This window comes from Centroberyx affinis, unplaced genomic scaffold (assembly GCF_046629955.1).
Source record: "Centroberyx affinis isolate AG114_WGS23_722 - 3 ecotype Tasmania unplaced genomic scaffold, CSIRO-AGI_Caff_v1 ptg001004l_1, whole genome shotgun sequence".
Lineage (NCBI taxonomy): Eukaryota > Metazoa > Chordata > Actinopteri > Beryciformes > Berycidae > Centroberyx > Centroberyx affinis.
In genome coordinates this window covers 370,066-442,154 of record NW_027279568.1, presented here as the reverse complement: position 1 = coordinate 442,154, position 72,089 = coordinate 370,066, and the positions used below count along the sequence as shown (strand labels likewise).

General features: G+C 40.3%; 2 protein-coding genes across 3 annotated transcripts; one reads left to right on the top strand and one right to left on the bottom strand.

The window, feature by feature from the left end:
* Positions 1–6,805: 6,805 nt before the first annotated feature.
* pik3ap1 (phosphoinositide-3-kinase adaptor protein 1) lies at positions 6,806–19,142 on the bottom strand. 2 transcript variants are annotated; one of them, XM_071522586.1, is made up of 18 exons: positions 19,004–19,135; positions 18,598–18,642; positions 17,680–18,105; positions 16,810–17,045; positions 16,296–16,440; positions 16,006–16,148; positions 15,717–15,849; positions 15,173–15,369; positions 14,875–15,046; positions 14,696–14,764; positions 14,352–14,603; positions 14,188–14,244; positions 12,909–13,105; positions 12,743–12,815; positions 12,080–12,244; positions 10,599–10,669; positions 9,584–9,684; positions 6,806–7,761 (listed from the first exon to the last, which is right to left on the bottom strand). In XM_071522586.1, the coding sequence occupies exons 1-18, from the start codon at positions 19,032–19,034 to the stop codon at positions 7,650–7,652; spliced, it is 2,625 nt and encodes an 874-aa protein (XP_071378687.1). In that variant the 5' UTR covers positions 19,035–19,135; the 3' UTR covers positions 6,806–7,649. The 2 variants fall into 2 exon arrangements, with proteins under 2 accessions (XP_071378687.1, XP_071378688.1); XM_071522587.1 differs by lacking the exon at positions 18,598–18,642 and having other exon boundaries at positions 19,004–19,142.
* Positions 19,143–42,045: 22,903 nt separating this feature from the next.
* fam204a (family with sequence similarity 204 member A) lies at positions 42,046–57,746 on the top strand. Its single transcript, XM_071522603.1, has 7 exons — positions 42,046–42,405; positions 42,709–42,793; positions 42,985–43,015; positions 43,138–43,243; positions 44,864–44,953; positions 56,081–56,190; positions 56,456–57,746. The coding sequence occupies exons 1-7, from the start codon at positions 42,166–42,168 to the stop codon at positions 56,505–56,507; spliced, it is 714 nt and encodes a 237-aa protein (XP_071378704.1). The 5' UTR covers positions 42,046–42,165; the 3' UTR covers positions 56,508–57,746.
* The last annotated feature ends 14,343 nt before the right edge of the window (positions 57,747–72,089 follow it).

Here is a 72,089-nt window from a genome sequence, read left to right as displayed (position 1 = left end):
GGCATCTCTTCGGGAGGCTTTTAATTGACACAAGTGACGTAACTGGGTAATAGATATACAACAACAACAACAGCAGCATAACGATTGCCTACCTACACGACAGATTCTCTAAAATAACAGACTGGTATTTAATTTGGGAATATGAAATAAGAGAGACATGAAGCTCATTTAATGTCATCACCAGATAACAAGCTCAGCTGTGCACGGCAGATTCCTATTGGCTTAGATAATAGGGCAGCCTGCACATTATATGAGCTATGATGACAATTCAAATCATTGTCTGAGAGAGTGTTGAAAGTGACTCCTCATTTCTGGTGGATGTTTTGACGCGGACGTGGAATGGAAGCGTCGAGTGTGCTCCCTAATATAACTCTCTGAGTGCTTATGTGACAGGACTACTTGATAATTGAGTCATAGGATATGGCGGCTAAACATGAATATAAACAGCGATGTGATAATCCAGCAATTTCGAGCGCTATGAAGGTATCCTTGTGAGAAATGAATGCGCAGCAGGACCCCGACCGTGTCTCCATCCTCTGTCTATTTCAAGAATGCCAGCCCAGTCTGCCTGATCCCATCACACCCTGACACAGGCACAGCAGGCAGTTCCATCAATAACAGCCTGGCTTTATAGTTGGCAGGGCAGATATTAGTTTTTTTTGGATTATTGTTTATTAGATTTTGTATTAATCTAGAAAACTGACATTTATTATTGTCATTGGATAATTAGACTTTTGTTTGTACGGTGTTGAGTAAGGACACACACTGGTTCTAGGCTGGTTCTTCATTAAAATGTCTGCCAACGACTGCCTTGTTCCTCTTGTTTTCCATCAGTTGCCCGCATATAACGCCAGGGAGGGAGGGTGGGGGCGGGTGCGGGGGTGTGGTGGGTGGAGGGTGAGTGGGGGGCTGGAGGGGTGAGGACTCAAAATCCATCGCCAAACCATAAATTGTCTTTTCCCTGTCTTGTTTACATGCGTCCATGATCGGGGGGCTTCTTTGTGCCACAGACCTTGAAAAGCCAAAGCATAACACTTCAAGCAGCACTATCCACTTCAGCCAATGGCAGCAGATGGAGAAACCGGGGGGGAGGGGGGAGTGAGGGAAGAGGTTGCTAAGCAACCTGTTGTAACATTAACATGGAGTGAAAACAGAAACCTGGTGTCTGGCTGAAACATCCGGCCTGATCCAGACCCATCCGTTATTCACAGTAAAGACGAGGCTGTTTTTCCAAATACTTTGACTCACAAAGGTTGTTTGCTTGTCATGCAAATATCAAGCTTCACTAGCTGCTGTCATGCATGAACTGGGATCCATAAATGAAGGTGATTTAGAGATATGCCCAAAAATAGAAAAATTGCTTATCTTAAAATTAATTATTCTGCTATTGCCTAGTTTGTGCTGCATTCAAAAATATAATGATTTTATTATTAGGCTACACTCACAGTCTCAACACACCTCAATATAATACATGGTATAGCACTATGGCAGTATCTTGTAACATTTGGCAAAGCAACAGGTAAAAACTACACATTTATTTGGCAAAGTGACAGGCAAAAATACACTATAATGACAGTGTAATTTCTAATTTCCAAAAAGTAACTAGCCTACTCCATGTTCTCTAAAGTGATCCCAGTGATTTCCAAACCCAATTTAGGTTCTCCTGAAAAAACAATGCTGGGCGATCTGGAGGCCAGCTGGCTCTGGGAAATCTTTGAAATTCAGTTTTGAGATTCATGTTTCCTGGGGTTGATCCTCTCAAATCTAGGGGATCTGTGTAACACGACTCTGAACAAGCTTTATAAAATATTAACAACTGTGCTGGGTCCGTCCCAACAGGTCCCATCCCAACTGTACAGGTACCATCTCTCTCTTTTCATGCTCAAAAGACTGGAATGCACCATTTTGACCTTGATTTATTCTGTCTTTACAACGGCAAAAACTAGACTTCCATGTCTTACAAAAGTGGGTCTCAAATTTCATAATGTGCTTGAATATTCTTTTGCACAGCCCCATTCTACACCCTGAAATCCTGTTGAGATGTATGAAAAGGACCTGGTAACAGTGCTGTTAGTGAGAGACAAAACTGAAAAAAGAGAGAGAGAAAAAAAACTCCTAATTATAGTCAAAACTTAAGCCTGAGTACCATATTGTTGGCCATGAGGCAAGTTAATCAAACAAAACAAAAGTGTTTACTATGTTAATTAGATACATTGTTTTTTTTTTCTTTTAACCACATTTCATGCATTTACATAAAAGTGTTGAATTTCTATTTCATCTTGACAAACAAGGACACTTTGCATAGATCTGACACAAATAAAATCCTATACTTCATATTTGAAATGCTTTAATTGCACAAAAAATTGCGCAAGAGGTCAAAGGTCTTGGATTGCACTTTGAGTGACTGCAGAATGAGCAAATGACCCTCGGGTGACCCCCCTGGGTACTGAATACATGACTGGTATACCTGTTTCGTTTACTCACGCAAACATCCAAGCATTTCTGTGTAAACATTTACAACTCCTCAGCTGACGTGTTGTAAGGCAGGAGTGTGATCCACGCCGCAGGACTACTACTGAGTCAATAGCCTTGCGCACCTGAAAAACTAGTGGAACCACAAGTGCACACAAGTTGTACCTGTGAGCGAATGAGAACATCTGCCAGGCACCTCAATCAGGACGACCGCCTATTGTCTCTCCCATTGACATAACACTTAAGGTTGAACATGTTGTAATCAATATGCTGAATGGGCAAACGACTCCTCGAGACTCTGTGAAAGATACATGAAATCCTTTAACGCGTAGGAAGCCATCAGATGTCCTGTTCCTGCCATGAGTAAACATTGTCTAAATATATCTCTGTTGACTGGGTCCAGCCATGCCATGTGATAAGATAGGCAGAGGGAAGTGTGATATGATGAAGTGTGTGTGCCGTAAAACAAAGCACCGGAAAGATATTTTTTGAGAAAATCAGTCGGGCCGCTTCGCCTCCCGTCTTCCAGGCCGTGTGATTAATTATTTGTGTAGACTTTAATATTTTATAAAGCTTGTTTAGCGTCATGTTACACGGATCCCTCGGATTTGAAGAAAAATAATCATCATCTTCCCACAATTAGGTATGAAAACACAAACAAGGCGCTTCCTGTGAGTTTCTACTGTCCAATATCTCCACTGAATTTCACTGGGGAAATTACTCACTGACAGAGCATCAGCTGTAATTTCACATATGGTGGCAGGAGGGTTAAGATTTATTTTCTTGTTTTGAATCCTCAGGTATTGGGATCAAATGGCATCCATAACTGAACCACCCATTTCATAATGTGGAAGCAGCGTCCAAACCACAACCTCAAATCCCACTGAAATATACTGAAGGGACGTGATATGGGCTTTGTTAGCTACAAAGACAGAATTCATTATAATTGTATGGAATTTCATCTCCACTTTAAATAAACACTTTGCCAAAATTTCACAATACCCCAAATCCCAAATGAGCTTTGAAAAAATCTTGTGGTACAACAAAATGTGAAAAGGTGTGAATATTTGTTGATGTGCGTGTGTGTGCAGAAGATAACCCATGCCTCTGCGGTGAGGCAGTTGTTCATGTCACATGCTGTTAATAATGTGGCCTCAGGCAGACCTGTTTGTCAAACTAGAACATGAAGGTTGACATTCACATCACTGTGTCAATAAGTGCAGAGAACTCACAGTGTAGCACTGTTCGGTTACACAACACAGCAGCTCAGTTAGTCACATCATGACAAGATCACATCATGACAAAGGCTTCTGAGGTGGCAACAACATGACAGTGGGAGAAAAACTGGAAAATACTAGCATTTCCTCATAAGTTCCCAACAGCCAATAAGATGCCAATATTTCTCTAAAATATAAGTATATATCTAATCTCTATCTTTGTCTATCCAATATCTAATTTACATGTATTGCCCCTTATTCAGAATGCAGTGCTGACAGTCTTAATGAACTGTGTAATAAAGGTGCTTATGCACATCATGGACCCATTGCTATTAATATTTCCTCACTTAGGTTGACCCCTCCATTGCCTATTCATCTTCAAAATCATCTTGTGAAATATGGCAAAGCCTGGAGTATAATTTGACAATATTGTGGTACAAGCCTAAATATAAATATTATTGCATAAAACAGCTGTTAGCACACCTATGCCGCATAATGTGCATGCATTAAGTCCACGGTCCTGATGTCACAGCCTCAATATATGCATGTAGCCTATAGTAGCCAGTGGTCTGCTCCATACTGAAGGCTCCCTATGACTCAAAATGACAGCCACTAATAGTAAAGGTTGGGCTACATGGCCAACTTAAAGAAACAACCAGACTAGACTGGATCGATTCTCAGCTTTTTCAACCATTATACCACGCATTAGCCAACCTAGAGTAAAGTCCAGAAGCGTTTCATTCTCTAACTTCACTATCTGGGTTTTCTCCTGGGCATTCACTGTGGATGAGCTTCAGAGTGCGGCACCCATGGCGGGTCGCATTTCCACTATGGATTTGTCTTTACTGCGGTAACTCTCCCCAGCCAGACCGGCTATCTGCTGTGGAATGGAAAATCAGAATCGACTGCCATAAGGGACAGCCTCTGTTTGATAAAGTCTACTGAAATTACATTCAGCGACTGAATGATGCATGAGAAATACATAAAATGACGCGGTTTTGCATCACACGGCAATAACACAAAGTCAGCTGTTACGCTGCCAAGGTAGAAAAGGTGGGCATGGTGAAAAGAAAAAAAACATAAATGACAATGGCAATTAATCCTGCGGATAGCCCTATGTTCGGAGTCACTGTACCCGCACAAACACTGATGAGCAAAAGGAGGAACCTACTTACCTTAGTAGGATGGTAATCCAGTGTTGTGGTCGCTGTTGCAGACACACTCTACTGAGCTGTGTGCGCCGAGGGCAGCTCGGTATCAGCGTCCTGTCAGCGCTTCACACACACCAGGCTCCGCTGCGTCAAGACCGACACACTTCACCAGAGGAACACCGGAAATTAAGCGAGTTTGCCTTCAGGGTAAAAGCCTAAACGTCGTCACTTTTGAATTGTTTTGCACTTTTAAAGTTTTGCTTATACAAACATTTCTGGAAGAAGAGCTGCTCTGAAAGCATAAATCATCTCATTGGCAGAGTTAAACCCCAATAGGGGGAGCCAAATAAATAACTTTTATTTTTTTGCGCAACCTAACTGCTTCGGCTAACTGGCAAACTTGAATGGCATGAACTCCGGTCAAGACGTTAAACAAAAAAAAAGACAGGTCAGCAGCAGGCTAGCTAACTAACCTAGATAATTTAGCCAGACTGCGTTTTTTCAGTTAGTACAGCGCTAGGCCCACGGCTAGGCCTTTCTTACCTCTTGCCCTTTTCACCGGCCTTCATGTTATATTACTTCGCTAGAAAAAAAGACACTTCGCCAAATTCTTCCTCCGCGTTTGAGCATGAGAAAGATTCTGTGTGATCCACAACAGGGGATTTTTTTGACGCGTACGCGCCTTTTTAGGCAGTTTCCTCCAAACCATGTGCCTCGCTTTTTAGATGCAGAACGTTTTTTGAACATGTCTCAACTTCATCTGCACCGTACATTAGCTACATCAATGTGACAACAGCTCTTAAAACAGGCATTATAGCAGAGCTCTTGCAAGAGATGATAAGTCTCATGGCTCTGTTGTCCCTACAGGAGGTTATCACTGGGCTCCTCACCCTCTTCTTTAAGAACAGGCAGACCAATCACTAGTTTTATTTTGTCCATTTTTAATTTCAACAATGTTAATGTTACTTCAGAACATGTAATTCCTAACAATGTTAATGTTACTTCAGGTTAGTGTTCAGCTGTTGCTTAAAGGCTTGCCTGTGTTAATTAGTTGTCTTGCAAGTTGTTGTATAACTGTGTTGCATAGCAACAAGATAATGATGTGCTCCCTGTGCCTGCAGGATTTATGTAAGATGCCATATAGGCTACTGTGAAAAAGGACTTTTTGTGGAAAAACACACAATTTTCATTCACTACTGATCTCCGTTGAATCTTTGAACTATATTCTTTGTTTTCACTTTGGTATTTTGCTTTACTCAAAAAGCCAGCAATGCAGCGTGCTGTTCTTCAATAAGGGTTTTATTTTGAAAGTTTTGACCGGAAGTCCCGTTCTCCTGGCTAGCTTGACTCTGGTCTCTCCTCTCTCTCTGGCTCTGTACACCTTCTTGGAGGATAATTTCAGCATCAGGGATAATTTTTATTCATCACAGAGAAGTCATTCATCATTTTGATTAAACAGCATCCCCTGCATGCTTGATGAGAACAATTAAACTGGGAAAAAGTATCCAGATACACTGGCAAAAAAAGTTTGCAGGAGTCCACTTACTGTAATGAGCACACATATTGAGCACCATCAAGTGACCAAACCTCATATTGCACAAGGAAGCAATCAAAACGAAATTTTCCAGAGCCGTTCAAAATAATCACACGTTCAAGAGGATACAAGGAATATATTGTCATGAGATTTTCACGAGATATATCATCATTATGTGTGAAATTGAGCAGTTAAATCTATTATCAAAGTCTGATGTGGGACAGAATTGATTACTCAAAGGCACTCAGTTATTTTAACTACCCATGAATGAACCATGGTAATGCGATAAGTTGAAGAAAAATACTATACAAATATCACTGCAAAACTATAAAAAAAAACATACCATGAAGTATGATAAGGTCACTACAAACTCACTATTGAGTACCACAGACACACTATATAGGCCCTATAGGAATATTACAGATTTCTCATTTGGGTGGTTTATGTTTATTGTGTACACAGCATGAACTTTACAATATGCAACCAAATGTCATAAACCCCTGCTCATTTAACTTTACGGGAGACTCTTTTTACATAAGAAAAAAGCTTCATCTTAATGCATTTGTTAAAATTGATAATTAAGAATTCAAACAAAATATATTATTGACCCCTTTTATGCCTTACCCTAAAACCCTTCAGTAAAACAACTAAATTAGCCTAAAAATATGATACGTTTTAGAAGGATAGCTACTATACAAATACCACAGCAAAACCTTAAAAAATCATGCAGCTATTATCAAAAAATATATACCACAGAAAATCCTATAGTAATACCATAGGAGATACATACCATAAAGTACAACAAGGTCACTATAAACTCACTATTGAGTACCACAGATACACACAGTGGGGGTTATGGGAATAGTACACTCATTTTTGTTAGGGAAGCTCTGAATACAAAGATCAATAATCCATAAAAAGCAAAAAAAAAACAACAAAAACAAACAAACAAAACTCCCACAATGTGGCTGTTTTACCTCGCGTGGTCACATATGTTCACTGTATGATACAGCAATTTTATAGAGGATCATTATGCTAAACCACAGAAACACAGCCTTGCACTCCAACTGTATGAAACAACACAAGGTACACGTCTGTCAATACTTTGGCTGGGATTCAATTTATGAGTCCTTATGCTAACGCTCACAGGACACATTGTCTCTCCCACACATTCACATCCCCTCTTACATAAAAGTAACCCAGACATCAGGTTACATCAGGTCACTGCAGGCGACTTCAGAAGACAGAAACGGAGTCAAAGTCAACACAAGTCGATCACCGCGTGCGGCGAGGTATGGGGGGAGGCGAGTTCACTCTCTGAATGGGTCTTTGAGGAAGTGCTCGAGTTGGGCAGGATATGTAGCGCTCCTGCAGCATCTCTGGCACCCTAAAACAAACAGCACACACCGTAAGGTCGCTGGCACTGATGTAGTGGGGAATAAAAAGGTGGGTAAGCTGTGGCCTCCTGTCGGTGATCGTCATGAGGCAAACAAACACCAATAGAAACAAAAATCCATTATACTGACAGAGAAGCGCTTTTAATTATTCATTAATTTATTAATTTATGCTTTTTCCCGTCCAGTTTGATACTAGTGACTATGATGTCTACTATGATTTTCCACCATGAATTCATAGTACGTATATACGCATAAGGACTATTCAGACAGTTTTTCATATTTAGATGAGACTTGGAAAACAAAGCTAAATCATTATTATGATTATAGAACTTAATAAAGAAATGTGACTTCATGGATACTAAATCTCAGGTTACTACAAACCCTAAAAGGATTTTCCAAACTCAGCTGTGTAAATATCAAACCTGCAGTTTAACAAGATTGTTAGGTGCTTCGTAGGACTCGGGTGATGATGCACTCGTAGTTTGCATTTCAACAGTAATTTGACACGTCTTCTTTTTCTCTGCCAAAACCAGTTCTAAACTTTCCTGAACTGTTTGTCTTGGCTTCAAAACACAATCATATTTTTAAACCACTCTCCTCTAACAGTGTAGCACAGTCTAACAACATTTAGACCAATATACATTATACTCTGTTGCAAACAGTAAGCTGTGTCAGTCATCTGTCATCTATATAGTAATTTTTCAGGAAGCTTTGATCTTATATAAGTAATTAAATTGTATACTCACATCCGAGGCCTTGACATTGATTTCAAAGACCAAATATGTAATTGCAATATGGTCCCACCCTGTTGCCCCACTGTTTTGTTTACACGGTGATTAAATACACTGAGGGCATATTTGTTTTCACTCTGAAACTTAGAGTGAAACTGACCTATATTTTGAGTTATGATGGGTTATGAGTTCAAAAAGCTTATTTTCCACCTCCAAGTCAAAAGACTCTTCAAACATAATCAAAATATAGATGTAAAAAGTCTAGTTATTATGTTTAACATCTAGCATGCCAATGTGTCAAAAGCCATCAGATATATTGTGGTATACACTCTACTTTGGCTCCCTGCATGATCTTTTAAGAGATATACTGTCATACAGATACTGTCAACATATATAAAGGCATCAGAAATAAGAGCACATTTAGATAAAACTACAGGAAGTCACAGTAGCAATACTGAACAAACAAGAATTATTTTGATCTTGGCTTTCATTTGAAAATGTGCGTCTCAGTATCTATTCTTTCACCTTGCTGTGGGAGATATTCATAGCCGAAAGCGAGAGCTTCAGGGTCTTTACACATTTTCATACTTTGGTTTCCTCTGTAATGCACAGCTGAGAGTCAGTAGAGGGTGAACATTTCCTCTTTATCATTTTCCATCATCACACTTAGCACGGCTTACAGTTTTTTTCCATTGGTCTACTAAGTACTTTCTCTTTTCAAAATGAAATGTTCACAAAATAACACTCTTAGAGACCATAGAGTAAGCTGTTGCATGTGTAGTATATTGTCCAGTGTTGTGTTTGACGTATATTGTTTTATGTAACCTTCCAATTTCAATTTCCCTGGGACAATTCAAGTATTGTATCGGACTATAGTGTACTGTATCGTGCCGTATCGCATCGCATCGCATCGCAGCGTATCGTACCGTACCGTACCGTACCGTATCATATCATAACATATCATAACATATTGTACTGCATCCCATTGTACTGTATCACATTGGACTGTGTCTCATTGTTTGGTATTGCATTGCTCTGTATCACAGCATTAGTTAACTGAATCTTGGCTCTCTAGACTGACCTTTCTAGGTTTCGTGGAGGAATCCTGGGTGGAGGGATGAGGGGCAGAGCATCAGATGGCCGTGGAGGTCGTGGTGGAGGAGGGATGCTGTCTATGGCGTCCTTTAAAATAATTAAATCATACTGTGAACATACTGAAAAACATATATAAAGCAAACAAAGCATTTTGACAAACTCAACAACTCATTGTTCACCACATTCATTAGGTATTTAGAAAGTATTATCGTTAACAGTATGAGTAGGGGGTTTCAGTAAAGTTACTAGGTGTAGTATTAGCTTGAAAACTTAATTTTAGAGTAATAGTCTAGTAATAGACATTTTCATATAAATAAACGTCTGTTTCGCTACTCTCTATCTGATTGATGTACTGTAACACAAAGTGATTCAACCTATAGTCAGTTCACGAAAGCTTTCACATTTTCGGTTCTATAAACCCGGTATCCGTATCTGGTAGCTCTTCCCCTGGAAAAATCCTCTGTTGCGCAGGAAGTGACACATTTTGTGTTTTCGGTTTGTTTTGAATAAACAGAAGAAGAACTGGGTAGTTAGCATGGACACACTGTTTGATTGACAGATGGTCTCTGCGAAGAGCAGTGCAGAAACACCACAGCAATGAGTGCTGTGGATGGATGGATCTTGCATATTACCACTTTTAACAACTGAATTCTAAAATACTAGCAGGTGTATTTTGCAGGAATTTTAGGAACATAGAAATGTAAAGTACCCAACAACTATAGAGTATAGCTGAGGATTAGTCTCTTTGACCACAAGTGGTGCACGTCATGCGTATGGCTTGTCACCATGCATCATCAGAGCAGAAAGTGAGGGTTCAGTTTTGTTCATAGACACTTTGGCAGTGATGCAGGCTGTCATGGGACGCACACTGCCAAGCATTCTCCTCTCTGATGTGAAATCATGTGAATTTGTCTGTGGAGTGCAATTACTGTAGTAAGTATATTAAAGCTGCGATTGCTCCATGGACTGTTATTATTCTGAGGGGGTAGATTCCGGCTCACCTCAAATTCAGGCTCTGTCCCGCTGCTGTAGCTAATAGTGCTGTGTGTGCTGAGTCTGTTGCTCTCAGTACCTGGGTGAAGACAAGTCAGTTAAATATAGAACGAAAAAACACGTGATCATGAATTTGTTTGAGGTTGGCGCTTGTGGTAGAGTATGCTGTAAGCCCACTTCACCGAATGTGGACGAAAACAACCTTTCGTGTCTGAACTACAAAGGAGTTACAGTTCTACGACACATCTGCAGAGAGGGGGGGGGGCCGAGCAGGGCGAGGTGAAGCGGAGGAGAAGCTTGCAGAGAACAAGTAGACGATGTAATGTGATGATCATGAGGCTGATCGGCAAATTATTCTTTAAATATTGACAGCGCGGGCATGCATTTGTTGTCTTTTTAAACTAAATGTCTTCATGCCCACTTTCATATCTCATAAAAAATAGTCACATCAAGTTACATCTTATTGGAACAGAGCAGGCTATTTTTAACATTTTATGGGAAATGACATCTACAAAATAAAAGAGAATGAGAATGAGAATGAGAATGAGTACGCTTTTTGAGTGTTGCTGTGTTGTGTAACAAAGTTCTGAGAAAAAGGCCTGATAGATCATCATGGTGTCACAGTGTAGTTCTATGGAAGCCATGCATTTAGACAGGCAGAAATTATAAGAATATCAGACATTTATAGTGTTGCATTACTGCAGTTACTCCACTTTGAATATCTGATTAATACACCTATAAAATATAAAATAGAAATAATTGGATAAAATAGTAAGAAGGATTTGATTGAATGGTTGATTATGATTTTTTTTTTTTACAGCAGAAGGCTTTTGGCTTTGACAGCCTGACAAGCATTATCTTAATATCCTAATAACAAAAAAATCGATGAAACATTTCTGCATATTATTTCACATTACAGAAATACAAAGCTAAACCTACAATTATAGGCCTAACACAGACATTACATTTTCATTTTTTGTCAGGTTTTACATTTTTTTGTGTGAGCTAAACATTTTTTTTTCAGATCCAAAACTCTGATTTCATATCTCTCATGAATAATCAGATGAGTCACTGCTTTTCTTACCAAATGGGCCAAAATGAGGGAAATACTGGTGCTAACCTATAATGGGTCATGTGTCGAAAGCCTTATTTTGAATTTGATTTAATTGATTACTGCTAGAACTTATTTAGCATAAATAAAATCACAATAAAATATATACACTGTCATGTTCTTTCATTCACTCATTTTCTCTACCCGTGTATTCCTTATCAGGGTCATGGGGGGAATGGAGCCTATCCCAGCATGCACTAGGCAAAAGGCAGGGAGACACCCTGGACAGGTTGCCAGTCCATCACAGGGTGAACACAGACGGACAGACAATCACTCACATACCTAGAGCCAATTTAGAGTGTCCAATCCAGCTGACATGCATGTCATTGGAAAGTGGGAGGAAACCAAAGCGAACAGGGAGAGAACAGTCAAACTCACTGGACGTGCTGGAGGTGCTGCCTGTCTTCCAGCCGCCCCTCTGGATGGGACGGGCCACAGAAGGGACCGGGGCCAGCGCTCTGGGCGTCGACTCGTACACGGCGCACTCCATCATCATGTCTGGGCCCCAGCAGTTCCTCTGGAGCGGAGCACTTATTTCGTATTCTCAAAAGGGAAAGACCACATCAGCACGTAAGCACCTTTGAATGAAATCTCTTAGCTGAGAACAGAATGTCATGTTCCACATTGTGCCATCCCTAAATACCTAATTACGGAATAACTTAAGAGAAGTGAGGGAGGTGCACAGTTACTCCACTAGGGGTGGCTCCACTGATTTTATTCCTCCTAGATTTAAGAGTGGTTAAGGGAGGGACACTTCAGTTTACAGCAACCAAGCTGTGGAATAGCTTGCCAGGTAGACTCAAGACTATCTGAAGCTGGAATGGTTTTAAATTTAAGCTTAAAAAACGGCTTATAGATAGAAAGTCAAATAAAATTCAAATTGAAATCTATGATCATAGGTTGTTTATTTAGTTCTGTCTATTTCTGTATTTATTAATCTTTTGTCTGAAGAATTGCACATGTGTTATTAACTGAAATTTCTCAAATAAATACAATCAATCAATCAATCAATAGTAGTGTGTAGAATTAAAACAATTCTACCAAGGTCCTTTCCCATCTTCTCCTTCTTTTTGTGACGCCTGGTGATGCTCTCTCGTAATTTCTTCAAATTTTCCTGAAGAAAAAAACAAACAGTATATAGGACACACATTGAATCCAATCCATAACCACCAATCAGCTCCTAACAGATTTTGTGTATTAGTTCTACCTGCTGATAGCGTAGGGAGCTCGCCCTCCGCTCATGGTCAAACTGCCAGGCCTTGAACTCTTGGACAGCCTCATCCACACTAATTGCCCCCACTTTCACCCTCTCCTGCAGGGCGATGAGCTGCCTCTGTCCCGGGGTCTTCACCCCGCCATAAGGGTCATAAATAGATGAGTTGTCTGAATCCATCACAGGCCCTTCTGGGGATTTGGAAGGGGTAGTTATTCATTTGCAAGAACTCAGCCTGTCACAGTTATACACAGAAATAGAGAGAGTCTTCAAAATCAAAAATGGTTCCAGTTTTATTGCCTTGAGGCCTGAAACAAAAAACCCTTTTAAATAAGACTTTCATTTTCATTTGGAACATAGCAACCAGCAAAATCAAGGTAAAAACAAAAGATTCTAATTTCTGCAGATTGGAGTTGTAGACATATACAAGCATTTCTCTGAGGCAGAGCTGCTCTGCAGAAATTATCTCATTGGTTGGGTTAAACCTCAATGGGCGGAGGCAAGGAAAGCTAAATAACAAATTTGAATGGCAAAAAAGGACCTCTGTTCAAGACATAAATAAAAATAACAATTGCAATGACTTCTTGTTTTCATTCTTTCAAGACCATGGTGTTCATGAACTTGGAAGGGCAGTAGTTAATAGTAGTAGTAGTTGGTAGAAAGAGCGCTAGGGTTCATAACATTACCTAGCTCCTCTCTCACAGTAGTTACACACCAAACACGATTTCACAAGGTGAACAGTTCACCTTCATTCATGATCTGGAACTGTTTTGGTCTACCTGGTGTGTAACATTACTGGAGGTAAAATACTTTAGCTGATAACTTCAGCTCTGGTAGGCTAAGTAATGTTACTTTGCTAGCCTGATTATCCCAGCCCATCCACATAGCTGTCGCCACTTAGATAGCTAGCTGGCTATAGTCAAGCACAATTTCAAGATTACGTTTTCCATACATAAGCTTATGGACTATATTTGAGCAAAATTAAGAAAATTATAAAATACAAAATAGGTCTCCATAGGGCGTCCTGGTGCCTCATTGGTCTAAGACAAGACCATGTAACCGTAAGTGCTGGGTTTGAATCCGACCCAGGACCTTTGTTGCGTGTAAATTTTGAGTTTGACTTAAAATTCCAATTTATTGACTATAAAATGGAATTATAAACACCAGTGTGAAGCATGTTAATTTCATGTAGTGGAAGAAGTAAAGCTTGAAAAAACAATAAATGTGTAAAGATTCCCAATGCTATTTTCAATTATTTAATACTGTACTATACCTGCAGATGGTCCCAGTGTCCTTGCTTTACTCTGGGTGGCAACTTTTTCTATAAATACTGCCAACACAAAAAAATCCTGAGTTATTTATTTTTGTTTAGAGAAGAGCTTTATTAATTCTGATATGTAGAAAGAAGACTTTGAAAGAAAATAAACTGTACATTACCTCTAGAGATGTAAGTCTTAGGCTCATCAGACTCAGAGGTTTGAGGTCTGGGAATGGGGGCTGGTGGACGGTTCAAGATTTCTCTGATATAGGTTGTTTTTTCATCCACAGTATCATAGATATCGTCTGGACAGAGGTTGTATGGGTCCTCCTCTTCCTCATTTTTCTCTGGGTCATCCTGGCCATCCTTCTCCTCTTCCTCAGTTTGAAGGTGCTCTTTGTTATCTTCGGTGTGATCTGCATCAGGTTTTGCTACAGGACACAACATAGACATATTATCCATGCAATACTGGAACATAAACAGCATTTAAGGTCATTATTTTGGAAGTCTGTCTATTGTATACCTTGGAAGAACTTTCTAAGCATAACTTCCTCAGGGTTCTGATACTCTTCTACTGCATTCATCACCTCATCTGAGAAGACAGAACAGTCATCATTATCGTTAGCATCGTCATTGCCACCGAACGCTTCATCCTTACAATCAACACTACTTGCATTATCATCACCAACATCTTGATCTTACATAGGTCCTCTGCGCACTCGGGGTCTATCCCCAACATTGACTCATAGATGTCCTCTGTGCAGCCTGAGTACTTCATGATGATGTCTTGAGACATAGGTGACTCGTACACCTCCCCACCCTCCTCTGCACTGATGGAGTCTCTGATGTGAGACTTGAGCATGTCTGCTGTCTCCTAGATTGATTTGAACACAAGACGCAGGTCAACACTGACTGGAATGAGATGAACATGACTTGAATACACTGCACAGTACATGGATACTATACATAAACACAAAGACGCTGTTGTGTGTGGACTTACGACAAAGTCGTCCATGAACTGTCTAAGATCTGAGAAGCCGCTCCTCTCCGCCAGCGTATTTGGGTAGTCTCCATACTTGTTCATCACGCTGTAAGCCTGCAGAGCCCCGGGACACTGGAGGAGAACGGTGGTCAGCTTCTTCAGGCCGTACTTGGCAGCGAAGTGGAGCAGCGTGGGAAGCTCCTCGTTACGCTGATCTGGGGGACAAAAAGCAGTCAGATTCCACCTCTCATATGATCGTATGGTGGTTCATACAAGCTGTAATTACTCTCAGTGTTGTCATCTTACAGGATTATGCAGGTATTGTAGAAGTGGAACAAATGAAGTTCAACCCTTCCCAAAATCTCCTTGTAATACATGTTCAACAGCAGTAGATCTCAGTAACAGTCGATATACATTTACTGATATATAGTAAAGCCTTACCTTGCAATACAAGACCACTATGAACATAAGTTTGAACAGAATGGATCGCTCAATGCTCACAGCTCAATGCTCAGTGCTCATTGGCCACTAATGGAGCCAGAAATCAGAGTACAGTACTCACATGCTGCCATATTGTCTTCTTCAATCTGTCTTATTCCAAACAGCTGAAGCCCATTTGCAGGCATTTTGGATTTTAACGAGTCAGTTAGCATGTCGTCCAGTGATTTTGTTATGTCGGATGTGATGTTGAACGCCTGGAAATATAAGTCACAATGTCAACAGAAAGGAGATATGCATTCCTTTTTTAGCCTGAATAACTATTAACAGCTTTACGGTGTGAATGAGTCAGCTTCACACTTTCATTTATTTACTGTATAAAAGCAACTATACTGCATGACATAAAGGCCCACCTGGCAGATGAATTCCATGGGCGCAGTAGCATTTTCAAGACAGCGACTGACTTGTCCCATGTTTGTATAGTATGTCACCGGCCTCAAGCTGACACAAGATTGATCAGTGTACATAGTGAGTGATACCACTCCAGCAGGCATATCTAGGGAAAACAGACAACAGGTTAAAGAGTACCAGAGATATCAGATTTAAGATCTTTTCCTGATCTTGCCATCAGCCTTACACACAAATCATGAAGGATGAAGTCAGATAAAGGTTTAAGGTCACATGAATTCCTGAAGATACTTACCAGGAGCAGCAACACTTATAGTGTATTCATTCTCTAAAGTCCCTGGGACCCGTTTTGCAGAAACATTTTCAGATATAAACTCCACCTCAAGTGCCGTCTGATTGTCCATTTTGTGCATAAGGATGATAAAAATTGTCTCCTGGTCCTGGATGAAAAGGAAAAATAGAATTGAGTATTTATTGTGTACATTAGCCTGCTTGATAATTATTTTCAACTAAGATTGTTCCTTTCCCATAAGCTTTCTTGAGCTATTCATAATTAGAAAACAAGAAGTTGTGGGCTAAATACACAACAGAATCTTTGGCTTCAATCAACAGCAACACAGAATGTGAACACTAAAACTTCATACACTGACTCATCTCTCACAGTTACGTAGAGAAACTGTGGATTTTTAGAATTGATTAACAGACTTGCGTCAGCTAGCATCTTCGGGGAAGCAGTTCTGATCTACATCAATACTGTCTTCACTGTTATTACTACAGAATTATTATTATAATAACAGCTACAGTCTTACCCCACACAGGACCCTGCTTGGTTGAACGGTGAGGCAGGCGAGTTGTGCGGGTGAACTCATTTCCTTGCTTGTTGAATTCTCTGCGCTCACATTTTCTTGGTCTTTCTTGACAGTTTCTTTTTCTCCTGCTGACTCCGTTTCTTCAGCTATGGGATTCTCAACCAAAGCGGCCAGAGCGACCTGCTGCTCCGCAGTGGCTGGAGCTTCACTCTTATGTTCAGCCTCCTCCCGTTTGCCTTTAAATACAAACAGTGACTGTTTATTTTATGTGTTACAGAGATTAAAAGTGGTTTTTGAGATGTTATTTAGGCAGGAAGGGTTTGCTGAGCACATATGCAGAATTTTTTTTCTCTTACACTCTTATACTCTCTTATACTCTTATATATCATCAATCTGTGATGTCCAATACATTCCAGGAGTTATTTTGTGATGAATTGTTGTAATTTACCAGAGAATGGGCATGAACTTGGTCGATTCAGTACGGAGGAGAGAGCAATAGTGATAACGAAGAGCAAGAGAGCGAGTTTTTCCAGTCAAGAAGAAGTGAAAGCTGCACCCCTAACTCAAAACCCAACATGTCTGGTGGCTGCATTGCATTCTGGTCTATGTAGGCTACTGTCTATGGAGAAATTGGTCTCTCTGCCTCTTCTATGATGGCTTTCTCCCTGTATGGCCGTTGAAAGAAGCCCTTTCTCTTTGATTCTGAGGGACTGACACCAAAACCTGACGTTTACCGGTGAGGTTTAAGATGTGAGGAAATTTTAAAAGACACAAAAACAATTATAAAGAGTGGCTTCCCTTCACACACAAAACTTGACTTAACACAGTTTGTTTAGTATGAATTGGACATTTAAGTGGCTTTTGACGTACTGTCAGCGATGGCTTCCAGAATGGTGGAGATGTAGAGAGCGGGCTCATCCTCAGTGTACAGTTTCCTCCAGCTCGGCCAGTGTTCGAAGCGCTCGGTGAGCATGTCATCCTCCAACACGCCGCACAGCAGCGCCACCACCCTGTGTGGAGGGTGCAGAAGTCTCTGAAGAGCTCCCCACAGCTCAGGGTCACCGAGGGTGTCCAGGAACACTGTCGTGAGCAGCAGCACAGTGCATCTGCTGCTGTGGAAATACTCAAAGTTATAGCCGTGGAGCTGATCGGCCGGGCTGACCGCGTACAACACAATAGACCTTTTGCGGAATTTTCGTGAGGATTTGAGGATCTTCTGCAGATATGTGGCCCACTCCTCGGCCTCGGCAGTGTGCAGAATCAACAGCTCACACCTTGAGGGGGACTCAGGCTTTGCTGAAAAACAGAAAAACGTACTGTATGATTAGTGTGAACATGCATTCACACAATCTAAAAACAGATTGTCTTACAGTGCGAAATGATACGATGATATGAGACTGGAAAATGTGAATCACTAGATCCTCATGATTGTCACATACTCAACTTCACTAGGTAGAGTGAATCAGCTCAAACATTGCACTAATGACATTACAGTAGCGATACTATGTATTAGTTTCCATATCGCAGCAGGTAGTGTTTGTAGTGGAAAGGCTCCACAACACAGCAGCTGTCCGGCCAGCGCTGTGGAATTTCAAGGTGACTGTGGTTAAAGAATGAATGGCCGATCTGTTTGATATTTCAGCGTGGAGCCAATAAGGAGTTGTGCAAACATTGCTCTGTGTCAACACTGGTCAGAGTAATTTTGTTTGACTCATTACAGTGTTTAATCAGGTCAAGTTCACCCCTGTACATGCTAACTGGGAAAGAAACCAGACATGGGCATTTTACCTTCATCACTGTCCACAGTGTTGACGGGGCAGAGAGACTTGCCATCTGTTTGTTAATGAACCAACAAAATGCTTCATTTGAATGCAGATGCGGGGGGGATTATGACATTTCAGACATATGGATTATTGAACCACACAGGAAGGATATGATGCCTACTTCCTCATTTTTAAGCAAATAGAGTGCTTTATCAATTGGTAGATATCGTAAATACAGCTCAGTGAAATAAATATATCATTTTACAAAAGGAAAGATAAGAAAACATTGTAAAAAAAAGTGATTCATATTGTTTAATCAATGATCTGCTCTATAGTACCTTGTTTATGTAAATGTATCTGTTTGTAAATATATCTTCGGCACCTGGCATTGAATTGAAAAGAAATTATAGTAAAAAAAAGTCATGTTTTACCTGATTCAAAGCTTGAAACAACTTCCTCCATGGTTGTATAGGAACTGCATCAACTCACCCGGCGAGGTGCAACATTTGCCCAAGTATGTCCTTTTAGTTTCTCGAGTTTACTGAACCCCCTTTCCTCTTCGACTGAGAGTACACTAGCTTTCACCAGCTCTAGCCCTTTGCTCTGTAATATTAATAGCAACAGTTAGTTTCCTGATTTTGGTGACTCTGCATCACTTCCTGAAACAGTTGAAGAAGTGAGAAAATGTCCCACAGTCAAGTCAGAATGTGCAATGTCTGCGATTACATTCGCTTTGGTCATTGGCCACTTCTCTCTAAGAGTGAATAGCTGATTTCTAAGGGCAAAAACTACAAAAAAAAACATTATTATTATTAGAATCATTATGTGTGTCTTTGCTAGTGAGGCATGCAGGCACAGACCTTGACAGACAAGACAGTTTGACACAAAGACTGCAGGCTTTTACACAGAAAACACTTTCAATATAGACTTGCTTTCTGTTCTCACATACTCTGATACACAGACACACACATGCACGCATACATCGATACCCATTCACCTGTTGTGTTGGTGACATGCTTGTTCCGTTTTTTCACTTCCTCAACAAGGTGCTGCGTGTCAGGCCAGTTTCATAATGTAAGACCACACACAAAAAAAAGAACCCTATAGGGATAGTTCAAATAAACAAACTAATTTCATGGCCTCAAAATACTAACGCCACAATAATATTACTTAGATTTAAGACTCGACTAGAACTGAGAGACTGATACCAGAGAAAACTTAATGGTGAATTCACAGAGCCTTACTTTTAAAGGCAATAACAGACTTTTAGTATACATATATACTGTCCCTTTAAACTTTAGTATGTATTAATCAACACTGCCCACTTTCCCAAATAGTTGTAAAACATATTCTAAATATTTTTACAATATTGTAAAAAAAGAAAAAAAGTGCGATGTTACATCAATATACAGCTAAGCTGAGAATTAACTGGGAAAGATGTTAGGAGGTGACTGTGAAAGTGTTTTAACCACAAAGTCCACAAAGTCAGCCTCTCATGTAGGCTACTGCAAACAAGCTGCTAGCTCCAAGCTGTACATACAGTGTCCATTTGTCCATCTGCTGAATCTTTATGAAAGGAGCTAGTGAAGTAAACCATTCTAAATTCATTACTGCTTATGCATTGCTAATATATTTATTGTTAAAATGGCTTTTGTTCTATTTAAAATTGTTATTATTATGCTTCCAGATTTGTTCATGTTCAGAAATACTGATTGAACTGACCAAGATCTCTCTCTCTCTCTCTCTCTCACACACACACACACACACACACACACACACACACACACACACACACACACACACGTACCATATTCTTAAGATTAAACAAACAAACAAACAAACAAAGAAATGGATGAATGAATGAACCAATCAATTCATCAATAAATCAATCAATGAATATCTGCTCCCCTGGCCCCAGGACACAGTATAGTGTTTGTGGGTGTTTTTAAATTAACATTGTCATTCTTTGGTTCAGATTTCAGATTTCATTTATTTATACCTTTTACAGGAATTTTCCTTGCATGTAAAAGCACTGAGTCAGATTCCTGTTTGGTAAGCTATTGCTAAGTGTGTGAGTTTCCCAATTCTGTAGGAATTTCTCTTCTGACTTCAAACCATGGATTGCACCCAAATACAGCACCACACTAAAGTCTCCACCAGAGCGCAGCATACAATCACTTACACTCGCCAACAGACGTCACCCTCATTGGCCAATATAGAGGGAACTGCCAAAACAAAGCAATCACTACAAGGGATATAACTAAGGGATACAAAGTATATTGAAAGCAGGTGCTTCTACACAGGTGTGGTAAGATAATTGAGCAACAAACATCCCATCGTGCCAAGGATAATGTGTTACTGAAATGCCAGGCAGATCCAGTCGTCCATTATTTTGTCTACTCAAAGAAGAGATCTCTGTCTTTGAGAGAGCACTGATTGTTTGGGCATGTTTGTTTGGCAGGAGCTTCAGTGGCAAAAACTCCTCAACTTGCTGATGTTTCACGAGGATCAGTGGCTAAGGTGAAGTTGGTATGGAAGTCTTAGGGAAAGACATCATCAACAAGGGCCAACTGTGGACAGAAGTGCATACTGTTTCCAACTGCAAGAAAAAACAGGCAAACAACTCTGAGTCATTTGACTGAAAATCTCAGTCGAACATGTGAGCAGGTGGTCTGATGAACAGCTTCTCAAGAACTTTGCAGCGACATTACAGAGCCTAAAGCACTTGTTACACCTAAAAATGCACTTTCATGAGCAAAGAGGTACAAGGACCACAGGCAGTAGTCGATTGAGCAATTGAAATACGTCATATGGTCAGATGAGTCATCCTTAACCCTGTTCTCAACAAGCAGATGAGGTCTTACGCAGCACTCACCGAAAGAAGTCTACAGTGCTCGTCCCCCACAGTGAAGGGTGTTACAGGCTCTGTTAAGGCGTGAGGTACATTTTCCTGGCATGGTTCAGGCCCACTTAGAGGCTAAGGTAAATGCCAATGAATACAAAGCCATTCTGAGTGATCGTGATCATCCTTAGAGCATTGATGAACATTCAAACCAACACAAAGCATGTACCACAGCTGTCCCAGTCACCAGATCTCAGCCCTACTGAGCACTCCAGGGAGAATCTGGAGCAGCACCTGAGAGCGTTTTCCACTCCCATCATCAAAAACCAAAACCAAACGATGGCATTTCTTGTGGAATTTCTCCTCGCCAATTAACTCCCAGACACTTGCAGAGTCAACGCCAAGGCGCGATGAAGCTGTTCTGGCAGGCCGATGGCAGCCCAGCGCCCCGTCAACACGCTTTTTGTTGGTGTTTCGTTTATTTTGGCTTGTACCTGTGCGTTTGCCCTGCCGCCCATCTTCAGTTTCTTCAATTACAGCTCCAAAACCATGAGACAGAGTTTATTCACTTGTCTCACCACATATTCCAGCCGTGAAATTAATTTGCACGCTTTTGCCTCCCTCCAATAACACCAGTAGTTTTGTTTCTGTTTTGACCTCTTTCTCTCCGAGACAATGTAGACCTTTTTTTTATGGTCACAACAAAAGTTCACTTTCTGACTTCTGAAGCTGCCTGTGAAGAGCAGGGTGATCCGTGACCTGTCTTTAAGTACAATTTCCTGTGTAAAAAAAGTCCCCTAATTTCTTCTAACTCTGCTATTAGCTACCATAAGCATGACCGGGCCGTTACCTTTTGTTTGGGCTCCCTTGAAACCACTATCTATTAGGTGGCTCAAATCAAATCCCTGCAGCCTGAGTTTAATAAGAGAATATTTTGCTCCTATATTTTAACCTTGTTATCCAATATCCTGTCTTTTAGTCCTCAGTGTATTTTCAGCACACGGAGTGACCCTGCTAGGGAGCTAGTGCCGGTTTAGAGCAGAGATCTGGGATCCTGCCTCTCGGAGCACAAGAGTTCACTCAGGAGCTTCGTGGACTAGCAGCTTTGTGCTGTACTGTAAAATTTGTCTTAAGCCAAAGGAACCAAATAGGTTTAGTGAATGTTGCATAGATGAGGCTTAACAATTTACCACTGTTGAATGATCAAATCCACCATCATTTTTTGGTTTTAGTCTACTTAAGCCACACTTGGATGTCAGACAGACTGCTCTGCATGGGGCCTCACCTCTCTCTGACTCATTTCTCTGGAAAGTTCACATCTCAATTATATCACCTTGGTAGAAATCATTTTGCCGAGGTTTCTGCACGTTTTCTTAGTTTGATTGGTATAAACGTTATTACTATTACAGCGTCATGAAAACTCCTCGGTGGCTGACGGATATATGATTGATTGATATCAGAAAATTGATTTAAAGGAATTGAATTACGCACATTTTCTGAACTGCAGTTGATTTCAGTAAAGTCAACATAACGGTGCTGTTGGGTTTTCAGGAATTAAGAAATACAGCCTTACACTGATGGCCATGCATTTCTGAAATTATGCCATACATTTTGAAAGGGTTTCATGAGCTCATAAAATTTTCTCAGTGCATAGGAGAGTATGTAATCCTGTGAAAATGACCGAAACGGAAGTTACCCAGCACCAAGCACTCCGAGGCCAGAGAGGACAAAAGAGGGGAAGGACCGGACAGTACTGTACATCTCATATTGCAGACATAATGGTCATGTTACCGGCTCATTTACTGTACTTCCCCATCTCAGGAAAGCTCTACCTCATATCTGCACTAGCTCTAAGGCTGTTTGGGAGACTTTTAAAGTGGAGGGAACTAGAAAACAAAGCACAATCCAAGGACATGGAGTGCAATCTTGAAATGGAAAACTGAAATGGGAAGGGGTCGCTAGCTGAAATGTTATTTGGATGATAGCCTGCATAAGAAAGGAACTGTGTTTGGTTTCTCATTGAGAGTCACCAGCAGGGCTCATTGTGATAAGAAAATAAGTCTAATGTTACCTGATCTGGTATAATGTGGACCAATTACCACTCCATTGCACTTCATTACAGGACTGTAATAGGGCCGGGGGTCAGCGCTTGAGATGGAGTGGCAGAGGAAAATTGAGTCGTCATTGATAATATGATAAAAACTGACAGTGAGAGGCCCCTCCAACAAATTATTGAAATTTACAGTTGATAGGGAAACACTATAACCTCATTTGGTAAGCAGCTGGCAAGCACTTGTGCAAAGCAGGTCCTCCAACACAATGAGAGTCTTATGGAGGGAGGGAAATCTAAAACTATCAGAGAATAGTTTTAGACTCCTGCTCATTGGCGTCTGGCACAGGGTGTGCATGTATTCAGTTTTTACCAATATCCACAGTCAAATCAAGCCAGATGCACTCCTCTATTGGACGGCATTTTACTCCATAACAGGTGTTATATATGGAGACATTCTGTGAACTGGCATAACCCACCATTATATGTTGTAACAATATTGTGTTGGCATAAAAATCTGGCAGGACCACCAAATCTGACTGACATTTGTTTTCATTGCTACTGTCTCTTGACAGTGGAACAGAGAAGTGCGGAGGCTAACAAAATATCAAAATTCACAGGTTCTGTAAAGCATTATATTATTCCTGCGTATTGTATATGCTGCTGGAATGGTATGGCAACCTTTTGTTTGCCTCAGTTAAAGTGCCTCCATTTGAGGCCCCTTGAATAAATAAATCAAATAAACCACCGTCAGACATACATTTTCAATCCATCAAGGTAATCAGATTCTGTTTACCTGAATGGGAACTATTCTAAAATGTTATTAAAAACTTAAATGGAGTTTAGGTGTGGAATAACTAGGCACAGGAAATGATGAGCAAACAGCAGGATAAGATTCCAATTACTATTAAACAAGCATTGCATTGACTAGTAAAGAGGAAAATAGCTCTGACATTTTCCACAGCGGGAGCTCCCATCTGACAGGCTTTGTCGTACGAGAGCACGGCAAATTCAATTCATAGGCTTTTAGACATGAGGTTGAGGTAGTCATTGGCAAAGCTGTCTCTTAAGCTGTTGCTTAAGGGTGCTATTTCAATTACTTGGCCAATGGTCAAGATCCAAATGTGTGGTTCCTAAATGGCTGCTGACTAATTGCGTGTTAATTGTTGTCATTTTTAAACAATGTATGGTAGTTCTGATGGATGGAAGAGGAATAGCTATAGTATATATGAAGGAATAACTATTAACAATATATCATTATGTTATAAAAGCAGAATCACACTTTCCCACAATTGTATACTATGGTCCTTCCTGAGAAATGAGGCAATATATGTTCGAACGTGTCTTTTCCTCCTCACTATAATTTCACTGGAGCGTTCACAATAGGTCCCAACATTAAAAATTCAACAAGGCCATAAAGTCATTACCTTGTACTGTAGGAAATATAATTTATGAACCATTTAAAAGACCAGTTAAGTTAATCTCACATATCTAAATAGGCAATATATTGAATGCATGCTTCATTGATCAAAACTGTTGTGGAACAACTTATCCAGCAACCATCTTTAACTACTATTTAAAGATCATTTTGCTTTCATCTACAGTCTCTACTCAGCTGAAATCACTTCGACATGATAAGACAGTCAATTTGGATGTCAGCTTTGGCTACAGTAATCACACTGGCCAATAGATAACTGTGACTTTATTTATTTATATTGAGCCCTGTGCGTGTCTAGTTGAAGATAATAGTTTCATTTTCGAGAGAAAGTTTGCCAGCTACCCTCATTGTGGAGTAAATGTGACAGATTTCTGCTTCATTAGGATTCATCGGGCTGACAGAGATGGATTCATAAGATGAATCAACAATAGCAAAAGCAATATGCAGGATTCCATGAATCTCTTTAGTTGCCTTGTGCTGGCTTAAATGCACGTTTTACATCTTGAGATTTGCAGATCACAGGTGACTGCAAATGAATGCAGATTAATATGTACACTATAAAAAGTGAGAGTTCAAAAAAAGTTCATCCAGCATGTCAAATGTTCCTCAGAGAGCCTTGAGAAAAAATAATTTGCTCCATTCACTGGATTCTTTCAGTAACATTTTGACCCGTTGATTTCCAAGAAGAAACTGAATTGCTGAATGTGTTTTGAATGGCATATTTAATAATAATTAAGGGTTCTAGAGGTACTTCAGAGGTGCTTTTAACAATCATAGGGGGCCTCAAGGGTACAACAGATGCCTGTAAAACTCCTTTAAAGACCACTGACAAAGCTTATAATTTATTTAAAACTGCTGGTGGATGACAGAAATTGAATAAATGTCCCGCATGCTTTTTGATGTTATTTGTTTTTACTGTGTTGGACATATTTATGACTCACAAGCTTTTTAAAAGGAGCTATCTTTGTTTAACAGAATGTATTTCCTATGACAGGGTGAACAGAGCTGGTGAATTAGCCATGGCTGCATCTGGATATACATTACTGTAAAAACATTCCTGTGTAAATGGTTTATGAATAAGCGAGACATTGCTGTAATAGTAAGTGCCATAACACTTACTATTACTTGCTTGCTGTGAACAGATGTAAGGTCAGTTCACTGTCTCCTTTTGCCCCGAGACCGACACACCTTCACATCTAATTTCAGCATATCCTCCAGTGTACTTCAGATTTTTGGACATATCCCTCTGCGGCATGCTGTGGGCCTTCTTGGTGGATTCTTGATGATATCAAACTGGTCTGTCTCCAAAAGTTATCTGTGGCCTCTTGGAGACTATCAGTGACAGACTCCATTGTTTTGCTGGTTGGCACTAGGCCAGGCGGGGTTGTTTGTCTAAGTTAGCAACAGTAACGACGGGGGGTGGAACTTAGCAATAGGTCACTTATAGTGCTGTTTCATTACATATGACAGTCAGGAGTTAAAGCAATACTGTGTTAACAATTGAAACAGATTAAAGATTATTTTATGGCATTTCTGCTTTATCAGTGTGCAGCGTGACAGGAGAGAGTGACAGGAATGATGAGGGAGAGAGTTGGGGGATGTCATGCAGCAAAGGTCATGAACCATATTCTAACCACATCATGAGCGCATGGGGAGCACTTTAGCCACCAGGACACCTCTAGACTGAAATTAAACTGAGATTAAATGAAGACATCCATCCTGATTTTTTTTATCACATGGGTTGGTACAGTAGGATTCCTGGTCCACCTGCACTGGTAGGGTTTCTTTGAGAAACCTATAAAGGCTCCTTCACAGTTTCACTGTGAACAGCCCATAAACGGATCCTTCTGGAACATTTCTTTGGGCTTTTTAAAATATCACAGAAACGTTTCCTACAGGGACCATTATAATGGGTTTTCTGGAAGTTGCCTAAGGGGTTCAGCAAGTATTGCATTTGGAGGAACTGCTAAGAGCCTCCAACAACCTTTAATTCTTATAATGAAAGTGCATACTTATGAAGATATTAGATTATAGAGTTTGTTGATACCACCACTGCCAAAGAGGAGCATGGCTTTGCACTTCCACAATGAAGCACAAGAGGTCAGAGCTCCACTGCAAATACAGTAAACACCCAGGCAGCTCAGCCATAGCTACTGTATGCCAGACATGCACTGTTCAGCGTTATCACGAAGGCCATTGCCTGAAAGATGTGCATTGAAATAAGTTTGCTTAAAACATCATTACAAATCCAATTAATAGTGTCATTAAACTAGATGAGAAGAGTGACAACATTGTGTGATTTGAAATTCCCTCAAATTATAGAAAGCCTAAAGCTGAATACCAGGTAGCAATCTGACTTGTCAGTGACGTCTAAATGTAGGGATTATTGATAACAACTAGAGACGGTACTGCTATGGGTTTTCCAGATTAACATCAGTTACACTACTGTGATACAATGACAGTAATTATCAGATCGCTAAAAAAACACTTCCATCTCAAAGCAAGGTAGAGTTTTTACTATGTCTAGTTGCTGCATATGACTGACTGTAGTTCTAATACTGTATTAATAATTTAGAATTTGGGTAAATATTAAAGGAAATTCATCTTAAATTTCACAAGCTGTAACTTTGAACTCACTATAAATTTATCTTGCTTGGGTTTTTTTTTTTAATCCAAACTCTGTGTCCACAGTCCTTGGCTCTATCTGTACACGTCTGTCTCTCCTAACCTCCCACTTCTAGCAGGCTGATAATATACCCAGCCATCATTCATGACCAGATCAGCAAGCCAGAGGAATTTTCCTCATGGAATTTACCAGCTGATCAGTGAAATCAATCTGAATTGCGAAAGGTTTCTGTTAATGTTAAAGGAGAGTTTAAGTGAATGAGGAATCCCGGGTTAATGTTATTGACCTAGGCTAATATACAGGATTCAAAATGTGCAGCCCTTGTATTGTAGCTAATAGGCTTTATGACAAATTTGAAAATGCCAAGTATAATGCTGTATCATTTGGTGTATGTTGTAAATTTATTTAAGGCATAAAGTATTTTATTTGTTAATAAACTAAGCATGCAAACTAACCCAAAACAGCAAACTGTACTGAGTTGTTGTCAGATGGAAGTATTTCAGATGGAGGTAGGTAATGGAAGATGATTTTTGCTTTTGTTTTGTCAAATTAGTTAGAGTTAATGTCCTTACGTTCCAAGACAGTTGCATACTGTGTAAAACAGCAGGGTGTATTTTCATTAGGATACAAGGATGAAGGATCTGCCATGAGCTCAACTCAGGGAAAAGGTCTCAGTCTGTGTCTTCAATCTTGTCAAGGCGGATATGAAAGCACCAAACATGTTCAACATTTATTTCATGTGAAAACACAAATTCGTCATGTCTTTATTTTTTATTTTATTTTTTTTATTTTTTTTTACCTATTGGACCTCATAGCAAGTCAAATCTGTTCTGGTATGTCATTTTAGATTAAATTAACAGGAGTCATTTGTCATTTCTGTTAATGGTGCTGTGAAACAGTATGTAATGAAGTTTTGTTTTCTTACAGTGAACCTCTCAATGGAGAAGTAAGATGCCTCTAAACAGAAGACAGGAACCTGTGTCGCATATCCGCTCCTTTTCTTTCTCCAATCGTTCCTGTGACTCTATGGTATAATATATAATCAGAAATAAAAACAAGTAAGACCATTTTTTTTAAAAAGAGCGCAAAAGGATGAAAATGAAACAAAAGCTGATGCATAAAGACGTGTCAGCTAGTAGACAATGCAGAGGCAAAAATCAATTGGATAGAAAGCATAAATTGAAATCTTTTAACGTACACCTCAGTTCTCATGATATAATACACTTATATCATCAGCTTAGATATCAACTTACCATGGATAACATTTAATTTCGATTTGCAACGCTCTGTAATTGCTTGAATGATGAATAGATTTAACTGCTACATCAGTGAAGTTTACACAGTCTCAATTCTGAACATTAACCTGGGCATTTAAGAGTCAAATGAAAACAAATTTATTCAATTTACGGCTAAAACAGAATACTCAAATTTTCTTCCATCTTCTGGCAGATGGGAAATGGGTTTCATGATGGACAACCATGGCTGATTTTGATTAATATTAAGTTACATAATAAAAAGAAATACAGTTGGGCCTTTAACCTCTCCATAGTGCTCCATCCTACTGGGCTTATCAACATTTTAATAATATCTACAACAAAACTTTTCAAGCAGATAATTTAGGTGCACTTGTAGATCCAATGCCTCGCACAAACCCCATGGGAATACATGAACACCCTATTAAAGATAATCTGTTGTCTCCTCTTGCTGTCGGAAAACGTCTTCGACTCGACACGCCATTCCCATTTTCTCCTCCATCATTGACAGCATTGACACTGAGAGGATTACAAGCTAAATCAATAAACACCACTGGCTTCATGAATGAGTGCAGGTCTCGGTGAACTGATACCTTCACACCGGGTTAGGTCTATTTACCTGGGATACCAACACACAGCGGGATCTCTGAGGCCTAAACTAATTGATGTTCAATACTCTATAGTTAAGATTACAGCTTTATGTCACTACCCTTAACAATGAGAAGGCACCTCAGTGCTCTGCAGCACAAATCCACATTGTGTTGGTCAATAACTAGGTGAGGAGCTCAATGATAAAGCAGGGACTGATACATCTTATATGAAACTATCCAGAAATCAATCTTTATGTTATCTAAAACAAAAGAGCCTTCATCACCTGTCCATCCCTGTTCATTCTCTTCCATAAACATCATCCCAGTTGAGAGAGATAGTGCTAATGTACTATAAATGGACGTCTTCAAACCAGATATTCTTCACTTCCCGTGACTTTACCGACTTCATATTTCCATTTGCAGTTGGAAAGTAGATCTCTAACTTTCAGCAAATGGCATGGGACAAGAGGAGGCGAGACTGCCGACCAGACAGACGAGCGTTCCACTCTCCAGCTCTTAACAAGCATAGTAATACATCAGTCAAAAGCAATAATTTTACTATTAATGAAATTCCAATTTGCCTTCAGTGCATTTCACGTTGACATTTTCCACATTGCAACAGTGCTTTGATAAAGTTTTTAAAATGCAAAAACGCATCTAAGAGGCTAAAGACCAGCCCGGGTGTCAGCGTGCCTGGCAGAGGACTATGGTACTTAATTTTTATCGCCATGTGCCCGGGGCATTGGAAGCCTGAATGTTAACATTGGCTCCATTTTCATTATCATCATATGATTATGGATTTTACCGCATTTAGCTGATAATACAACTAGGAGCTCACCTTAAAAGAAGTTGCTCGAAGGTTTCATTTCTGCCCAAATGAAATTTTCATTTGACAAACAAGTATAATTAGGCTGCACTTCTTGTTCAGTGTCAGTCTGTTTTCTGATTGAACTTAGACCAATTTGCTGCCACTAAATGAGTTTGAATAATTTCCATTCTGAATGTCCCGGGGACATTAGCTTTGGGAGTGCTAAGTGGCAGCATGCTTTTTGAAGTTGCTGATTATTTGATGCCACCCCCTCTCTACCTATACGTTTTTGAGCTTACTTCAAAGTTAACAAGGAAAAAAAAAAGCTCCACATAGCCTACCTTGGAGTACAATGAGAATTTAAAAGTGTTTTTGGCCAGGTCTGCAAGGCAAAGTGAAAATTACTTTAATAAGTGTGTAATACACTTCGTTAGCTTCAATGCTCTTTGCTTCTTCACTTTATTTCTTTCATGTGGCCACTTTTATTGTACTGAATGAGTGGGATTTGTTTCTGTTGAAACTGTACACCTAATAACTAATATAGCAGTATCAGTTTCATTAAACCTACTAATTACAAATTAATAAATTATGCATTATGAGTACTGCTACAGCTGGCTCTCATTCAGCCACTTTGTAATTGATAAAATGTAACACAAAAATGTTTAGTGGCCAACATCCATCAGAAGCTGCTGGGAGTCTTTGAATACTTGAATACTCTTCGAAAACATGGTCTATATGCTGCTGTTTGAATGCCACTAAAGTTTCTCTCTCTGATTGGATCATGAAATCTCAGACTTTTCTCAGAATAGATCTCAGGTTATTTTATCAATAAAGAAATAGAATAGACTGGATATTGCATTCAAAGCTGCATTATTTCTGCCTCCACTTGACATGTTTGTTGTTCGGCTGGCAGACAATTATTCAATAGCTTTTATCCTCACAGAGTATTTATTTTATCTAATACAATAACCATAAATACATTAGGAGAGAAATACTGTTGCAGATTACCTCCTATTAATAGTACTGTAAGCCTCTGGATCAGCTGCACAAGATGAGAAACAGCAGACCATTATGGATGGCGGAGAAAAGTGGGGTTATTTGTATTTTTTTCCCCTAATGGATTCGGTAGTTGACCTAAAATCAGAATTACAGCTATTTCAGTAAGGGTAATCCATTCATCCCCAAGAATATAAACACCAATGCAGAAGAAATTGAACTAGAGAAATGGAGTGAATAAAAAGGGCGAGGGCGAGAGAAAAAGAGGATCACAAATAAAGCTCAATGTAGGATTGATGAGAGGAACTGGGGATTTTGACAATGTGATTAAGTAATGGTTTCAAAATACAAACGCAACAGTAAAGAGAGAATTATTTACTCAAGCATAGGAGCACTGCACGTCAATAAAGGGCAGAATTACATTTCATTATCATAAATAAAGAAAGCCAAGTTGTGGCTTGGTAGTTGAGAGGAGTTTAAGAACCAAACAGTTATCCAACCCCAGATCCTCCGAAGCAGCATTTTACTGCATCTGCAAGATCATTTGAAAATTGCATACTTATTCCACAGCTTAATCTGAAGATTTTGGTCAGTGGTCGTATGAAGTAGGCAACACTATATCTGAAGATTATTCCTCACAATAACACATTTTACAACATATGATGACAGTCATGCATTGGTACTGAAGAACAATAATTTTCAAAGCATTTCCAGGCTTTTTGTGCAATTCCCAGTCTTAATAAATCCAATCTCAATAAATGATCAAATCCATTTTTCCATACTTTTGGGGATTTTTCAACTCTGCATAGCAAGCCTTTGCCCAGTAACTTCATTTCTGGGCAAGTGGAGACCACAAGAACAAGCTCTAGCCAGTTTCTTCATTTAGCTCTGCAATCAGACGAGTATTTCTCAAAGTGGCACTTAATAGCAGAGCAATGCTTTACAGAGGACTATTGAAATAACCTGACAAAGGGCTCAGAGGCCACTACAAAGTGGAGATAATGCTGTGCAAACGACTCAAAAGAGAGAATTACCGTGAATCCAAAAGGATTGCAGCAAATGTCTAATTCATTTGCATTGCATTCATTTTTCCAGGAAATGAAACTTGTACAACAAGCTACTTGCACAAAAATGCACTGCAGTGTCGTCAGTTCTTGTATCAATCGCTCAGTGAATGAATTTGAGTGGAAGAAATGTTTTCAATCAATTCATAAACAAAGCCAGTAGTGGGGAAACAGTGTTTAAGCATTTTTTTTTATAGATTGGGGCTTTAAATCATAATATCAGTGTAAATCTGGTTTGCAACTTGTACTTACACACTTTGGTTCATATGGAGGGGTTTTCTTTGGAGGGGTATATACTTTGTTGCACGTCCCAATAAAGTGTAAAATGTGTGTTTGCTCTAAGACACGGGATGTTTCCTGTGGTTGCTGCATCCAGCCCTCATTGCCCTCATTGTCATTTTCGTTCATATTTGTGTGTTAACCACATCTATGGTTCTGAACTCTGCCCTTCAGCGGTCTGGGTCAGGCTTCCTCCAGTCTGAGCGTGCAGGCATCCAGCCTGAGTGGAGTCGAGATGTGTGGGCTGGATCGTGGGCTTGCAAGCTTGCAAAGTGTTTGGTATACTGCATGTTTACATGGGTGAGTACAGCAGTGTCTGTGCTCAGAAACGGTCGAGGCTGTGGAACGCAGCCCTATAGACAGTTGGGTGAAACATCTGAATTTGCGTAATCCAGCGGAGGGGATAGGAGTGTTGAAAGTGTTGAAATCAAATGCATTAAATTTGTTTCTCCACGAAATGTGCTGATACATTGCTTAAATTAAAAATTGGTTTAAATAAAAATGGCTACGGAACCTAAATAAAAACTTGTTTAGCATGAGTGAATAAAAGTTATTTTTGTTGACTAAACCCAAAATGAATTTGTGAAAGATACCCCTTAGTTATTATAGGGTTATCAGAGTTTGTTTTGAGTGAATAGCATGCTGTAAGAGAGATGTAAGAGAAATAAATCATCTGTAACTGTTATGCAAAAGGCTAGAAAAGATTTCACAATGTCTGACAGTTAAATGGATTAAATAAGCCAGTTCAATTGTCTAGAGTTATAATACCATCAAAATATTATTAAATCTATAAGGTTTACAAAAAATACATACCCCAAATACTGACATAATATTAACTATCATTCTTTTTTTTTATTCTGGCAGCTCACATGATGATGAATGTTTTTTCTAAATAAAACTATAAATTCTAAAGAACTACTGTTCTTTGCAGGAAGGGTCTCATTGATTTACAAGAATTAAAACACATGATCAAAAAATGACAGTGCTATGTACATGTGAAAAACCTACAAGTACCACCTCTAAAGCCAAGTCCTTCTGTGCTTTAAGCCTCTATTGCCTGCAGAATGACATCCATCCATCTCTATTTTTCTATGTTCAACATCCAAGATCGTTCCACTGCCCTTAGCCTCTCTGACGCACTCCCTGAATGACACATCTCCTTACCCACCTCAATAATAGGTGCCAATGACAACACCTAAATGGACAGTGTGCAACTTTTCATCAAAGTGTCATTGACCCTGGAAACTTAAATAAACTGACGGGCGTTACCTCTGATAATGCTTTGGCCTGCTGTGGTTTAAGCTCCTTGGTGTTATAGTTTATGTGTTGACTTGGCTGCTTGTTCCTTAGCTTACTGGCTTTGTGTGCACCTTTGAGTATGTGTAGGTTTACTGTAGGGAACTAGACCTTATAAAATTCAATACTGTATGATGTCTCTGTAGGAGAGGACCAGTGGACCAGAGGTGGCATGCAGATGTGAGCAATGAGCTGGAGGAAATGATTCTGGTGCCACATTTGTATGTTAACTGGCCCTCAACAGCCTTTTACTAGGCGGTGATTTGGAATAATTTATATAACCAATGCTGAGGATTGGAAGGGAAAACCATGCTAACAGTAATATTACCACAGAACGGTGCACCAGCATTATACTATTATAATGGCAGGTGCTTTTGAATGTAAATAATGTGATCAGACCAGTGAGATGATCTAAAATAGGAGATTATAACACTTAGCAATTATACTAGTAGTTGGGAAATCAAGGGTCAGGATGGTTACAGATGTTTTTGAATCCCATTAAATTAATTACACTTCTGGTTACTCAACTACCAACTACCATCACAGATATTACAGTTTTACTCTTTCTGGGTCAGATCATTCATTCTGACGGTCAGTTCTGGCCCTATTGCCGGCACATATTCCACATTAAACCTTTTGACATAGCAACAGATATGACATGACATGAGCCTGTTGGGCGTGTGCCCAACTGTAAACCTCTAACAGAGAAGGTGTCATGAAGTTATGAATGAATAACTGAAAGGATAATCACTACATTACATATCACCTAACCTTTTTTCACTATCTGTAATGCAAACAAAAAGTTTTAGAAGTAATTAGAGCAAGTTAGAGATGATTTGTCATCTCCCCTGGTAAGGATTTCAAAAGATTAAATCTCTCTTAACCCACTCCACAAACACAAACAGTGATAAATCCAAAATCAGATTTTGGTATCTACAGCCCACAGTATGCATCCCCATCCATAAGAGAGCTGCTTTGTCTTGGCAGCTAGCACACTGTCACTGGTAATAGTGAGCAAGGCTGTGAAAACCTTTTATCTGAGCCGTTAGGAGCACAATGAAAGACAATAAAAGGGAAACATCATAAACTATATCCTGAAAGTTATTTACAACTACAAGTTAGACAGATGAGTGCATTTTCAGGTCATTATCACAGACGCTCTCAAGATCCAAATGGCCTACAGTTTAAGTTACCTTTTCATCATTAATAACAGACCTGATCACATGGTACTGCTTGTGGGGAGTGCATTCAACTTCAATAACCATCGACGTTCCCCCTCCACTCAGATCTATGGCCAAATCCCAGGTGATTGACAGGTGCCAGCTACGGGGCTGTTAGGAGAGACCGTTTGTTGATATAGCCGTGTTTTCCTCTCTTTGAGCGACTGATCTGCAAAGGTACACATAAAGGCCCTCCTTCAGCAATGTACACAGAGCACTTCGAAAGGAGTACATAAAAATGCCCACCCCCCCTACCCCCCCTCCCTACCCCCCTTCCCCCCTTCCCCACCGCAACATTAAACAGTGTGGAGGGGGAGGAGAGGGAGACGGAGGGGGGCTGGGGGGACTCAAACAAACGCCGGAGAGTGGCAAGTTTGCATTCGCCCATACCAACAAGCTCCTATCTCATTAACAAACCGCTGAAATAAAAGAGTGCTTTTTTGGCTCACAGCTATAAAAAAAATTATCATAGTGATGATGTTCCTCAGCCGTCAACAGAGCTGTGATAACGTTGTTTGATGATGACTTTCCCATGAATGTTAAGCAGCTGCCGCGGCAGAGGAAAGGAGCTTATCAGCGCCTAATGCCCATCTCTAATTCCTGCCCTTCTTGAACTAGCCATTTTCTAACAGCGTTAACTGTCAAATTTACATCCCGTCTTAATGCCACTAAAGAGTACGGGGGATGAAGAGTAAATGACAGCAGTGTAATGAGGAAGGCAAGGCATTCCTTCTCCCACTTCCTCTCCCCCTCTCTTTCTCTAAGGAGAAGGAGATTTCCACAATATGGGGGCTTTTTTCTCCTCCTGTGCCATGATGCCATGATGGAGAGCTTACCTGCGAACTTAGGTGCAGATGAGCTAAATTAGCAGTGGGATGTTTTGTGATGAAAAAGAGAAGAAAAATAGATTTGCTTTTTTTCAATGCACTGCAAACAAACACATAGCATACAAAAACATCTGACAATGAAGCCAAAGGGAAGACATTTAAAAATGAACATTATACACAACAACATCATTGTCAACAACGTCATTGCCTTATTTTGACAAATGGAGACCAGGAAGGCCATCTGAGAATGCAATATGATAGCAAGCACATGACTACACATGGTAGCTTCATCTTTTTCTCATGGCAAATGTGTATGGTGGATTCCTAGTAAAAAAAATCCCTTTCCAGCATATTATTTATAATTCTTTTCCAGTGTTTCTTAACATTGCAAAGAAAAAGAGCTATACAAGTAGAGACGTTACTAATATTTTCTTGCTCCTGAGTATATTTAAGATCACAATACTGTATTGGCCATCAACAGGCTTTGGAAGATGCTTCTATTTCAAAATGTAACCTGAAAGTATTGGCTCCAGTTCCTATTCCCATTCTCCTCCACCAAACCTTTCATTTCATGTTATTTGTCTCAGCTGCTTGAAACAATTGAATGAATTATATCAATAATTTCGATTCACTAAAATTGAGCATTTGGTATTAGCAAACTGACCACATTAATTCCCTCTTCCTAAATTGGCATTCCCTGCGTTAAGTCAATTAAAAATGATGAACTATTGCGGGAGAAAATCACCTCTGACATTCAAATAAAATGAATAGTGAGAAAATTGCAATGGCTTTACTGTGAAAACAAATTTAGTTTTAAATTGATATGGTAAGAGCTTTGATCTATAGCTGTATATAGACAAGGCAGATGGAAATTATATAGAATGCATGAGTATTACAAACACTGTACTTTTTATATAATGTTTTTCTTGATCATATTATTTATTGTTACAATAACATCACCCTATGATCAGATGCTGTTCTATCACTTGCAAGAGGTGACAACAGAATCCCATTGATAACTAGTGGGAGAAAATCCGGCTTTCACTGTGAAATAAGAATCAGCTATCTAACCAATACTAATACAACTAAACTGGTTTATGCAAAAGTATTTTAACAGCATTAGAGAAGCATACAATCTGTCGTGATTAGCGTTTGTGGATGTTTTCTTCTCACTACTATATGATTTATAATTCCTTACAATCATTTCATTGGGTTTCCCAGTGCGTGTGCCTGCCTCTTTGCCAGGGAAGCCTCCATACTTATGCACACTTTTGCTCCTCTTATGCAAATGAGACAAGTTGAAAGTTTCCCAATGTCTGCATGTAATTTAAGATGGCATTTAAGCTTCATACCCTAGATGCTATCATCGAAATTAATTCATCAGGTAATATTTCCCATTATTCAAAGGCATTATTTTATGTCAGGCAAGGTAATGAACGACTACAAGGCCATGCACACAAATTAGCTGCAAAATACAGCATTGTCTTCAGTGTAAATTATACATTACACTGCTGGAAATTAAAGAAAGGGACTATTTCAGACATAAGCACATCAGCTATTCAATAGGAATATAGAATATGGAATAATAGGTGGTGTAAACATCTATATGCTTTGTTCATGGTTTCACCTGGAGCACTGTCCTTATTTTTTGACTCAATCAGTGAGGGGGGGGGATTCATATTCAATATTCAATCTTCATTTTCACACAGGAAAATTGGAATAAAGATAAATAGAAGAAAGGTTGTACCTTCCATCTATGCTGCTATAATCAACCATGCAAGTGAACCTATGAATATGTAGTCCATTTCATCTGAGGGGTCTGACTCTGGTAGGGCAGGCCAGCCATGATTAAATCTCAGCTCATCTGATTGGACCATGTAAAGAATCAAACTGAGCTAATTTCATGCCGATCTGGTTGCCTCCAGTGAAACTATCCAAAAGGCAAGGGGCTATAATGATTTGGAAGGGAAAGAGACAACAGATAAATGGTGAAATAAAGTTGAAGGGCCTTCTTACCTTTGAGAAGAAATATTTCAATTTAAATGTATCATTTTATCAGGGTATAGTCCTCCAGCTTTGCCGCTCTGAGATTAAACCAATTAAACATCAAATATGGTGAACTAACTGCGAATCAACAAATACCGCATGTGCTCCTGTTCAAGGGTTGGCATTTGCAGTTGTTCAGAGACGTTCAGTCACCACCACAATGAGCCAGATCTGCTGCTGAAGGAGGGAGTCTTTGGGTATAGATTCAACACAACCTTGCACTTCCTACATTATGATTTGATATATTAGATGGGAAATATAAAAAAAAGTCCATTCACACATCTTGATGTTTTGACCCTCGACTAAAAATCCTGTTGTTTACAGTCAATTCAAGGGGTTGAAACACTTTGCTAATCCAAAAACCACATGGTACATCAACATAAAAAGGTTAATATTTCAGATGGTGTGTATAACAGGAGACATTTTGTCCTCCTACCATCCAGATGATACAACGGCGGTTTGCCTCTGCGATGACGGGGGAACCTTCACTCTGCAGTTTGCTGTCGCTGAGCTCTGCCTGTGGGCACAATGGATTTGACACAAGAGTGCTGATGAATCTCATCAGTTTAATGTGTTTATGCTTGCTAAGCCCTAAAAGCTTATTGCTGTTCAATGGAGTGCTACAAAGTTACCTAATTTCCCCCCTGGTCCTCTCTCAGTACGCTGCCTCTCTCTGGGTCTCTTGGCAACCCCGACTCCCAATAACATGGACACAGTCTGCAACCTGTGGAAGACAGAAGGCATGCTGTGTCTCAGTGATTTGCGTTATCTGCTAGAGAATAGACCTTGACAGAAATACAGTGAGGACAGATATTACTGTTTTTGCCACCTTAAATTCAGCCCATGACTGTCTCTCTCCCGTCCGCATTGATCCCTTTTACAGGCTTTTCACAGTAAGTGCTTTATTCTTATCTTTATTGCCCCCACCTTGCCTGTCTCATATTCTAACCAATGGGGCCAGCCGCCTATATGACAGCTAACACCAAGTATTAATTAAAATGTCATGCCTCCAAATCAATATTGTAAAACAGTTCAAACACAACTCATCACGACTGCTGTGATAAGTGCTTTTGGGTGACAGGTGAGTCGAAAGAAAGAGATGCAGGAGAATGGTATGACGGAATTATCCAGGGTGAACATGTAACATTAAAATTTATGACCCCCCTATGTGTTACTTCATCTCTCACAATTACAAATTATCCACACTGTCACGAAGTGTGCTGCGCTAAACTGACAGATCCATAAGTCAGCAGCAACAGGCCAGGAGGCTCGACGCGAGAACTGTTTAGCTTCACATATCTGACTGCTATGCGTTGAAAGTGACTAATACACACTCATTTGAGAAGGTGGCTGTCAGAGTGGGATTTATCAGCGCCACTAAAATAGCCATAATCCATCTGATTACGTTCGTGTTAACTCGGCTGTGGTGGGGCAAAAACACACAAAAGGATGCCGGGCGTTTGGCATTAACATACAAATTTCAGTGGATTCCTGCAACAAAAGGCTTTTATTATGAAAAGTTCCTCATCAGTAAAGCCAATAAAACAGTGAACCACAGACATGTTTATGGGCAATACCCCAACTATTATATGTGAGAAAATGAGGTTGATTCCAAACTTTGCGAGGTTTTACATGACTCATTGAAAGACATTGTTCAAAAGCAATGCTTGGGATATGGATAGAATGTGACAAATTCTGTCAGAGTAAATATGGTTTAATAAATGAATTAGCTTCATAAATAATGGCTGTAATGACATTTTAGGGGACAATAAGCCTAAGCGTTGTCAGGAAATAGTTGATGTATGAGTTTCATGCCTCAGCGGTTCCTCAAAATGAATAGGCTTGGGAAGATAGCAGGGGCCTGCAACCAGCCTATTTCCTAGAATTATCTACTTGTTGTCAATTTGCACAGTGGAATTACACATGCAAATTGAACTGCCTGCACAAACACCACTTGGAGATGATAAAAACAAATTAACAAAGGCTATAGAAGGAGGATTTATTTCACTGGCTAACCCAGGTCAAGCAATACATGTATTTTACGATTGTGTGTACCCAATTTTGGTGTAATTATATCAGCAAATTATTCTTTGTAATCTTATTATTTTTTCCCCAACCTTCTCCTTACACACATAATTAACTTCCTTCGTATCCTTGCAAAAAAAAAAAAAACAATTCGGCTTTCCGCTGCATCAGAGTAACACAGTATAATCTGATTTGGAGTTCATTCCCTTCACCTTTCTGCAGTCTGAATAGCAGCTGGAATGCAGAGGAGGGTGAGAGGTCAACAGTTTAGTGATAGTGTTTAGTGTAACTGCTGGCCAAGGGAGCAGGCAAATCTACATAGCAGAAGTCAGAATGTTAAAATATATATAATCACCTCTTAACATCATCCCTCATATTGGATAGGAAATTAAGAGTCCCTGGACCTCCACGTTTGCCATTAGATATCTCATTTACTTTGTACACACAGTGCTAATCTGCACTAATGAATTCTGCCACACCAAGCCAGATCGAGATGACTTAAAATTATTACCACTTCCACAGATATGCCTTTCCTCATTTGAGGCTCAATTTGGCTGGCTCGCAAAAACAGTCTGTCACAGTAAGATACTAATAATTAGGGTTTTAAGATGATTAGTTTATCTCTGTGCTCTTACAGTCCTGCCTCTTATCCACCATGGCCAAAACTTAATAAGAGGCTCTAAGTTTTAAACAGCCAACTCCAAATTACCAAGAAATGATGGAAATAATGAACTGGAGCACATGCCAGGGAGGGAGAGAGAGCGAGAGAGAGAGAGAGAGATAGAGAGAGAGAGAGAGAGAGAGAGAGAGAGGGATGGTGGGAGAGCTGAGAGACATTAATTCAAGTGTGAAATAGAACACAAAGTCTAGTAATCAATAAGGAAATGATTCAGACCTGTAATGCCAAAATTGTTTAGTATTAACAGGACTTTGTGACTCTCATTTACCTTCAGAGGCCACCATGCTCATCAACTTGTCACACATGTAATTAAAGTCACGATAATGCTGAGTGAGTGATACCAGTTAATGGCTGCATATTTTAGAGGATGAGATAGAGATTTTACATGTTGGAGATGACATTCAATATAGCATAAGCCTTATCGGCCCAGTTTAATATGCATTACATTAGCAAAGCAGAAGAGAGTGAGTTTCTCAACTAGGGTACAGGAAGGTCAAGGGGAGAGCAAGGTCTCCAGGTTGATTTAATGTACACTTTGGCCACAACACTGCTGTTTCTAACTGAAATAACTCTTCACGTACATCCTCCTGTAGTTTCCTTTTATTGAGTGTCTAAGCCTACATGAGCCTGGTTATCTACCTTTTTTATATACATTGGTGTTATAGGTCTCACTCCTCATTCTACATTCTGCATTCACAGAGCACAAAAAATATAAGCTATAATTTATGTAGATTATTGGCTTTGCAATAAGATGCAACCAAAAGAAAGCCTAATGTGAATGAGTGTGAAAGAGCAATTTAAGGGTAGATGTCCCCTTGCCAATGCCAAGGGCTATACAAGATTTGCATGCTAATCATTCTAATAATAATGTAATGCCCAAAGCAGTTTGAGCAAATTGCTAACCATTGGTCACAAAAGAACGCTTATCTCCCTGAGAACATGACACAAATATACGTTAACATTTGAATGATTCCTGGTAATTCATGGACCTGTCAGTAGCCTAGCCTTGTAGCCATAATAATCACCTCAATTATAAATGCTCCAAAACAGCCTACTCTTTACCTTACTGCAAAGAGTTAGACTGCTCTAACTTCTTAAATGTGCGCCAAAGATGTCGTTTCTCTGCTGGAAATGATACTATACCTGAACATGTTTTAAATCGACAACTTCTCAGTGTAAAACCACTGACTGCTACTTCTAAAAACCCAAGCTAAAACCTGTACGGTTATGTTGCCCTTACAAAGAGAGCAAGCCATGTCTGTGTGAGCGTGCGTGCCACAGCCAATAGGAGCTTTCGTCTCATGTTCTATCTGCTCAACTGTTAAGTACAGCGCTGATTGGTTGACGTGCTCGACGCGACCAGCTCTCAGCCAATCGGTGCTGTTTTATTTTAAACGTCACGCTGTTTACCCGGAAGTGCGAGCGACTCACGACTCGAACGCTGTCGAAATGTACACAACGATATGTGGCTATTTCTGACTATTTAGCATTTCAGTCTCGTTAAATGATTAATTTTCATATAACCTCATCGTACCCGACTGTCAGCGGCTCAGCATGTACAGCGGACTCCTGCCCAAGGGTTTGACAGAAGCCGACCTCAGTTCAGATGATGAGGACGGTCCTGGTGTGCAGGGGCAGAGGGAGGACAAGTCTGACAGCTGCCCTGAAAAGTTGAGCGGTGCTGGGGGAAACAGTGGGTCAGTAGCGGAGGTAGAGCCGTCTGACACTCCCAGTGATCCGGACAGTGAGTCCCCGAGATGCAGCCTGCCTGGGATTTCCCAGGAAATGTGGCAAGTATGTTGTTTGCCATGCAGTGAGCTATGCTGCTTATATAATATCCATTCAGTCTGTTAGCTACTGTACTGTACCTGTGCTGCTGCAGCTGCTGTCAGTCTAAAAGAACACATTTACAATAAGGATGACATTTTCCCTTTGATCCCCAGCCCCGTTTGAAGTAAAGATGATGGTAAACATCTAGAGTGGTAGAGAGGTTTTTAGAGCTCTGTGTGTGCATCATGACATAAGATGTACAGCAGAAACATCAGTGTGTGTGTGTGTGTGTGTGTGTGTGTGTGTGTGTGTGTGTGTGTGTTTAAGAAATTCCAAGATCTACAGAAGAAGAAGGATGAGATCAAGATGATGAAGGGCCCCAGAAGAAGACATAGAAGAAGACACAAGAAAGGTTTCAGTTGCTGTATATGCGCCATGGTTGCTTTTATGAATACTATGAAAGCATAGTTCTTACCCTTACCCATATTAGCACTCTAGGCCATCCTGTTACTGTATAAAAAAGGAAAGAATGCTTAAGTGACACTGAAGTTGTAGTGAAACAAACTACAAACTTGTAACAGTGTGTCTTGTGTCATTCAACAGGAACAGAAAGCAAGGAATCAGCAGAAGAAAGGTAACAGAAATGTTTTTAATGCCCACACAAATTAGACAATGTGCAGCACTGCTGAATGTGGTTTGCCTTGTCATATTACTGGTAAACGTCATGAACACTAACAGCCACTTTTCCTCTCTCAGCACAGAGTGTCAGGTTGAGCGGGAGCAGCGTTGGGACGGGCTTACGCAGTATTTCGGTGTAAATGATCGATTTCATCCCCCCGCATGTTCCAAACCCCCTCCGAAGGTAACAAAGACTCCTGCCTTCCAACTTGAGGTTTAGTGCCGTCTCTGTCGGCGCTGTGGTTAACACACCAACGTCTTTTGTGTTCCCGTGCCAAAGTGTCCTCTCATTGTTTTATTTGATATGACACGTGGATTATGGCACTCCTTATGGTAGCTCAACCTGACACTGAGGAGAATATTAAGGATTATGTCAGGCTACAGTTAGTGATAAGATTAGCATGAATCTCCTTTGCTGTGTGGTTGAGATTCAAGTAAAATGTTCACATATCCCTCTGTGAGAATCTGAATAGTACATACATGATACAGACTTTATGATTAAATCTAGTGCATTTAAATTAATGGTGACATAATAAATGAACAGGTGCCACTAGATCTTTAGAGGATTTAATCTTTAAAGAAATTAAAATGAAACGTTCTCTCATTTGAATATACTGTATTTCTGCAGTAAAAGATGAATGCGCATTTTACACAGAGGCATGCAAATTGCCAATGAAGCGAAATATTTTGCAAACTTGATGAACAGCACAGCTGACCCAATGAATGGGATATGTTCTCATTTCAATTGGAAATCCGTTTAATGGTTATTTGGAGTATTATTTTGAGCTCAATTTATCTCACAGCACCATAAAATTGAGTCTTTTTTTTTTTTTTTTGCTGATTTTGGCCTCTTTTTGAATAGGGGCAACTTTGAAAGGATAAAGAAATGATTAACAAGCTGAATGAAACAGAACTTGTCACGTCAACATAATGAGAGGGCCTTCATCCTTCAAATGCAGCTTCGTGTAATTAATACGTAATATTTGAACGCTTTCACACGCACTCTCACGTCTCTTGAGGGAAAAGCTGGAGTAGCATGGGGAGACGCAGTTTCTTCATCTGGCCTACAGTTTTTATACCAATGACTTTAAAATACATTTCATGGCACAAAGGATGATGGTCTGTCAATACGATGTCTGTTCATAAGATGGAATAGACTGTAATTAAGTCACATACAGTAAAATAATTAGACTACAAGGAGAAAATCATATTAGGATGCACTGTGCTTCCCATGAGCTTTAGCATACTTACTTCAGCTACGTCTTTAGGCCTGATAGTATTGTCCCGTATTTTTAGAATTGAGTCAAGGTCTTCAAACAATAAAACGTACATCAGAAGAGTCACATTAATCATTACAGCCTCTTTCTTATGTGTTTCTTTTTTTTTTTTCTTTTTTTTTTTTTTTTAGTGTGATGAAATTTTTGGGGGCTGAAGAAAATTTGGCGCGCCGCTTCCTCAGATAGTCTCATCACTGCAGAACTGCCTTGCCATCACTAACCGGGGGCATCTCCGCACCCCCTCTGCTTAGGCCTGTAATGGAAATGTGTAATTAAAGAGTCACATTTATGTTTGGTAATCTCCTGTAGCATTTCTAAGATTTCCCCACTAATATCCAATCAAAAAGGTTTTCATTTGTGAAGGGAAATCTACATATTTGTAGTAATGGCAATCATATTAAAAATAAGGCCCTGGGGACTTTTGAAGTTACTCTTTGATTTTTTTTCTCTCTCTCTCTCTCTCTCTCTCTCTCTACCCCTATTTCAAAAAAAAAAAAAAACCCTCTCAATTTTTTCCTCTTCTGCAGTCCGGCCTAGAAAAGAGCATAGAGAGCGCCATAGCTGAAGGGGACATTGCAAAGGCGGAGGAGATGAGCGACAGACTCGCCACTCGAGAGGTACGTTGTGCTGATAAGAGATCTTTGGGGTGCTCCCGCTGTGACAAATCAGGCTAATGGATCCGTGGCCATTTCTGCTGCAAAGACATAGAGGAACAAAAACACACGCAGACTCCCACCATTGAGTCCTGCAGCCCTTTTCCATTGAGTTAATGGAAAGCCCTCCCCTTAGTTTTGAAGTGCTGCAGTGTCTAAAGGACTTTTGGCTCTGCTTTTTAATGAAGGGTACATTGCTTTCAAGCCAACTGTTAAATCATTCTCCAGGTAAGAGTTTCATACCTTTGAAGTGTACATGTCCCTAAATGCAGTGCCTGAAGTTTTGTAACTAACCGTCTTGGCAGGCATCAAGGATCAAGTGGTTTTGAAACTAATTTAGCATAAAATGTAGCCCACACACACATATAATTGTGGTTAAAAAGACATACAGCTATAGTGGTGCTGCTCCGCCGGGAGAATGGCCACACTTTCAGCATCAAAGTTAAACTTCTTTGTTTTATGAGGCATGCTGCTCACAGCGTCCCATAAGCGTTTTCATTTTTTAATAGTAGCAACACAGAAATGTAAACATATGTTCGGTTTTTCCTTTGTGGTCTTGGACAACAATAAAACTAAAGGTACAACAGTGAATTGGAAATCACAGTACAGTAGATCTTTGTTTATCTGAACTTCAGACTTCTGAATTAATAAGTCTGGGATAATCCGCAAAAAATAATAGATTTCCTTGTTGCATGTTGCATGCAACTCAAAGCATTTAAATGACTCCATAGACTGTACAGAACATTACAAAGTGCATCTTCTTGCTTTTTTATGATTATTATTCATATTTTCAGTAAGCCTTTGGCCTGGAAAACACTCACTCTCTTGAATGGCCTTATTCAAATAAACAAATATTCAAATAGGGTTCTGTATTTCTAAATGACAAAATATAACATATAAAGGACAGGCGTGGGACACGTGATGCAATTGTACTATCCAGTGCATTGGCATTACATGCATGGCCCTGGTGTATCTACAGTGCGTAACAGACATTACTGTGCACAAGCAGACTCCTTCCTATTCTCCTCTGAACTGCGAGCGGAGCGGTCACATACGGGGAGTGACACGAAAGCGCTGGAAGAGTGGCACCTGCACCGCGGCTGCAGAAAGCCTCTTAGAGCGCCGGCGGATTGGTTTAGACTGAGCTGAGGTTCCTGCCTCCCTGGCACCTGCCGCGCGTCTTGCCAGCAACATGATGGACTTGACAGCAGCCTGGCAGCGACGACTCATTGTTTAGCAGTGATAACTTCATTTCACAAGAGTCGTGAAACGGCCGTTTTCCAAGCCCAAAAACCTAGGTGACGCAAAGTTCTAGCCCGTTGCTTTTGAATACAACAAAGAAAAACCACATTCCCGAATTCATGCAACAGCTAAAGAGAAGTGAATCAGTCTAGTAAATGTACTTTTGTTTTTTTGTACAATCTGCCAAGTAAAAGCCAAAAAAGTTTGACGGATTGTGAATCAGTTTTGGACAGGATTATGGGATATCTTAAAGGATGCAGCCAGTAACGCAGTTGTGCTTTAGATAGCATTTAGACCCAAATGTTTGTTTACAGCACTCCCGTTCACTTTTGACAGGAGCACTGTGACAAACATTTAGAGGATCAATAATCCCCACTGTGGCCAGAATCAATTTCAAGGTTATAATTGAGTGGCTCATTTGGTATGGAATGGCTTAGATGTTTAATTTGTTTACGGTCATAACACCACGACGTGATTGTGGCAGGCTTTTCACTGGAAGAATAGGAACAGGTTTTTCTCCGCAAAAAATGTAAAAGCATTGCGACAGCTGTGAAGAACTAAAGAGGCCTGTTTGTCCCTCTAGGCATTGTTTGTAAAGAAAACGCTGGTACATGTTGGATGACAATGTTTCAATGTATTTCCATCCTCAATCTAACAGTTCCCCACTTATCTCCTCCAACCAAAGGGAAATGGAGGAAGATAGAAAGCTTGCTGTCAGAAAACCCCCTTTATAATACAAAATTGTTTGTTTCTGCTGTTTTGAGCTCTCTGAAATCAATTAATGATTTCCATTGCTCTACTTTCTTCTCTTTAATCTGAACATTAAAACAATTTGGTAAAAAACCTGTTTTGAAGGCTCCTTACAAATTCTGTGATACGCGCTCTTTCATCTGTCCAAGTTCTGAGACGCACCGCTCGGATATTACAGGTTGCTTTGAGATTTCCTCCTCATTACAGTTTTTAAATGTTTCCCCAGGCTGTTATTCTTTGTTTCAGATGATTTTGAAAAGCCATGCTCCACTTTTTGTAAGCGAAAATTATTAAGAACCCCCCCAAAGATGGTGCAAAGTAATCGTATCCCATTTTAGGTAAAAACATATTATTAACGTCTACCTTGCTGCGACAAAGCCTCCTAATGTATTCTTTTAAAATCCTGCCTTTTAGGAAACAGTCACTCAGATTGGTTGTCTTTTCTCATAAAGACATATGAGTCTGTTGATCCTCCTCAGCACATTTTGATTGTTTTTCAAAAAGCCTCAGAAGTCCGAAAATATTGTAAAGAGCTTCTGGCCCCTAAAGTACTTCTATTAGTTCAGTAGATTAAATGGTGCAAGTCCTCCAATTAAGAAGACTGGGTCTCCATCCTTTGATTATTGCACATTATTTGACACTGCTGTAAGTTGCATATAGGCTAATTAATTTCTGTAATTAGCATAACATTAAGCGACGGCTATATATAACCAGCTCGCCCCCTGTCAGGAGACTTGATAGCATCCGGCAGCTCATATTGGAGAGATTGATTTCCCATGCATTCCCTGGGAAATGAGCCAGTGAAAGCTCAGGGAAGTTAAAAACAGATACCCATCGGTACTCCAAAGCGCAATGTTGCTCCCTTTGCTTATAGTATGTCATATAAAGCATAGTATGACTTACAAGGGGATTCATAATGGCGTCATAAGGAATTATTGGTTCCCATATAGCAAAGAGCAATCAAAATGTAGGTTAAATCAGAAAATGACGCTTCATGATTAGCCTTTGCATGATCTTTTGATAGTTCTCATCCATCAATGTATGCTAAATGAATATGATAAATCTAACAAGCAAGAAAAATGTCAAAATCTCTACTTCCTCTACTTTACTCACTGCTACTGTACTTTCATCGTCATGTCACACCTACCAGTCCACCCTCTCTCTCATGTTTCATTCGTCATCCTCCCCTACAACAAATAATATTTTTCTCTCTTTATGAAACCGAACAACCGAAGTCTTTTGAAATAGTCAGGAGCCGCACTTTATATACAGTAAGTGGGTATAATTCAAGACAAAAGACTGTCACACCGTGTTACGGCTTACAGTTCCCCCGTAGCACTCATCACAGCTATTAGAGTGGCATTACCACTTCAAAACAGAAACTCTTTAGTCTGTCACAATAGGGGGTGTCAAGTCCATTTCATGACTTCCAGAAGCTAAAGAATATGAAAAGGAAAAAAAAAACAGTTGCATGGCTCCTAGCCTCTCCTGAACCACGTCACACATAAAGCGAGCATATGCCTAGTTTTTCACTTACTTTTCAGTGTATACAATGCAGACTATAGCCTGGCACTATCAGGGATCAGTGTAAATACAATATTGAGTTTCACCTTCTTTTGCCAGGCCAGAAACTCTTCCATGTCATTCCAGAGATGATCAGTTGCATTGAGATCTACTGACTGGCAGATCGTTGCAGTCAGCTGACTTTACTCTTATATTAATAGAACTATTCTTGGATAATCCTCAAATAGTGGCATTATCTAGCTGAAAACAATCCATTCACTTCAGTTGGAGGTCTTGCTCAGGTTAAACAGTTTACATGAACCTGATAACCTGCGATGGAGTGTCCCAGTTGTTATGAATGAGACTATTTCCCCCTCCCTCTTTGACTGAGCAATAGCAGATTACTTCTATTACAGGGGAAAGAGATGATGATCCCCATAGTAATAGTAAGTTCTCACCACTGTTGACATCAAAATGTAGCCATAATGCTGTGCGAGGCTGGGTTTGCATTGACGACAGTTTTGAGTTTATATGTATCAGCAGAAAACCAGGTTCCTGGGATAAGAACAGAATTATCTGTAAGTGTGGTGAAGGCACCTGATGGCAGTAAGGTTCAGATATACTGTGGCATGTATTTATGCCCCACTTTTATCCATGAAAACACCCCAGATCATCATGCCTCCACGTTGCAATGGTGACACATTGCATGGTAGAATCATGTACTTATGTATTCTCCAGAATTTAGCTGTCTCATCAGCATGGGATGGCAGGAACTAGGATTATCCAGACCAGTCAGTGGCTTCACTTACATGCACAGAGAGTTCTGTTCTTAACCTGGATGCTGAAGTAACCTGGTGTTTGAGTTGATGCATGTAGACGTCATCACTGGGTTAGAAGAAACCAGCTAAACTCATACTCTGACTATGAGAAACTTGGTTAAGATGCCTGGTTTACTCTGATATTAAATGTGTTACTGTGGCATGGAAACATCTTTCTTACTAATGCTTTCACTTTTGATTTGTGCAAACTCAGACTTGCCCAGGTTATGAGTACATTTTGACATCAACAAAAATACTATACTGCTCAGTGAAAGAGGGTAGACCTTAACTGGAGTATGGCCAGTAGTAGTGTACTGCATGCATGTAAACATCACCAGTGTTTGCCTATTTCTTAAGGTTGTAGTGTTTTTGTATCTTATCCCACACTGCAACTGCAGTTACTTATTTTTTGCTGAAAGCAGTGAAGTGACTAAGTTGCCAGCTGCATACCGTGCCCTGGCTCTTTCAGCACCAATGTTGTACTGAACTGGTAATTGACGAACTGTAACCCTGTCTGTTGCTCTGCAAAATTGCCGTCACCCTCCTCTGGCCTCTGTCTTTAATGAGTCGTTTTTGACCGGTTGCTTCCTGTGGTCTGGATGTCCTTTGGGTGCTGGACCGTTCTGTACTCGCTGTTGAAACTGTTGAGCATGAAAAAGCCCAGTAGTGTTGCAGTTCTTGACACACTCAAACCAACACACCTTGCACCTACCGCCATACCCTGTTCAAAGGCACTTGAATCTTTGCAGTTTCACCATCGAAACTGGTTGAAGTAAACGTAACATTTAAAATCAATAACTGATCACAGTTTTCACCTGGATCGACTTGGTCAGTGTATTTCATGGAGCTAATATTTAGATCACTCAGTGTACAATAGGCACACTTTATCATATGAATATGAGTGAATATTATATAGGGCTGTTGATCATTTTTGTAGCTTTACAGCATCCTGATGGTTATAATATCCCTCATCAGATTTCAATAGGACACGCTGGTGAAAAGAACGCCCCACTGTCCTTGAAATACAGCACACCCTTTGGAAAGCCTCGCTTAAATACTGTGAAACAAAGGTGGCTCGGCGGGCTTTGTTCCGGGAGACATGGTGGGTTAGTTGAGACAAAGAGCCGAACTAAGACTGTTTCATGTTATTTATGTCGTTTAACTCCCTTTTTTTTCTTCTCGCCACCTTTGCCTGCCATGCCCATGTTTGTAATCAAAAATTAATGAGCGGCGCTTTTGTGGAAAGTGGGCCTTATCAGATCCCTCCTCTCCCCGCCCCACATCAGAGGATGAGGCCGGCTCCCTCTACCCCGCGCGCCCCCCCGGGCCACCGCCGCATAGTTTAGGGAAACTCTCCTCTTTGTTCATTTTTCCTTCAGCATAAGCAATTTATCACTGAATGAACTTTTATTGTATCTCCGGATGACTCACATTAAATTTTCGCCCATTAATTTTGAAATGGATTTTGAAATGGGTACTAAGCTTTTATCAAATGCCTGGGAATCTCATTTGGATTATTGTATTTCATTAATTACTTGATAGACAAAGCATACTTTTCAATGTAGATTTGTGTGCTGTTTAATTAATTAGCATGTTTTCTCTTTTAATTGAAGCCATTTTTTTTTTTAAATTAAAGCCCACAGCAAAACACATATATAATTTGTTTGTAATTAGGCCTTAATTGGTGGTAGTGGAAGCTTAGCACCCTCGGTTTCTTTTTTCATGATTGCCATTTTATTGCCAGTCAGTCATTAATTAAACTGTTTTTTTCTAATTAGCTTATAAAACTGTTGATGGCATATTATTGTAAGTGTGAGTTCAAAGCTTGCTAATAAGCCTACCCTACTCAGAAGAGGCGAGATAATGGAATGTGCACAAAGCAGGCGAACTTTCAGAGATTTTTTTTTCCCTCTACTCCCTAAAGATGACATGTCATGTGTATCTAGCATCAGATTATTAGAAGAGAAAATAGAGACATGCATTATACCACTGGCTGTTCTACTGTGCCTTCCCTGGAGTGGCTCTCTTTTTGCATGCCATGTAATGCTGTTTGTCAAAGTGGTGGCAAGATTACATAAACCTCTTATGAGGCTGCCCCATGAAAGACTGATAATCTATGGAGAGAATAGGGGGGGAATGTAAGAGCATGAAGGTGTATGCTGTGGTTTTTGGACCAGATGATGTATGGGAAATGGATGATTTGCTGTACTGGGTCATTCTCATACACTAGACATTGGTTGGCAGGGGATCTGCTATTGCTGAATTGAAGCAAACATAATTGAGATAATTCATGGAGGTATAAATTACTATCCAACTCTGAAAATCAAATGCCCAAGATAGTATTTTTCAGCCATTTAGATAATTTTTCACCATTTAGATGTAGTCACACAAGGTGTTGCTGTGGCTCAGTGTCACGCTCAATATTCTGTGTTAGATCTGATATATACATTATTGTTGATTTGTGTTCTTCATGTTTACCTCAGTCCATTGTTTTCATGAGATTTTCCACAAATGTGCAAGGCAGAACAGCTGATAGAAACTTAAGATTCCTTTTCTATTAGATGTGGGCAGTACTGATTGAACTCGATCTCTTGCCCTTCTTGTTGTTTCCTGGTGCAACATTTAGACTTTCCTGCCAGAAGCCCATTTTACTTTCCCTCCCACACCTCAATGCTTAGAAATTATGCTGAAATAACATGTGAGCTGCCTAATCTGATATTCATTCCTTTCTTATATAGCCCTGCTTTCCAAAGTTGACTAAGGCCACATTATTTAGGCATTAAGGTACTGTGATAAGGGAATTAGGCTGGTCATTAATCGTTTACACGTCAAATGCAGCAGAGCAGCTCGGGGAGGTGATTTAGCGAGGCAAAGCCATATAGCCCTTGTTAATCCACCTCTCACACGTTTTAATTGGAAGAGGCTTCCCTGGATAGGAAATTTATGAATGGGTTTAAGGCCATTTCTTCCTTAAAGCCATCATTTATTTCATATTGTTAATAGGAGCTTTAACACTTTATCCACATGGAGACATATTTTTCTCCTCTTTCATTCAACTATTGTCTTTTGCAGTTACTGTTTAAGTGTTCAGTGTGAATCCTGTACATGCTCATAGAGTCAGAAAAGGCTTCCCACTGCTTCCTTGTTATTCATCATGCACCTAAGAAATAACGCAGTAGAACAGACACACAGATGAATGCAGTGTTTGCAACTGTTATTAAGATGGGCTCGGTTTGTCTTGTGCGTGGCTTACGCAGGAGCGATGCTGAAACGCTGTGTTGAGGCCCCGTGTTTGGGAGTCCACTTGAATCTCCATGACGACCCAAACATGAGTGAACAGAAAACGGTGCTATTGACTTAACCCTCCTAGTGGCCTTAAGCTGCTGCTGCTGCAGCGCCAGCATTGTGCACCATGAATTTTTTCGCCTTCAAATCTTCCAAAGGTCAGAGTATTAATCCTCTGAATAAACCTTGCCTTTAACAGGGCTGCGCTCAGGACGGACTTAAGAGAAACAAAGCAGGGGAAAATGGCTGATGGACACTTAATTGTATTATAATATGGGGCGTAGTGGGAAGAAATGCCTCTTATGAGTGCTATAAACAAAGCATGCAGGAGGTTTCGTGTCTTTTTTTTTTCCAGCTTTGTATTTTCATTCTTGCTGCATATTCTTATTTCTTTTTTTTTCCTCCCAGCTTCTGATGTGAAAGGATTTGGCACTAAGATGCACGCAAGGGGAGGGGAAAAAAATCCTGAAAAGTGGATCAAAAAAGTAAATGAAAAATAATGTCATATTACTGAAAATATGAGAGGCTAATTTGTGCCGACTTTTTGCTAATTTTGTTCTCGCCACAGAAAGAGGAGCCGTCACCTGCTCGGCGCCACAGCGCTGACAGTGCCAGTGATCCATGAAATAAGCTGCCGCTGGCTTTGTTCAGATAAGAATGAACAAATCTGCACAATGTACTGCTCTCGGAATCTCATTTTCATACTTGCATGCAGGCTAAAAGAAATAAGCTGTTTGCAGGCTTGATTAATCAGACATTTGAGGGCTTTTTTGTCTCTTTGATCTGTTCGGTCTCCTAGGTAACTTGGTTGACATTAATGTTGAGCCCCAGTAAAGACAATCAGGGATTGTAGACTAAACTGATAAAAAAAAAGGGGGGAAAAAATTAAAGACCTTTAACGCTTTAAATATAGTAACGGCTGTGTGCTGCATTTAAAAGAGGGGAAATGAGGGGCATGCAAGTGGGTTATAATTTTTGCTTTTGGAATGTTTGGGAAGGCGTGTTTTCAAGACCTTTTGCATTTCAAACGCTCCCCACAGGAGAGCAGGTTAATGTGGGTAATCCTTGTGTAGAAAAAACCATAAATCTCTGTCTGTGAATCTGAAAAAGAACCCAGTTAGCATCACACGGTTTCATTTGATTCGCTCGCAGAACGAGGCGTCTCCACCACATGACTTTTATTTCCAGTAAACTCAGAGAGCCGGAGCCGTTCGGTGATTTGTCAACAATTTAATAAACCTCCGATTTATGATCTCAGCGTGCATCGGAAGCGTTTAGCACCCACACCACTTGAACGCGGTGCAGGGGGGAAAGCCCCGGTGTGGCTACTATCTGCCTGCAAAATCTACTGCAAACACAAGAGCAATCGCCTATTGTAACTTTCCCCTTTTTCCCGCGTCGGAGTAGAAAACATGATTTGTGGATTTTTTTTAAAAAACCTATAAAATGGCGAGGAATTAGAAAACTGTCATAGTATGTACGCTTCAGGTTATGCAGACGCTTTCACAAATCTTCCAAGTGACTGTATAGATGAATGCCTTGAGGGCCCAGCCAGAGCCCGGCACTTGCAGCCAGCTGAAGCCCTTATCTTAAATCCAAGCAAAGTACCATTAATCTTTTTGAAAGACCTTTATGGCTTTTAATGTATCCCAAATTAGAACATTTTACACCCTTGGTTCCTGAAATATGGTGATAAAAAGCCTTTAGAGTTTAATTTTTCCTGCCTGCTCGCTCTGACCTGCTTAATCCCAGCATGCATTAGGAGATATTTTAGTTTCAGTCTTTCTAATAAAGTTTATCCCACTTAATTATAATTGAAACATTTTTTTTTCCAGCAGGTCTTTTTTTTTTTTTTTTTTCTTCAAGTGGCGCAATGGTGGCACATTTCTTCATTACCTTAAGACGTTCTTTCCCCCTGATTGTACTGTGAATATTGCAGAGAATTACCCAAAGGTTTGGTGAAATTGTTCCAAGTTGTTTATCAAAGTTTGCCTTTGGTTGAATAATAAACCTATCTCAGGAGTGACAGAGGAGGCAGGATTTTTCCCTTTGTTTCCTGTGCTTCTGTGTGACTGGGGTTATTGGGATTATTCTGCTTCACAATACACACATGTCTTCCCTGGGATTTGAATGTTTGCCTCTTGCAGTCACGGTCATTCTCTTCACTTCTGATTTCAGGGGCTGCCTGCAGTATTGCAAATGGAAAGTCTCTTTTACACTAGTGAGGAGAGGAAAAAATGCCATCGCAATGTTTTTGGAGGGGCAGAAAAAAAGAAAACGCTGAACATTGTTTCTCGTGGTTTTATATTTTTATTTCATTTGCACATTAAACAACAACAACAAAAAAAAAATGTAATCAAAAAGAAACGGAGCATTGTGCGGAGAGAGATTATAAGCCAGGAGCTTAAAAAATGTGACTTCGCCTCAAAATACCTCAAATAAAAGGCAAAATAGATTAGAATAATTTCAATGAAACAACGTGCCCATAATTTATTGAGCTATGGGGCAGTTAACAACCCCCCCCCTTCCTCCCCTCACACACACACTCTTACAAATATACACTCATTCATATGTAGCAGTATTTTTGCCTTTCTCATTTCTTAGCTACAGCAGATGGCACCTAACTTGCTTGGAAATAATTCTGGAGAGAAATGACAAATGTTAAGTTTTAATTGTGAATCCCTCAACTCTCCTCGACATAACGACGCTTCAAAATCAAAGTTTTCATTCCCTGGACATCGTATTAAAATGCATGCGCATGCCACACATAGGTAAAACCATCAGATGTGTTAAGAAGAATCAATTTGCAGAAATGTCATGACAGATGAAGAGGAGGAAAACCACGTGGGAGCTGGCAGTTTACCAGCTGAACACCCTATTAGTTTTCTGAGGCATGCTGGAACAGAAAAAGGTGTGTGTCTGAGTGTGTGAGAGTATATGGCAGGGAGGGGCGGAGGGGCGGGGGGGGGGGGGGGGGGGGGGTTGTTTACGAGCTACACACACTACACACACTCTCTTGCAGGACCAAATGAAAATTTTGATCTGAAACCATTTTTATTTTGCAAATACATGTATTAAATATGTCATTACATTTCATTAAATATGTAACGATTCCCTGCTCTATGTATTGTATTGTATATTTTCACATGAAATATCATCAAATGCTTCATATTTAACTGAATTACAATGTTGTTTCTCTATTCTAGGTGGTGATGTCATCATGCAAGACCTATATAGAACTTTTTGACTTCCTATAGGATATTTTGCACCTATTTTGACCAGTCATAATGTTATGTATAGGTCCATAAATTAAATGTTTTTAGGATGTGTTTGTCCACTTTTCCCAGCACTGTTCATATGTGACACAGCTGAGTAACTAACCGGTACGGTGTGGAGGAGACAGAGCAGGGAGCAGAGCCTCCCTGCCACATCAGTCAGAGAGACTGATTTCCATCCTCTAATGGGCCGGCTCTCTGTCTCCCTCTCTCCATAGCTGGCCGTGAAAATCGCACAAGCCGCTGATTGCCGGGACTTTGTGCAGAGCAAACAGGAAGAGGAAGCATCCCGGGCCGCCCAGAAGAGGAAGAAGGAAATAGCTTGGGGGTATGATGCCTTTTTGTCCTCAGCGCTAGTGTTAGCCATTATATCTGCCATGTATAACACACTGCACACTGGCTTTCTTGCTTATTTCATGTACAGTTTAGGTAGATTGGATGGACTTTGAATCATCACTCATCAGGTTTCATTGGTTTAGTTTGGTGGATGCTAAGTTGACAGTTAAAATGTGTTTATAAAGCTGCACAACATTGCTTTACTTCAGTTTGCACAGTGTCAGTATTAAATGATTATATTTTTTTGTGTGTTGCAGGTTTGAGGCGAAGAGAAGATGGGAAACCAAAAGCAACATGGGCTTCATGTGACACACATCGAAAAGAAGGAGAATGCCTGCGACTTTTGTATTTTTTTTAATTTGCTAACAGTTGTGTTTCACAAGGCGGACTGATCCTGTTTCTTTTTTATCCTTGTATATTTCTGAACAGTTCACACCAGCAGATTGTGAGGGGTAAAAAGTCACACAATTGGCTGTGAAAAAAAACCCATCCAGAGAGTATAAGGGAAAAAATTATGGCGCATTCAAATTAATTCCTAAGGCGCCCATTGGTGGCTGCATTGTGGTATTTTCATTACATTTCTGCGATTTGAGTGCCTTTTTCCCTCAAATTAAATCTGGTGTACATTACTGGATGATGCGTTTATTTATTGCTGTAAAGTGGGTTAATCATGAAGGCGCTCCTTTCTTCTTCTGAGGAAGAGAAAGGAAAGATTAGGGCCCTAATGCAATGTACAGGATAATGTGCGATAGGATTTGCGAGTACAAAATGAAATTTGGCTGCTGTAAACTGTTGTGAGCGGTCGTAAACTGAAAGTTGAGTGAACGGGGAGCGTGTGAGACATGAAACGGAGGCTTTGCTGTTGGCCCTCACCCATGCTGTGAGACATGCTATTGTTCCTCAGCCCAAACAAGAGGCGTGCAGTGTTCCTCCAAGCCTGCACTGGCTGCTCATTGTGTGATGAGCTCTCCTCAGTATCTGTAAACTTGTCTAAACCGTAGATTCCTCCCTCTGTTATGTTGCACTTTGATCTTTTTTTTGATCTGCAGCATTCTCCTCTCCACCGACTCCTGCTTCTAAAATGCCTTTTCCTCATTCAGATTCCAGGAAGTGTTAACATAATTGCAAACAGCATTGCAAAAAGTGCAAGAATGATAATTACTTTTATTCATAACGCTTGGTTATTTTTTTTTTTTCCCCAACCAGGGAAAATGATTGCTTTGCTTCAAGGTAATGAGAATTAAAATTAATCCACCTAAGTTGTTTGCATTGCACATATTTGGGCACTTTGTCCCCTGGTGCGGTGTGATATTCTCATAGCTTTGCTGTGTAGACTGAATCGGTACTATGAGGAAAAATTAGCAAAACATCAGCAATAAAAGTTTGTAAGTATATGTGATTGTGATACGAAACACCTGAGCTAAAGAAACCTAGATATTGCATTAGTTACACCGTATGAAACTACATGCTGAATTTTGGACTGCAAAATAAAGCGTTTTGTATTGTTTTACACTCAAGTTAATCACATCCTCATGACTGTGTGTCTGAGAAGCTGTCAGTTGGTGAGAATTGGTGCTAATTAAACTATTAATTATCTCTGTAATGAGACGCGAGTTTAAACTGTGTTAAGCACATCAAAGTACAACATGGGATTTCTTCACTTTGATGACTGCTATGAAAAATATATCTTGACTGAGAAGTGAGGAAACATCAGAGATGTTCCAGTGTTTCATTAACGCAACAAAAGAAAGACTTTTAGTGGCTCGCTTTTTTTTGTTGTTGGTTTTGGTCTTCTAAAGTTATGGATAACTCCTCGAGGACAATGTATTTTCAAATGCATTGATTGATTGAGTTTAATAGTTTGTGTAATTTACAGAGGATGGCTGTGAATTCAAGCTGAATGCAGGTCTTGGGTGAATATTGTGTCTTATTTCATCAACATTGTACACATCTCAGAGATAATGAGAGCTTTTCAAGAAGGTGATATTCTGTTTGACCTGTGCTTGGATTATGTTTACCTTCTCAAGGAAAAGCCCTTCTGTACATCTTCTCATCCTTGCCAAACGCTGTTGAATGGAGAGGACTCGAGACAATATAGGCAGAAGCCAAAAGCCTCTGTGAATATGTGTTTGCCGTATGTAAAGCTGGTGAAGTAGTGGTTGTCACTGAACATGACCAGCGCTGAGCCAAGAGCAGCGCAGTGCCGTATCAATAGCATCTCACTTTATTAATCTCTTTGAACACAGGATAATGCCTTGAGCAGAGATGATTCTGTTTTTAAGCTGGAAAATCCACTTTCCCTCTCGTCGTGTTAAGCAGCTGTTTTCAATAGGCTGTTACTGCGGGCCAATCTTAGCCCCTGACCTAGGCTGATTTGTTGTGAAACGCAGAGACAAATTCCTAGGGCACATGTCGAACCACTCCTAGGAAAAGTGTTTGTTGTAAAAGGAAAAACAACAATCCCATTAAATGGTCGGAAAGCTGTTTTTGTGTGGTGAAACGGGGCTTCTCCCATGAAAGGGAACATGTGTTGTTGTCTGTAACAAGACATCAGCGCTATCGCTCGCCGCTATCGCCGGCTCGAACAGGATTAACCCAAAGGAGAGATCTCTGCCTTCACGGAGATGCGGCAGATAAAGGCGAGCGATATTCAAAACTCCTCACACCTAACACAGCATGCGGCTCGTACATGGAAATGCAGCTTTGTTTACATATTGCTCATACTAGACGTATAAAAGCTACAGCGCCCTTAGAATAACGTCATGTGAAAACCTGCATGTGAACTCAAAGCACGTGTTGGTTTTCACATGTGAACACGTCATTTCACATGTGAATTTTTCACATTGTATTCTGACATATGTGACAGTTTTTACTTCAAATGTGAAATTTTCAATTCATATGTGAAAAGTGTTTTTTTTCCATATGTGAACATTTTTTTTTCACATTTTCACCTGCCATATGACAAATTTGTTTCACATGTGAAACCTTCATTGTTTCACATGTGAAACCTTAATTACACATGCAAAGAGACAACTCACACAGGTGAATATCATTTTCACATGGGAAATGGGAGATTTTACATGTTCACATACAACCAACGTGTCCAAAAAGCACATGTGCTTTAAATTCACGTGGGTTTTCACATGTGACTTTTCTGTAAGCGTATGAGCAGTGAAGCTTCACATGTAGTTGCTTGACAGCAGACAAGTGTTAATTTTTTGTGTTTTTTTGGTTGCTGATGAGTTTGGCTTTCTTTCTCGTTGTTGATGTAATTTAGTGAGAGTGGCAGGCAGTGTGGATGTTGACATATTCCTTGGCTGATTTAATGACCTGTTTAATTCTGGCACGTCTGCGTCCCTCTCAGATGTTTTGCAGTTTTAATTAGTGTAATCATCGCTCTTGAAAAAGGCCACAGGGTTGTTTAATGGGTCGTGTTTGTCAAGATGCGCAGAATTATAACACAAAAGACATGCCATTTATTCAATGCAACAGTCGTTAAGTGATTATGGGTGTCACAATTGATAATGAGACTCAAAATTTATTCATGTGAAAGCCAAATTAACCTCTGCGATGTGAAGAGATTTGTCTGACAGTGTTTGGGTGTGCGGCACTATTTACTCTGCAGTATAGTGGTGTGGAATACTTCACCACTACAGTGTGTGGTAAATGTGCACATGCACACTTACTGCTGTTTCTGGAATGGAGAATCATGAGACTTTTGATGTGACAGCAATGACCAAACTTTGATTGAAATTATGAATATACTGTATCATACTATAGTCTCTCATGACATGATAACTGCAACTTGTGGTTCCAATTTTCAGGCAGCCAAGCACAAAGCAATATCCATACTATCCACCGCACTCAAAGTCCACTTTAACTACAACTTCCTCAAGCTGCGGGAATTAGGTCAAGCACACAACATTTATAATTTGATAAAGACTGTTTAAATGCACTTCCTTAATAATTAAAAACCACGCTTTGCAGTATGTGGGTTACTTATATGCCCACTAAATTGCATTTTAGTTAGAAAGTGCTTTGAAAGCATCTACTTTATCATTTAGCATAACTTATAGAACACAAAATGAAAATGAACTTTCAATTAAATTTTTTTTGCTATCGTGAAATAAAATAAAAAAAACCTTCCCAAGGACAAATATGCTGAGCATGCAGTCATTATGCATTCATCTTCACTATGCAAACTGCATATTGCATTTTATCTGGATGAATTATTAACTAACTTAATGAATATTTCATTTTTCTTTATGGAACCATTTAACAATCCCAACAGAGGTAATGACATCTTAAGCAATGCCAAGCAATACCTGGTTATGTGCCCGATGTTGGAGGAGGAAAAGCAGGAGACTTACTGGATTATTTCAGTTATGTTTTGCAACATATGGAGGTATATTAATATGTTTAAGGCTTTACTATATTCTCTTTAATTTTTATATCTTATGTGTTAGTAGTTTAATGAACATTTACTCATTTACCTGCCTCACTGAAAGAGGAAGACCTTCCTCTCTTAGTGATTGTAGATATAGAAGAATGTGTTGTGCATCATTAAGGAGGGGATGTAAAAAACAGCCTAGTAATAAAATGTAAACATGCCGTCACTGAACAACTCACAATGACCTGGCTTCACTTCTGCACAGGCGGACCCAGAATCCCTTTGTATCTTAAGAATGGACACAGCGTGATCTAGAGCAGCCAGGGGGGATTTACACTAAGCAAATGAATTTAATGGCGTAATTAACATTACCTTGATTTGTCTATGGAAAGAACTCAGCAGGTCTGGCTTGTATGGTAATTTACTTACTAACTCACCTATAGCGAGTAATTACAAACCCCGGCTTGATTAAGAAAAACACCACAGTCTTGTTCTCGATGAATTAATACTGGTAATACTTTTTTAACATTACATGTCAGTGAGGATAGTGGCCAAATAGGAATTTCTTTTTTCACCGTGGATCAAATTTACCTCCGAACAGCAGGTCGTATAATACCTCACTGTCCAACATTGGCTATTACAGTAGTGTTGAATACAGATCTTCATTCAAGCCGTGTCGTCTTAGCGGTGCAGTCCTGTCCTTGTTGTTGTAAGCAGTAATTTGTCATGTTGGAGGCTTGTCTGACTGTTAGGGCAGGCCTGATGAGCGGGGAGCCAATTTGTCTCCAAACCCCAAGGAACTCCAAACTCTCCCAAGTAATTCCCTCCATTCTGACTTCCTAAAACCTTGTCTCCACACAAACAATAGCAACGCTTTGTAAAAGTGATTCTAAAACCTCTGCCAAGCATAATTTATCATTTGAATGACAATGGACCACTTAACACTGCTTAAATTATTTCTGTGCTCTATCTGCTACTTGACTGTCTTTGTGTTGTAACAACGGACGATCATTAACGCCATGGGTGATGTGGTGCTCTCTTATCTGGGGCTCAGTCCTCAGAGTTTAGTTCAGAAACTGCTGTGCCATGACAGCAACAACTTGTTTTTTTTTGTCAAGAGAAGCCTACGTCACGAGTTAGAGATTATATTTTACTGTAACAGAGTAGATAAAGGTGTTTTTATCCCTTGAGATCACGCTCTAAGACGGGAAGTGATAATTCATAGAGATTTGTTCAACTGAGACTTCATTTGATTCATTTATCTTAAATCTTATTTAAACAGGCAGGTAGGCCAAGAAGATTCTTATTTACAACAATGGTCTGGTGAATTAGTTGCAGAGAGAGAAGCAGAAAGGCCAGTGGTGTTTAGGGGTCTTAGAGAAGGCGTGTAATTATAATTATCGTACTATTTCCTTGCATGATTTTAAAAATCAAAGCACTGATTTGTATAGAAAGTGTAAAACAGCCGTCATTTGGCAGCGCTTGGACTTTGTCGTGTTCATACAGGCACATACTCTTACTGCTGGCCACTGAGCTGCTGCACTGGAACAGTTGGGGCTTTGGTGCCTAAAGGCATTTTGACACTTCCCATTCACTCCCTGCTCCCTTCCCAAGTTCCTAAGTTTGCAGAATTAATTACATGTCTTCTGCGTTTTCTGTGTCTCTTATAAGTTGTTAGCACCTGCTGCTCATGTAAGAGACAAAGACGATGAACCATTTGACATCTACATCAGCATCCATAAGAAAAACATAATTGAATTTAAATGCTAGAGATGCACCTTTCAACAGTCTATAATGGTCTTGGATTTTCTGTGATACGCCCACTAACTAGCGCTTAACGTCCATTAAAAGTGAAAAGGTGACAGAAATCTTGAGAAACTTTCGCATTTGTTTTGCATGCGCTGTAACGGTAATGAGCGGCTTCCAGTAATCATCTAAACGACAGCAAATTTGAATTCTCGCCATGATCTGACCTGCCATTAAGTATCATGTTCACCAGCAGACAGGTACCTTCCGGCACCGCGTGCCTTTGTGGCCCATCATTCAAGTCTTGTTCTCCATACAATGATAACTGACATAATGAGATTTGCCATTAAGGAAGGAAGAATGAAAAGGACCCTAGCCATCTGTATAGCTCACCATGGTAAAAGGCTGAATACTATCAAGCCAGAATTCAATCGCTGAATTATACCCCCTTTGTGTGAGTAGGGCTAGTGAGTACCTCTCACTATATTCATTTCAAAAGGCCTCAATTTAATTAGTTCTCATATGTTGAAAAATTCATGAATTTGTCTGCAATTCCCTCTGCCATTGTTGGGAGTGACTTAAGCAGTGGTGTTAGGCTTTCAGGCGCTTTGGAGGAAAGAAAAAAAAAATAGCCCCCCACAAAAAAGAAACAACTGTTTATGTAAATAGACACTGGGTGTTTACTTGGCGGAAGAAAGCGCGGGCCCTGAACAGAGCGCCGAGCTTAGCGCGGCTCTGCCAAAGGGGACCTCTCACCATCAACTTCAGTCTTATTAAACTGATTACCAACTCCAGCTAATTAATCAGAGACAGTGCCCTTTCTTGTCATGCAGGGAGGGAGCTCTACGTGTCTCACAGAGTTCCTCTCTTACCAGTACGGCCCCCCCCCCTCCACCCCTCCCATCTGCTCGCCTCTGTTCCCCTTTCTCCCTTTTCTTTTTCCAGCTTTGATTGAAGTAGGGGGAACGGTAATTTTCATGCATCATCTGGGCTGGCAGGATGGGAGGACAAGTAGTAATTACCTTAAACAAACAAGGCCGAGATTGCTTGAGAAGCTACCTCTTTATTCAGGCTCGCGAAATATACGAAAACAGAGCGAGAGCATAATGATTTCAAAACACATTTTTGACAGCCCCGTTTTGTTCATTGTGTTCGATACGGTTTTCATCTCAGATAAGGAGGCTATAGCAAAAAAAAAATTTGGAGCAGAGACATGAAAGCTGTTTAATAGTAGCTTGGTTCAGGTGTTAGTGTAAAAGGTTCAGCGTGTTTTTTTTGGGGTTTTTTTCTAACGTGATTTCACAGTCTGTGGTTGGAAAGCGAGTGGAAGAGCATGTCCTTCTGCAGTCACAAGACACCGGCTGCGTTTACATGCTCAGGCAATCCCATTCTCTACCCGGTCACTCAAGTCACCTGGTTTTGGTCCTGACTGGGTTACAGCAACCTGATTAATGAGAAACCTGGTCAAGATGCCTGGGTTATTTGGTTATTAAATGGGTTGCTGTGGCATGGAAACACCTTAGTCATTTCACTCCTTTTTCACAGTTTGTGCAAACACACAGAGTTATGGACACAAGGGTTCATATTGATACCCATATTCTTAGACTGAAGTTGCCAGTAGCCAATATTGTATGCCATAACTGACCGTTTTCATGTAAACAAATCAAGTATCAAATGTTTCCCCCTGAATTTTATTCTTGGCAGGATACAAAAGCCTCTGAAACAGCATTCAGATCATCATGGGACACTAAAACTCTCCATAGAAGCCCAGACTAATGACATTCCTTTAGGGTTAGCAGCTTTTTAAGGCTGCACCTATTCAGTGGTAGGGAAACTCTGAAGAATTCATCTCCAAAAACATAACTGGACAATCAGATGAATAAATAAAATGTCCAAAGAAAATCAAATTTCATGGCAGGTTTAGAGACTGGGACAGGGAGGAACAGTAGACCACATGTCTGGCCCGATATCTGATATTTAATCAAAGGCCAATATGTCAGCAAATGAAGGTATCAGTCCAACCCTAATGGGAACATTTTGCTGTCAACAAAAACATGATGAGCAGAACTACTATTACTATTACTATTACTATTGGGATCATAATTTTTTTCCTGTATTATAAGAAATGTACCCTTGCTCAGCCAATCAGTGAGTTGGTAGCTGGTGCTTGCACCTACTTTTTTGCTGGCGGATCGTAAACAGCTTAACTCACATAAGACCTTAACCGGAGTACGGACAATCGCTGGGTTAGCCCATGCATGTAAACACAGCCAGTGTGTTTAGCCCCTGCTTTGCACCATGCATTCTGTCTTTATTCCCGGACTCCTTTTCTTTTACTGCTAAATCTCCCCAGAGTTCAAACCTCCCTTGGTCACTCCTCATTCCAGTTTGCTGCTCCCACTGACTGGACTGAGTTGCAAAAGACTCTGAAATTGGCCAATTTCATCTCTCTCTCTGCCTCCAAGGAGTCCATCACAGATATTTACAGGCACACGTGCAACTTCTCAGCAATATGACCACACTAACTTCTCTATTGGGTGCTGCTGTATGTTTTTGATGCATGTTTTAATTGCTTTTAGTGCTGTCCTTGTTGTTGATGGTGTTAATTGTTATGCTGTTTGCCTTATGTGTGTCTGTGCAGCTTATGCCTGTCCTACTTTACTGTCTCTTTCAACATTACTGCTTTTATTATGTTTTCTGTTGCCTTCTGCAAGCCTTCTTGTCTTGTCTCCTTTCCCCCAATTTCCCATCAAGAGGAATTTGTTATTAATTGACTTACCTGGTTAAATAAAGGCTACATACATAAAATACTGAAGAAAACAAACTTTTTAGAAGAGAACAGGTTTTTTGTCCTTAATGGGAGACACTGAAGGCACCGGTGCCATCGAAGACCAGCAGGTACATGTGACATTTTGCTTCATACCTGCAGGCTCTTATTAGGCTGGATGAGATTGGCATATTAAATCAGTATGGATACTTATAGCTGCATGACTGTTAATGAGGCTATATCCAAATTTTGTGACAGCATATTGCATCTAGACTCTCGGATCAGGGTGGAGCGAGCATGAGGATCCAGTGTGGGTTTGCCTTAGGAAAGATGTGCTTTGTGTAGGAATGGGGCTTGAGAAGCTGAGATCCCCGTTCCCCCAACTCACACGTCCTGCTGTTCTGTATGATTGTGTCGTCTTTGTCTTAGCCCGATGTGCTCGGCTCTTCCTCTGGAGAGGCTAATGCAGCCCTTTTTTCTCCTGCAATCTCACCAAATGCCAAGTGTAACTGCTGCCCCTATTGCTCCTAATTAATGCGTGATTAAAGAGTGAAATAAGGGATTCTACCAGCGATTTGTTTTTTCAAGGAGTAAGAAATTAATCCCCTTTGGATCTCGCAGAATCATTTAAGGATTCTCCTTGTTCTGTTTATCAAATAAACCAAGTAATTAGAGACTTTAGATAAGTAGGCTAAATTGATGCCCGCCCTATGTCTTCCCGAGCTAGTGTTCCCTGATAGAAATAGCAGTGTTGCTCTGGTAATGTGCGGCATTATACTTGTCCAATAACAATGCCCTTTGTGTTTGGTAGTGTTGTAATTACGCTGGGGAGCCTCCTTGACCTTGGTAAGCACATCTATCTTACTTCTGGATCAGTGTATTTCATTTCTTAACCCACAAAGATACATCACAGGGGAGTTTACTGACATCCCCATGAGTCTAATGCAGAATACAGGCTACATTACTGGCAAAGCACAACTGTGCAGTGAACAATAGTGTTGTATGCAATAGTGCAGTTATCCAGACTGATGATACATGTACAGGCTATGGCTATTTAAAGTCACACTGAAATTAAAAATGACTTTCACATTTTTAGCTCATTCTGATACATCTATTTGACAATTTATGTAAAAAAAAAATGACAAAAACAAAATGTTATTATATTTTGTATCAAAATCTGATTACTCTTACTTCCTGGAAAATGGAAAATGTTTTGTGGTGACATCATTGTGTACCAGGAACCAATAACACCATCACAGATTTTTGCACAGTCCCTCCCCTCTGCCCCTCCCATCAAATAAAATTGCCTCTCTCTCCCTAACTGATCACCCATTGGTTTACACTTTTGAATGATCCCTCCCTGCATTATGTCCCGCCCCAACATCCTGTTTCAACAGGAAATACATCACATTAAGTGAGCAAAGTGCTCTCAAAATGCAGTTGCATTGTGACTTTAACAGCTTAATCCTCAACTAACTACACTTGCACTGATTGTGGTTATACTGTATCGAGAGAGGCAGAAAAACTGATTTTACTTTCACCTGGCTACCTGAGGGAAGTACCTCACCTTGCTGCTTAGTTTCATGCCGTTTGGTTTTGAAAGGCCTTCAAATGTTGGAAATGTGAATTGAGGCTGCATGTCTGGCCAGGTAGACACATGAGGTGACTTCAGTTGGCTCCTTTGCCAACTTTTTTGCCCGTGTAGAAATGGGATCGACCGTTTCTGGTGTTGCATCAGTGTTTCCAACGCAGCACCTGCAGCAAATCTGCTGTCTCACACAGACACTTTGAAGCCGAGCAGGGCCAGGCCTCCATCTTGGCCAGATGAAAGAGGGAATGTTAGACTTTGGCATCAGTGGCCTGATGAAGGTTCACATAGACCAAAATGTTGCTTTTTAATCAATATAATCTCCTAGCAGTTGAAGACAGTGTGCGGGTGACCTTCCTTTTAGACTGTGGTATCACAAATGAACATTGGCTGCAACAACTTTGTTTCTTTTTTATTTTAGAGAAAATATATTGTTTGTTACCACATTGTCAGTTGTTTAACTAACCTGCCTTGGAAACACAACTTTTTTTAAAACCTGTCTTCTTGTGTCTTGATTGATTCTTTGATTGATTCTTGGATCCTAGGATTGTTATTCTGAGGAACAAGTGATTGGGAATAATTGGACGATGCAGAATTATACAAATGCGGAAATGGATAAAAATGGAGGTGGAGATAAGCAGAAAAAGAACATGAAAAAGCACATATTTTTCTATTTGTTAGCGATGTTAGTCTTGTCGACAATTAAATATATGACTGTCTCTGCTGTCAACAGACTGTCAAATAGCAAGAATTAGCATCTCCACCATCCGAACACCTGACTGGCCTTTGTGTATCTATACCTTGTATGATGCCTCTTATTTCTACTCTTATTTAGTTAAGGAGATTAAAATATCTTAATTTTTGGATTCATGCTTGGAGAGATGTGTGGACTATATTGAATCCCATAGCGTTTTACCTGTTTCTGCACACACTACAGCCAATAATCCCATGAGTAGATTACACATGAAACATTTAAGGGCTGTACTGTGTATGTATGGAAAATATACATGTGGTTATACTGATTGTGAGTGGGTGGATAAAGAGAGATTACACGGTGGCTTTGAATCAGTGGTCAGTCACGTTTACCTGTTTAATACACTGTAGTGTTTTCCCTCTTTCTTCTCTCTTTCTCTTTCATCGACTTCTTCGCATTCCCACCTTTTTCTGGGCACTCTGTTTTTTTTTCTTTCTTTTTTTCATGTGGCAGGCCTAGCGCTGCGCTTTCCTCTAATTAGATCAGGAATTATGGTGTGGATTAGGTGATGGGGGGGGGGGGGGGGGGGGATGCCAGTTCCTCTGACCATGGTAGCTATTTCAAGTCACCATTTCAAAGTTGTGTGCTTAATGCCCTCCCCCCCCCCTCCTTGTTTTGCATTATAACACAGCTGCAGGAAGAGTGACAAACACTGTTAATCTCTTGTTTGCTGGCAGTACATTACAAAGGGGTAAAGCGGGATTTTTCTCCAGCGCTGTAAACACTCAAAATTCAGCATTGTCCATTACCTCTTAAACACAGCCGATAACAAGCATCATTAATTAAACTGTGGGAGTAAGTGGGGTTACATAAATTGAAATTAATAATCGGCCGCAAACAGAAATAGAACGCACGTTTCAGAATTGTTTTCTCGCAAAAACTCCCCGAATGCGGGCTCGATTAGAAAGGTTTGGCTCCTGCTCGCATGTGATGTTTCCACCAATCCCTGGGATAGGTTTAGTCATGGAGTGCTCTTTTAATTTGTTTGCCACATTCTCACATTTTCCCCAGAAAAATGATCAAGTAGGCATTTAATTACTTTAAGGAAATAAATCACTTCCCATAGCTATTGTATTGCTGCCAAGTCTATTGCACATAAGCTGCAAAGAACATGAAATATTTCACCACTTGTTTTTTTTGAAATACCCACCGTTGAGTGAATTTGGTGCGGACAATGGTAAGAAATGTTGACACTAGTTTGTACTTAGAGAGAGGGCGGACATCTTAGAGCCTGGAATGGCACAGTAAAGCAAACTGTATGTATTTAGAGCACAGGTCAAAGGTTTATTGGAGAGAGGAAGCTCATAGATAAAAATTTCCTCATCCTGTCAAACCAGTTCGGTTGGATTCCTGTGTATAATGACCGTTTTAACATACCGCTCATGACTGAGAAGATGCAAACGTCTGAACCGTGATACAAATCAAGTATAGCATGTTGTGTTGGGAGTGTTGACATTACAGGAGACACCGGCGAGCTCTCCCAGGACTTCAGCATGCCTGACTGAAGACAGCAGCCATTAGCTCTGTCGTCGGGGAGAGTCGAGTCAAGACATGCCCGGCAACATCTGGCGGTGGGGGGGGGGGGAGACGGGAGTGGCACCTCTGAACGCTTTGTATAATTGAATTAACTTTATACTATACATGTGAAGGGAGGATTCCGTCGTCAAGTTTTACAGGTGATGCTCAGAGGTGGGAGGAGGGTATTTCCTGGTGACAGTAATTTCATTTTAAGGAAAAAGAGCGATACACCTGACAAATCGGACAGAATTCTCCAAAATCCCCCCAACAAAGGTGACACCAAATCCCCCAAATGAATGAGGGGAGGGGGGTGGTTGGACCAAAACATCTGGCCAAAAGCCACAGTTGAAATCCATATGGCCGGGAATTAATTGGCGCACGCAGGCCCGGGCTTGACGTGAGCATGGATACATAACAGCCTCTGTGGGTGGGCAGAGGTGGCTGGAGGTTTGAGGTGGAAGGCTTGGTCCCCTCTCGCATCATCTCCCACGGGTGTCCTCCAGCGCTCAGAGCGGCAGAGCTGGAGATCTCGCGGCACCTCCCGCGGAAAAAAAAAACCTGCCGCGTTAAATGTCTCATTAACGGGGATGACCTCACGCCGTAATCTATCTCCCATTTCCTCGCAGAAGTAATGCAGCCCATTAGACGGTGATTGATCTGATGGAGGCCAAGCGATTTCTAAAGATTTAAAAAAAAAAAAGGCTGTTCTACGTAGGTTTTGTTTTGTCATTTTTGGTAATGACGGATTCTCTGGTGAGCTGGCAGATTTGCTGACGCCTCAGTAATAAAGAATCACAGTTTTTTTCCCCCTCAGGTCCTCCCTACATTTGAGATCCCTGATTCATTAGGACAGCAGGTCTCTTGTGGGAAACCTCAAGGGTTTTCTATAGTGACTGCACCAAAACACTCAGAGAAAAGCCTCCATGCACTTTGGTAGGCTAGGGCACAAGACTTCACTGACATCATTTGCATGTTTTCTTTTTATATACACATATATATATATATTTTTACGTCTTTTCCCATTCATTTGCGGCCAAACGCCGACAACACACTGTCACAAGCGCTCCGCCCGGGCCCTCGCCATGGGAATTTCCATTAAAGGCGTTCCAGTCAGAAAACGGCGTACAAATAAATGACGCGCTCCTGGGAAATCACGGCAACAAGCAGATACATGTTAAAACTCAGGAGAGACTTCTCATTTGAGCTGAAGAGGGCTTCCCAAAATCCAGATGTGATGGGAGCAGCAGACGGGGCTCAGGCCTCCTCAGCAGTAATGAAGCAATTAGACAGACAATTATGAACACCTGTGACGCTGATTGGCACCATGCAGCTCCGGCTCCTTCCGCGGCGCTAAAGACGCCTGAATGTTGCTAAAGTTAACCTCTAACAAGGCCCGTAATGATGACGAGGGCCAAAACACACCGCACACACACACACTCACACTCACACACTCGCTCACTCACACACACACACACACACACACACACACTCTCACTCACACACACACTCACAGGAGGTTCACATTAGGAAGACGGGCTCATCCCACACAGCCGGTGGCGTCATGTATTATTGAAAGCAGCGCTTGTATAAACACAACTCCAATAAATTGGGGTCTCGATTTTTCTGATTCATTAAGGTTAATGCAGTTTTAATTAGTGCTTGATTTGAAGCCTATTAGACGCAATTTATAAGTCCTTTTTGGGGACCTGCAGGATGACGTTGCGTGGGATTAATAAGATAAAAGGCACAAGTTGGGATTGTGGTCCCTCCTCGGTTAATAATGCACAGACTCAGGGATTCCTCTCTTTTTCAGTGTAACGGCTTGTTTATTTGCACAACTGCTTTCAGGCACATTAAAACAATCTAATGAATAGAGAGCTTTGGCTGCAGGGATTGCATCACCCACTGGATGAACAAATGAAATAGTGTTTATGGCCTGATTAAAAGGACGCTTAGCAAAAGGTTGAAACAGCCGAGGACTCTAGGATTGTACGCCATATAATAGGGCTTGTGCCACCTTTTTACCTATGAGACCGCTTTTACAAACTGTTCTTCATGAGCTTGTTGATTGCTGTATGGTTATAGGTCAAACTATATGGTATGGGCAAGGGTAGAGCCATTGCTGACTTCAAGTACTGTTGTAAATATCGGAATTTCGAGTTCAACGCACAGGATTGACCTAACAAAGTGAACATAGGACTGGGAAAGTGGGAATTTTCTGTAATACCCATGTTGGCAAGATGTGGTGATTAGGCAGCAGAGAGCATGGAAACCTGTCAACAACTGATGGTACAACAGATGTATTTAATCACTCTGTGACATTGTTTGTCATTCATTAATTAGTGTTTTTGTATATTTCTGTTTTGTCTTTGTTTTACTTTCAGCTGCCTTTCATTCTTTGGTGTTGCAGAGACACAAATTGTAAAAAAAACCCCACTGTGTAGCCTAGAGTGTCTTCATACTGCTGCAAGTCCAACATCATTACTCTCACCCTAACAAGTCTAGCGGAACAAATATACAACTTTTGGCTCATGAAAGAATTAAAAACTTAATGACATGCCTGATCCACATTTTCAGTAAGTAGCTCTTAGTGGTGCTTGATCTCTAAAATATAACAACAGCCACCAAAAAAAACATACATATGTTGCATGGTCCATTTTGTTAAGATTACCAACCAAAAACACCTGAATGCAAGATGTATTTACAACTTGCAAAGTCTGAAGTCAGAGTTTACGAGGAGCACTTGAAGGCGGCATGATACAGTCTGCTCATCCTATCAACATGAAACATGTATTACAGTTTAATCCAGTGGGTCACACGGCTGTTTTGAAAGCATCTCTCTCTGCTCTCGCACAATGTAAAACATAAACAGAACCAACACTGCTAATGGGCCCCAGCTAGTTGAACATGAGTGATAGTGGGCGAGAAACGCTATCAGAGCACTGGAGATGGCTGAAAATTACAGGAAGAGAGCGCAGGGCTGAACCGCTGACAGCAGGAGTCACAATACATTAGCGGATCCACCGAGCGGAGGCCCTTTCCACATGACATGCTTACTGCACAGAGATGAATTGTTAACACACCTTGTTTGACATTGTCACAGACAGTTTTTTTTTGGGGGTCTCGTG

What these genes read in the sequence shown, in the direction of transcription:
- pik3ap1 (XM_071522586.1), bottom strand. Translation starts at nt 19,034, where the DNA reads ATGGAGGAAGTTGTTTCAAGCTTTGAATCAG. An exon ending in TCTGGAAGCCATCGCTGACA is followed by an intron (nt 17,046 to 17,679) that starts GTACGTCAAAAG and finishes TTGTATTTAAAG; the next exon opens with GCAAACGGGAGGAGGCTGAA. An exon ending in CAAGCAGGGTCCTGTGTGGG is followed by an intron (nt 16,441 to 16,809) that starts GTAAGACTGTAG and finishes CTTTTCATCCAG; the next exon opens with GACCAGGAGACAATTTTTAT.
- fam204a (XM_071522603.1), top strand. Translation starts at nt 42,166, where the DNA reads ATGTACAGCGGACTCCTGCCCAAGGGTTTGACAGAAGCCGACCTCAGT. An exon ending in TAGAAGAAGACACAAGAAAG is followed by an intron (nt 42,794 to 42,984) that starts GTTTCAGTTGCT and finishes GTCATTCAACAG; the next exon opens with GAACAGAAAGCAAGGAATCA. An exon ending in GTTCCAAACCCCCTCCGAAG is followed by an intron (nt 43,244 to 44,863) that starts GTAACAAAGACT and finishes CCTCTTCTGCAG; the next exon opens with TCCGGCCTAGAAAAGAGCAT.